The sequence below is a fragment of the Pristiophorus japonicus genome, chromosome 10, assembly GCF_044704955.1.
Source record: "Pristiophorus japonicus isolate sPriJap1 chromosome 10, sPriJap1.hap1, whole genome shotgun sequence".
NCBI classification, from domain to species: Eukaryota; Metazoa; Chordata; class Chondrichthyes; family Pristiophoridae; genus Pristiophorus; species Pristiophorus japonicus.
Window position 1 is genome coordinate 175,274,211 of NC_091986.1, and position 72,089 is coordinate 175,346,299.

A 72,089-nucleotide genomic window follows, 5' to 3' on the forward strand; every position below is an offset into this window, starting at 1 on the left:
CAATCTTGTGAGAGCCTGCTCACACCTTTAACTGCATACAACTATTTTGTTGTATCTGTAAAACAATAAAATGTTAAATCAGGTAAGAACATAAGAACATAAGAAATAGGAACAGTGTAGTGTCTCTGCACTGTACTATAAAGTCACACGAGGCATGTACTGCAGACAAGGTCACTACATGACCTGCACCTTTATTCCCAGGACCAAGGAGTGCTGAGCCTGCGTGGAAACTCCCTTTAAGTATCTGGCTGACCGGGTGAGGAGTGTCTCCCACAAGTTCACCCGCTGTGGTCAAGGTGTGTATTTCACAGTGTACAGTGTTGTTACATATTGGTTACAGTTATGTGAAGGGTACAAACATGACATCACCTCTTCCCTAATGTCTTTGGGTCAAAGATTGAGTCTTTCAGGCGGTCGACGCTCTCTCGTGGAGCGCCGCAGTTGTGGCTCTGATGGTTGAGCCGTGACATGCGTCTCTGTCGCCTGAGGTGATTCCGGGCTGGCCGCAGGGACTGTGCATGCTGTTGAATGTCCTTGTTGCTCGTTCACTGGCAGTGGTGTGGTTGACATCTCATGGTCTTCTTCAGGTCCCTCAGTGACCATGCTGAACCTTTTCTTTACCTGGTCCAGATGTTTGCGGCACATCTGCCCATTGTTTAATCTGACCACTATGACCTTATTCCCCTCTTTGCCTATTACAGTGTCCTCAAGCCACTTGGGTCCCAATGCGTGATTGAGAACGAATACAGGATCATTGATTTCTATGCATCTCCCCACTGAGTTGCGATCATGGCACTCGATTTGGGACTGGCGCTTGCCCTCAACAATGTCTGACAGGGTTGGATGATGAGGGACAGCTGCGATTTAAGCGTGCGTTTCATGAGTAGTTCCGCGGGCGGGACTCCCATGAGCGAATGCGGGCAGGAACTATAGGCCAGCAGGAGGCGCGATAGGCGGTACTGAAGAGAGGGTCCTTGAATCCGGAGCATGCCCTGTTTTATGATTTGAACCACACATTCCGCCTGGCCATTGGAAGCCGGCTTGAACGGCGCTGTCCTGACGTGTTTGATACCATTACCCGACATAAACTCCTGGAATTCATAGCTAGTAAAACACGGGCCATTGTCGCTAACTAGGATGTGTGGCAAGCCGTGGGTTGCAAATACCGTGCGCAGACTCTCCACAGTGGTGGATGTCGGGCACGAATTCAGTACAATGCACTCGATCCATTTTGAGTATGCATCAACAATAATCAGGAACATTTTTCCCATAAACGGGCCCACGTAGTCTACGTGAATGCGTGACCATGGCTTGGTGGGCCAGGGTCACGGGCTGAGGGGGGCCACCCTAAGGGCATTTGCCAGCTGAGCACACGTCGTGCACCTGCGAACACAGTGTTCCAGGTCTGAGTCAATTCCCGGCCACCATACATATGACCGGGCAATGGCCTTCATCAGCACGATGCCTGGGTGCTCGCTGTGGCGTTCCCTGATGAAGGCTTCCCTTCCTTTCTGGGGCATGACTACCCGGCTGTCCCATAGTAGGCAGTCGGCTTGGATGGAGAGCTCGTCTATCCGTCTGTGAAACGGTCTGACCTCTTCGGGACTCGCTCCGTGTGCAGGCGCCCAATCCCCAGTCAGGACACATTTCTTTATCAGGGATAGGAGGGGATCTCTGTTGGTCCAGAGTTTGATCTGGTGGGCTGTGATGGGGGAGGCTGCGGTGTCGAAAGCCTCAACGGCCATGACCATCTCCGCGCTTTGCTCCGACGCCCCCTCAGTGCTCGCCAGTGGGAGCCTGCTGAACGCATCAGCGCAATTTTCAGTGCCTGGCCGGTGCAGTATGGTGTAGTCATACGCAGCCAGCGTGAGAGCCCATCGCTGTATGTGAGCTGACGCATTGGCATTGACAGCCTTGCTGTCGGACAACAGGGATGTTAACGGCTTGTGGTCCATTTCTAACTCGAACCTTCTGCCAAAAAGATACAGGTGCATCTTTTTTACCCCGTAGACACATGCAAGTGCTTCCTTTTCAACCATCCCATATCCCCGTTCTGCCTGGGAGAGCGACCTGAAGGCATAAGCCACTAGTTGAAGTTGGCCCTCATCATTACTCTGCTGCAACACACACCTAGGATGATGCATCACACTTTAAAACCAGTTTCTTACAGGGGTTATACAAGATCAACAGCTTATTAGAACAAAGCAGGTTCCGCGCCCGATTGAAAGCCCGTTCTTGACAGTCCCCACAAAACCATTCGCAACCCTTACGCAAGAGCATGTGTAGTGGCTCCAACAATGTCCTTAAGTTCGGCAGAAAGTTCCTGAAGTAGTTTAAGTAGGAATGACCGCAACTCCGATGTGTTGCCGGGCTGGGGCGCACGACGGATCGCCTCCGTTTTGGATTTGGTGGGCCGGATCCTGTCTGCGGCAACCCTCCTGCCCAAAAACTTGACCTCTGGGGCCAAAAACACACAATGGACTTCTTTCGTTGCAGGCCTACTCGGTCCAGTCGGCATAGCACCTCCTCCAGGTTGTGGAGGTGTTCCTCGGTGTCTCGACCCGTTATTAGGATGTCATCTTGGAATACGATTGTGCCAGGAATGGATTTAAGCAAGCTTTCCATGTTCCTCTAAAAGATAGCGGCCACTGAACGAATGCCAAATGGACACCTGTTGTAAACAAATAGCCCCTTGTGCGTAGTGATGGTGTGAATTGCCGATCCTCCTGCCATTTCTCTGTTGCTGTCCCACCCTGGAATCTGTTGCTGCCTGGGCGGTGTCGAATTGCCCTTGCCCGCCTGCCTGGGCGATGTCGAATTGCTCTTGCCCGCCTGCCTGAGCGGTGTCGAATTGACCTTGCCTGCCTGCCTGGGCGGTGTCGAATTGCCCTTGCCTGCCTGCCTGGGCGGTGTCGAATTGACCTTGCCTGCCTGCCTGGGCGGTGTCGAATTGCCCTTGCCTGCCTGCCTGAGCAGTGTCAAATTGCACTTGCCTGCCTGCAGGGTTCTGTGTCTTTTTTGCAATGTTAACTCCCTGGTTCATCGCCACGTTGAAACCAGGGCTGCGCGCGTAAATTATCTTGGTCTCCTCTTCCCCTGCCAAGAAGGTCTGAGCTATAAAAGCTGCCCTTTCCAAAGTCAAGTCCTTGGTCTCAATAAGCTTCCTGAAAATCGCGGCATGACCAATACCCTCAATGAAGAAATCCATTAACATCTCCCCCCTGCAGGCATCTGTGAACTTACAGAGGCTGGCCAAACGCCGAAGGTCTGCAACGAAGTCCGGTATGCTTTGTCCCTCCCGCCACGTGAATAGAATCGGTGTCAGGCCATGTGTATACTGCTCGCCGGTTTGAGGTGCTCACCGATCAGTTTACTGAGCTCCTCAAAGGTTTTGTCCGCCGGCTTCTCAGGTGCGAGCAGGTCTTTCATCAGCGCATACGCCTTAGGCCCACAGCTGGTCAGTAGATGCGCCCTTCGCTTGTCAGCTGCTGCCTCTCCCAGCCAGTCCTTCATGACAAAGCTCTGCTGGAGCCTCTCAACAAAATCGTCCCAGTCCTCACCAACACAGTACCTTTCATCTGTGCTACCGGTGGCCATCCTCGTGAGTCGTTGATTTCCGTTTCCCGTCGCCAAATGTAGTGTCTCTGCACTGTATTATAAAGTCACACGAGGCATGTACTGCAGACAAGGTCACTACATGACCTGCACCTTTATTCCCAGGATCAAGGAGTGCTGAGCCTGCGTGGAACCTCCCTTTAAGTACCTGGCTGACCAGGTGAGGAGTGTCTCCCACAAGTTCATCCCCTGTGGTCAAGGTGTGTATTTCACAGTTGTATACAGTGTACAGTGTTGTTACATATTGGTTACAGTTATGTGAAGGTTACAAACATGACAAACAGGAGTAGGCCATACAGCCCCTCGAGTCTGCTCCACCATTCAATAAGATCATGGCTGATCTGATCATGGACTCAGCTCCACAGCTCTCGGAGGCAGCGAATTCCACAGATTTATTGTAATGTATGAAATGATACAATGAACTCCGTACTGTGAGCCAGTGACTAGGTGTAACCTGGTCAGTCTTTAATGGCTTCCAGAAGTGAAGATACAAAGGTGAAGTTCAGGTTATATACCGGGCCCAGCACGAGTGTACCTATGACCCTAGGACGGTAATGCCCGCTGTTGGTGGGCAGACCTTATGTACATACATTACATCATTCCCCCCCCAGTTCTTGGCACAAGTCCATTATACAAGTTCAGACGGTCCGGAGCCCTTCGCTCCCTGGCTGACCGTCTCAGTACAATCCCAGTGCTTTCCGAGTCTCTTACGACTTGGGGTTGGGTGTTGACCACAGTTGGTTATTCTGATGGCTGGACGTGAGTTGGTTGGTCGTCTAAGCTCGGGGTGTCTTCTTCCAACTGTTCCGGTTCATCAATGTGTCTTAGCTTGAATTTGATCAATGTGTTTCCTGCACATCTGCCCATTCTTGAGCTTAACCATATAAACCCGGTTACCCTCCTTATCCGTAACATTGCCCGGGAGCCACTTGGGCCCTTGACAATGGTTAAGTACATACACTGGGTCATTTACAGATATGTTGTGTGACACTGCGGCATAATCGTGATACCACTGCTGGTGTTGACGTCGGGTTTCGACATGATCGTTAAGGTCAGGATGGACTAGAGAGAGCCTGGTTTTGAGGCCTCTCTTCATCAATAGCTCTGCAGGCGGGACCCCGGTGAGCATGTGTGGCATTGTCCTGTAACTGAGAAGTATGTGTGACAGGCATGTCTGCAAGGAACCGTGAGTTACGCATTTCAGGCACTGTTTGATGGTTTGAACTGCCCGCTCCGCTTGACCATTGGACACAGGTTTGAACAGGGCTGACCTCACGTGTTTCATGCCTTTGCGTTTCTGGAACTCTTGAAACTCCAGGCTCATGAAACACGGTCCGTTGTCGCTGACAACGCTGTCTGGCAGACCATGTGTGGCAAACATGGCTCTCAGGGTTCTCAATGGTGGCAGTGGGAGTGCTGGATGACATGATCACACATTCTATCCATTTGGAGTATGCATCCACCACCACAAAAAACATTTTACCGAGGAAGGGGCCCGCAAAGTCGATGTGGATTCTAGACCACGGTTTGGATGGCCATGACCACAGACTGAGCGGAGCTTCCTTTGGGGCATTGCTTCACTGCATGCAAGTGCTGCACTGATGCACGCATGACTCTAAGTCCGAGTCAATGCCAGGCCACCAAACATGGGACCTGGCGATGACCTTCATCATGACAATACCGGGATGCGTACTATGTATCTCCCGTACAAATCTCGCCCGCCTTTTTTTGGGCATTACAACACGATTACCTCATAGTAAACAGTCGGACTGGATGGAAAGCTCATCTTTGCGATGGCTGTATGGTTTGGTTTCATCACCCATTTCCTTGGGGATGGTCGACCAGTCCCCTTTAAGAACACAATGTTTTTCAACCGGTAGGGTCGGATCTTGGCTGGTCCAGGTCTTAACTTGCTGAGCAGTGACAGGCAACCCTTCACTCTCAAAGGCATCCATGACCATGAGTAGCTCTGCTGGCATTGGCGTTTCCATCTCCAGTGTGGGCAACGGTAACCGGCTCAATGCATCAGCGCAGTTTTCGGTGCCTGGTCTATGGCGAATGACATAATCATAGGCAGATAATGTCAGCCCCCACCTCTGGATGTGGGACGACGCGTTAGTATTGATACCTTTATGTTCCGAGAACAACGATATAAGCGGCTTGTGATTGGTTTCCAGCTCGAAGTGAAGCCCAAACAAGTACTGGTGCATTTTTTTTACCCCATAAACACATGCTAAAGCCTCTTTCTCTACCATGCCGTAGGCTCTTTCCACCTTGGACAGGCTTCGAGGCGCATATGCAACTGGTTGTAGTTTGCCTGACTCATTGGCTTGCTGGAGTACACAGCCGACCCCATAGGATAACGCATCAAAACTACACGCTTGCATGGGTCATATAGTACCAGTAGCTTGTGGGAACACAACAGATTTCTAGCCTTCTCAAAGGCTCTGTCTTGAAGTCTTGGTCTCCTAATCTGAGGAAGGACATTCTTGCTATTGAGGGAGTGCAGTAAAGGTTCACCAGACTGATTCCCGGGATGACAGGACTGACATATGAAGAAAGACTGGATCGGCTAGGCTTATATTCACTGGAATTTAGAAGAATGAGAGGGGATCTCATAGAAACATATAAAATTCTGACGGAATTGGACAGGTTAGATGCAGGAAGAATGTTCCCGATGTTGGGGGAGTCCAGAACCAAGGGTCACAGTCTAAGGATAAGGGGTAAGCCATTTAGGACTGCGATAAGGAGAAACTTCTTCACTCAGAGAATTGTGAACCTGTGGAATTCGCTACCACTGAAAGTTGTTGAGGCCAGTTCATTCGATATATTCAAAAGGGAGTTAGATGTGGCCCTTACAGCTAAAGGGATCAAGGGGTATGGAGAGCAAGCAGGAATGGGGTACTAAAGTTGCATGATCAGCCATGATCATATTGAATGGTGGTGGAGGCTCGAAGGGCCGAATGGCCTACTTCGGCACCTATATTCTATGTTTCTATGTTTCTATGTTTCTATGTTTCACCCCACACCCAGTCATCTCCTTTCCTGAGCAGCTTGTGCAAAGCATCTAATATTGTGCTCAAATTGGGTAAGAAGTTACCGAAGTAGTTGAGAAGACCCAGGAACGAACGCAGCTCCGTCACATCTGGGGCCTGGGCGCATTTTTGATGGCCTCTGTTTTCGCGTCTGTAGGCCTGATTCCGTCTGCAGAAATCTTTCGTCCAAGGAATTCAACCTCTGCTGCCATGAAAACGCACTTCAAACGTTTCAGCCTGAGTCCCACTTTGTCCAGATGATGCAGAACCGCTTCCAGATTGTGCAGGTCTCGGTGATGTCACGACCTGTGACTAGGATGTCGTCTTGGAATACCACGGTCTGGGGATGGATTTCAATCGGTTCTCCATGTTTGTCTGAAATATGGCTGACAGCGAACGAATGCCATAAGGGCACCTGTTGTAAATAAACAGTCCTTTGTGTGTGTTGATGTATGTAAGTTTCTTTGATGATTCAACCAGTTCCTGTGTCATGTAGGCCGACATTAGATCCAATTTGGTGAACGATTTTCCCCCGGCTAGCGTTGCAAACAGGTCATCAGCTTTCGCTAGCGGGTACTGATCTTGTTTCAAAACTCGGTTCATCGTTACCTTGTAGTCTCCACAAATCCTGACCGTGCCGTCACTCTTTAACACCGGAACAATGGGGCTGGCCCATTCATTAAATTCGACCAGTGAGATGACCCCCTCGCATTGTAGCCTATCCAATTCGAGCTCGACCTTTCTTTCATCATGTGCGGGACTACCCTGGCTTTGTGATGGATGAGCCTTGCGTCTGGGCCTTGGTGAATCTGCACCTTAGCTCCCTTGAAGCTGCCAATTCCCGGTTCAAACAGTGAGGGAAATTTGAGCACACAAATCATCATCCGCTGATGACAAAGCTTTGATATCGTACCATTTCCATTTTATTTTCTCGAGCCAACTCCTGCCTAATAACGATGGGCCATTGCCCAGGATAATCCATAACGGGTAGATCATGAACCACTTCCTCGTACGACACTCTTACTACTTTACTACCGATCACTGGTATGAGCTCTTTGATGTAGGTCTGCAACTTCGCATTTATCGGACTCTGCTTGGGTCTCTCTGTCTTGGTCTCCCACAGCTTTTCGAAAGTCATCTGGCTCATTATCGATTGATTCGAACCCATGTCTAATTCCATGGATACCGGCACGCCGTTTAATTTTACCTCCATCATTGTCGGTTGGCTCATTGTTAGGAACGCATGTACGCTATACACTTCCTCCTCGGAGCTCTCAAATGCCTCGGGCTACATCGCCAGATCCACGCTGAATTGGTGTGTCGCAGCTCGCTTGCTCTGCTGCGCACACGTCCGCTGAAGATGCCCCGTCTTTGCCCACCCTCTGCATACATACTGCCTGAAGTGGCACTGATGGGGTCTGTGATTGCCCCCGCAATGCCAATACGTTGAGCTCGGATTTGCACCCGATGGCGGGCTTTCAGCGGCTCCCATTCTCTCATATGCAGTCGAGTAGGCCCTCGATGGTGAACTTTGAGCGGCTCCCATTCTAGCATACGCAGTCGAGTAGGTCCTCGATGGCGAACTTTGAGCGGCTCCCGTTCTAGCATACGCAGTCGAGTAGGTCCTCGATGGTGAACTTTGAGCGGCTCCCGTTCTAGCATACGCAGTCGAGTAGGTCCTCGATGGTGAACTTTGAGCGGCTCCCGTTCTCTCATATGCAGTCGAGTAGGCCCTCGATGGCGAACTTTGAGCGGCTCCCGTTCTCTCATATGCAGTCGAGTAGGCCCTCGATGGTGAACTTTGAGCGGCTCCCATTCTCTCATATGCAGTCGAGTAGGTCCTCGATGGTGAACTTTGAGCGGCTCCCGTTCTCTCATATGCAGTCGAGTAGGCCCTCGATGGTGAACTTTGAGCGGCTCCCATTCTCTCATATGCAGTCGAGTAGGCCCTTGATGGTGAACTTTGAGCGGCTCCCGTTCTCTCATATGCAGTCGAGTAGGCCCTCGATGGTGAACTTTGAGCGGCTCCCATTCTAGCATACGCAGTCGAGTAGGCCCTTGATGGCGAACTTTGAGCGGCTCCCGGTCTTGCAGACGCAGTCGAGTAGGCCCTGCTATGTGCAGCTCTGCCGGCCATCGATACAATTTTGTACACAGTACTTGCCGTGGAGTTCCTGTTTTGTCGCGATATCTGTTTCGTGCTTTTCTGCATGGACATGCAAACCTGGGCGATGGTGATGACCTAGCTGAGGTCCGGCATCTCCGCAGCCAGCAGCTTACGTAAGATCGCCTCGTGGTTGACCCCGATCACAAAAAAGTCAGGCAGCATGTCTTCCAACGCAGGCCCAAATTTGCAAGGCCCTGCAAGACGTCCCAGGTCGGCAACAAATGCTGCTACTTCCTGGCCTTCTGGACGACCATGCGATTAGAAGCGATATCTGGATATGAGGATTCCTTCCGTGGGTTTAAGGTATTCCCGATCTAGAGCACACAGTTCTTTGTAATCCTTTTCTGTAGGAAGAGTGGGTGAGAGCAGATTCTTAATGAGTGCATAGGTCGTGGGGACACAGACGGTGAGAAGAACTGCCCTGCGCTTCTCTGCATCCTCGTCTTTGTTTAGGTCGTTTGCCACGAAATACTGGTCAAGACGATCCGTGAAATCTCCCCAATCCTCTCCCTCATTGAATCTCTCGAGAATTCCAACAGTACTCGATCGTGCTGTGCACGCCATACTTTTGCGTGGGTTCGTATTTGTCTCGTCGCCAGTTGTAGTGTATAAAATGATACAATGAACTCCGTACTGTGAGCCAATGATTAGGTGTAACCTGGTCAGTCTTTAATGGCTTCCAGAAGTGAGGATACGAAGGTGAAGTTCAGGTTATATTCCGGGCCCAGCACAAGTGTACCTATGACCCTGGGACCTCAGACAGTAATGCCCCCTGTTGGTGGGCAGATCTTATGTACATACGTTACATTTACAATCCTCTGAGAGAAGAAATTTCTCCTCATCTCCGTTTTAAATGGGCGGCCCTCTATTCTAAGATCATGCCCTCTGTTATATATGTAAACTTGTATTTACCTTGTTTAGCCACCAGAGGGCTCATCCCTGGAGTCCCAAGGGATCCCACAATCCCTTGGGAGCACAGGTACTTAAGGAGGCCTCACAGGCTGGAGAGGCATTCTGGAAACCTGCAATAAAAGACTAAGGTCTCATTTTACTTTGAGCTCACAGTATCCAGTCAGACTCTTTATTCATACTTAACACCCTCTAGTTCTAGTCTCCCCCATCAGTGGAAACTTCCTCTCTGCATCCACCTTGTCAAGCCCCCTCATAATCTTATACATTTTGATAAGATCACCTCTCATTTTTCTGAATTCCAATGAGTAGAGGCCCAACCTACTCAACCTTTCCTCGTAAGTCAGCCCCCTCATCTCCAGAATCAACTGAGTGAACCTTCTCTGAACTGCCTCCAAAGCAAGTATATCCTTTCGTAAATATGGAAACCAAAACTGCATGCAGTATTCCAGGTGTGGCCTCACCAATACCCTGTATAGCTGTAGCAAGACTTTCCTGCTTTTATACTCCATCCACTTTGCAATAAAGGCCAAGATTCCATTGGCCTTTCTGATCACTTGCTGTACCTGCATACTAACCTTTTGTGTTTCATGCACAAGTACCCCCAGGTCCCGCTGTACTGCAGCACTTTGCAATCTTTCTCCATTTAAAAAATAACTTGATCTTTGATTTTTTTCTGACCTCACACTTTCCAACATTATACTCCATCTGTCAAATTTTTGCCCACTCACTTAGCCTGTCTATGTCCTTTTGCAGATTTTTTTGTGTCCTCCTCACACGTTTCTTTTCCTCCCATCTTTGTATCATCAGCAAACTTGGCTACGTTACACTCAGTCCCTTCTTCCAATCTAGATTGTAAATAGTTGGGGTCCCAGCACTGATCCCTGCGCACCCCACTAGTTACTGATTGCCAACCAGAGAATGAACCATTTATCCCGACTCTCTGTTTTCTGTTAGTTAGCCAATCCTCAATCCATGCTAATATATTACCCCCAACCCTGTGAACTTTTATCTTGTGCAGTGCCCCCTGATTAAAGCGGGGGTGGGGGGGCACTAAAACCAACAAACTTAAACAAAATAAACTTTAGATGTTACGTGGTTCAAATTAAAATTTGTTTGCTGGTGGTGATGATGTACTCCAGTCCCTCCGGCGCCCACCTCTCGTGGAAGGCCACGAGCGTACCAGTGGACACCGCGTGCTCCATCTCCAGGGACACACTGGCTCGGATGTAACCGCGGAAGAGAGGCAGGCAGTCAGGCTGAACAACCCCCTCGACCGCCCACTGCCTGGACCGGTTGATGGCCCACTTGGCCATGCCCAGGAACAGTCCTTTAACTGCATACAGCCCTTTGTGTAACAACATTGTGCTCTTGCTCCACCCACTTCCTGAATTTTCTAGCCCCTCTCACGCAGTATATATGGCCTGCTGCTGGCAGAACCCCAGCCCTTGTCCCTTCAGCATTAGCAGACCCTTTGATTTCGGACAGGCCCAGCCTCCTGTGGTTTCAACAGGCAATCGCATTTTCAATACTAATCCCACTGCATCAGGAATCCAGGTATTTCAGGGCCTACGTTTTTGTAAATCATCTAAAATTCTAGTCCTTTCTTCCAAACAATCTGTTTTCCTCGGTAACTTAGTATTAGCTACAAAAGTAGACATCCTACTTATCAATACTTTCATCAAGGTAATTAATAAATGTAAACCACTGAGGCCTCAGCATTGATCCCTGAGGTACACCAGAGCTCACAAGTGTCCAATTATAATTACTACCATTGATCACTACCACTTGTTTGGTATTATTGGCCCAATTTATTATCCAATTTACAACTTCCCACTTTATCCCAAGGGCTTTCACTTTGACTGCAAATCTTACCTGCTCTTTTCTTATAGCCAAGCTATTATAACATCCAGTGCATTCCTGTCATTCTAAAATCCTATTAAATCCTCAAAGAATTCTCAGAAAATGTTGTAAGGCATGCCCTGCTTTTCATAATCCATACGTTCCCTTGAATTATTACCCTTGCACTGGTCAAAGATGTTTGAAAGATTGTAATATGTTCTTCACTATAAATGATGAGCTAACAACCTTATTATTCTCAGAATCATACTTTTGCCATTTTCTGACGATGCCCTGGCATGTAATGAAAAAATGCAAACCGTTTCACTGTCAAATTCCTGTATTTGCACCCTCATTTCTTCAACTATTCTTGATACATTTCATCTGGTCCTCTTCCTCATGATGAATGTATGGATGACAGATAGGACAGATTAGGTTTGGCAATAGTGCCTCACTGTTGAGGTCTGCCAACACTCACTCTCAAGGCTCATAGGTGAAAAATGGCCACGTGAGAGAGAATGCCTAATGGCCGTCAAATCATCCTGCAAAAAGTGTCAATGCCTTCTTTTTGTGCTTGGGTTTAATGGATTGCTTATGTGCCATGTATAGTAGAGAAAACAGAGGGAATTACTGTTAGTACATGAGGTAGAAAAGATAGAGAGAAAAATTAAGAATTAGTTTAGCATATGACTTTCCATTTTCATCGCTATCGCCCAAAAATGGGCAATATTTCCGGCGTTAGTGGTTGTTTTATTTTTCAGGATCGCCGGAATATCGCCCATTTTAAAAACTGCTTGTTTTGCCTTTTTAATTTGGGCGATAGCTGTAGCGATGTGAAATGGGCGATAGCGATGTATTCAGTCGTGTAATGCCGGCGTCCATAGTAACTGCCGTTCTGCGCATGCTGTTTTTTGTCAGACAATTAACTTTTCCCGTGATTCAGGAGGTCAGGAGTAATCTGCGCATGCTCAGAAGTCAAAGGGAGGAAAAGAGAGACCACATTTTGTTTTTGGAGCTGAGCAGGAAGGTTGTGTCGAGGCTAGCAATAAGAAAAAACGGATACTGAATTAAAAAATGGAGATGGATTATGAGGAGTCAGGAGTGAGTGATGTTGGTGAGGTGGCAGATGTGGGTGAGGAAGAGATTGATTTGACGGAGGTTGGAGGGAGAAGCAGAGCTAAAAGCTTTACAGCTGAGGCAAACGCAGCCCTTGTACACAAGGTGGAAACTCGGTGGGGCCAATTAACCTGGGGTGTTCTTGGGAAACCCCACCTCCCGCATATACCAAAGAATCTGGGCGGAGGCCCACGATGTTCGAGACCCAAACGAGCAGCGCAAGCGCTGGAACGACCTGGTTGGGTCTGCAAGAGTAAGTATTAAATTATTAAATTTATAATTGTAATGATGCACTGACTCATTAATTAAAATGTAAATCTGCCGGATTGTAATTAAGCTGGGTAATCTTGGTGCCACGCATCAGTTCCTAACCACGATGTTATTAAATTTATTCTCTGAACGTAGATATAACCATGCATCAATTGCATACAAAACGTATAAGCATATAACGTTAACGATGAACAGCATGGGTGATGACTAATTGTGGATTATAATATCTGTGTGTTCTGTAATAGTGTCTAGTAATATCTGTAATAGTACCTCGGCAATTAGCTTATGCCATGCTCTTGTCACCTTTGCAGAGGAAGATATCTAAGAATCGTGCCGAGCGCAGGCGGACAGGAGGAGGACCTGCTGACCTCTACCAATTAACCGACCTGGAGGAGCAGGCCTCAACACTTGTCGGTGCTCATAATCGTTCGGCTACCCGTGGTGTTGTTGAGCCACGTGAGTAATGTATAAACTATTGGTAATTTAAAGTAATTTAATGCCATTTGAGTATAATATATGAATGATGTAATGTCATGTAATTAATGATGGGATCATGAAATCTCATTGTAATGCCATGCAGCTTCTGTACTCTCATGTTAATTATATACGACGTCTTTCGATGATATTTATTGTAGTAGTGTTGCTCCTCGTACATATGCCTGTGCAGCATAAGCTTTCTCATGTCACCCTGGCCTCCCCTTCTCTTCTACTAACCTCAATTATGTTTTCTAGCTCCCCAGGCTTCCCAGGAGTAATGCAGGAATGTAGAGGCCCCTGAAGTGTCACCTCTTCTGGTGCAGGTCGTGCTGACCACAGAAGAGACAACTGAGGAGGATGATGAGCCTCAACCATGCTGCTTAGCGCAGGTTGAGGCCTCAACTCAAGGGTCTAATGTACCTGTGGCCATGTCCTCATCAATTGATGAAGTAGTGGGGCCAAGCGACTTGCAGCAAGGCACTCCGATTGGTCCAGCACCTACGCCAACCCCGCGGAGGTTAGTTCAGCAAGGTAGGCATGAGCAGTGACAGCTGGATGTCAATCTGGACATGGTTTCACTATCGAAGGTAAGCGTCAACATTGGTTGAGAGCTCCTCCAGGCAATGGATGGATTAACCAGTAACATTGCCGCATTCACTGTGTCTATTTCGAAGGACATGGCGCAGATGGTTGCAGCAGTGCGGAGAATGGCTGATTCCGTCAATGCCATGTGGCCGACGGTGGTCTCGGGATACGACACTCCACTACAAGGTGCCGTACCAGCTATGCTGACAGATGCGAGTCAGCAGTTGCTTCTGACTCAGAAGATGTTTCATTGGAAACGTCTTCTCCAGTGTCCCAAGATGTGACTCTGCCACCATCACCCCCCATTCCCCCCCCCACCCCCGCCACCACCCCACACACAGCAGCAGCGCTCGAGGTGTCCTGTTGCAAGGCGGCTTGGTGTCAATTCCGGTAGAAGGGGAGGTGTAAGTGGGAAAGTGGGGGTTAAGACCGGGGGTGGGTAGAGGCAGAGGGAAGCATGGCCGCAGGTGGGGGCGGGGGGGTGGGGATCTTATTCTTGTTTTTGTGATTAAATTGTTCACTGTTGGCTGGGTTGTTGTTGGAGTTATTATTGTTCTAAAAATGTGTTGACTGTTGGACGGGTGGGTGGGTGTTTGTGTCCTGTTATATTTTAATTGTTACTGAAAAATTATTGTTGTTATTAAAAATGTATTGATTGTAGGGATGGGGAAATAGGTGTTTATATTCAATTAGTTATTTAATGTATGTTTGCTTTTTCACTTTAGTTTGTTTTTAAGTTAAATTATTAAAGATTTTTATTTAACTTACATATGTTGTGCAGTGTCTTCTAATAACAGAAAGGTTAAATATCAATACAAGGTTTGCAAACAATGGCCAGGCAAGGAAGAAACTATAGCTGTCATCAACGTAACTTCACGCAAAGGGGTCATTTATTAGCTGCTGACGCAACAGTCTTGCTGCTGTGTAACTACCACGGGGCTTTTCCTGCGGTGTAGGGTGGGGTGGGGGCATGGGTTCATCGCCAGGCTGATTGTCCTCCCCAAGGTCCTCGTCCTCCTCCTCCTCCTTCTCCTCTTCTGCCTGCCCTCTATCCTGAGGTGGACCGGTAGTCCCACCTGGCAATTCTTGTCCCCTCCTGATAGCTAAGTTATGCAACATGCAGCACACCACAATGAACTGAGCGACCTGCTCAGGGTGGTATTGTAGGTTGCCTCCTGATTGATTCAGACATTTGAAGCGCTGCTTAAGCACTCCAATTGTCTTTTCGATGATACTGCGTGTGGCTATATGGCTTTCATTGTAGCGCTTCTCGTCCTCTGTCTGAGTCTTTCGCAGGGGTGTCATGAGCCAGCTGGCAAGGGCATATCCTTTATCCCCTAGCATCCAACAATGACTTTGTGGCTGACTCTTAAGCAGGTCAGAGACAGTGCTCTCAACAAGATGTGTGCATCAAGAATGCTACCTGATCAACAACGTGCTCGCAGGGCAATGTGCGTACAGTCTATTGCACCCTGCACCTTGGGGAAGTTTGCTATTCTCGAGAACCCCAAAGCTCTCTCACTCTGTGCCTCCCTGGTCATAGGGAAGTTTATAAAGTCCATCCTACGAGCATAAAGGGTTTCAGTCACCTGTCAAATGCAGCAATGTGTGGCATGCCGAGAGATGCTGCAAGTGTCACCAGCTGAGGCCTGAAAGGAGCCCGATGCATAGAAGAAAGTGTCACAGTAACCTTAACCTCAATGGGCAGTGTGGTCCTGATGGTGTTGGTAGGCTGCAGATCTCCTTAAATTAGCTGGCATATCTCACCGATGACCTCCTTTCGGAAGCGCAGCCTCTTAACGCACATTTTATCGGACAAATCCAGGTATGATTGCTTTTCCCTGTAAATGCATTGGGTGTAAGGTCTCCTCCTCATCAGCAGTCTGCCACCTCTTTGATTGGGCACATAATGCTTTTCAATGAACCTTCTACCATCTCTATTCTGCAGCATGTGAGTAGTCAACAATACTGGCTGAGAAATTACAGGCCCCATTACTATAAATGCCCTAATCTGTCCTCAAAATTATTAAATTGTCCTCTACAAACACAATATAAACTCAAAATTCACCACAATGTGATCAGATGATTGTCAAGATTTTAAAACGCCCTTAAAATCACTTACGAATTACTTCAATGGTCCCATCAACTTGAAGCAGCCTTTTATTAAAAGTCCTCTGATTTACAAAATGGCGTCCATACTGCTAGGTTAAGGCCAGGTGAGTGCAACTTTTCTTGAGCATCTTTTTGGGCGAGCGATCATTTGGGCAGTATATGGGCGAAATGCCGAAAGTAGAGCTCGGCGATAATCTGGGCGGTATTTGGGCGGTTCACGAGTGATGATGTCAGATTTTATTTAAAAAATATGGGCAGGCGGTTCAGCTCATTGTATGCTGAAAGTTCTGCCAGCAATAAATGGGCGATCATCGGGCGTTAGTTGCCATTTATAATCAAATATGGGCAGTAAACAGAATCTCGGCAGTTATATAGGTACTAAATGGGCAGATATATGCTGAAAATCTAGCCCTAGAATAGAAATAATACTTAGAAAGAATTATCGGGTAAAGGGAGAGCTGGAGAGACTTTTCAGTCCATGATTTATAGATGATATAGTAAACTGCAGCTTTCTGTATGATGATTTTCGTTGTCTGTATCATGATCTGTTGCTCGAGGCGTATGCTTAGACAACTCGGTCGACATGCTAATAACTTAAAACTAGTGGGCCTCCTACAGAAGGAAAAGAAATAAGATTGAATGAATTGTCTGAGACAGATCCTCCTCCTTAAGGCAGGGTCTTTAGAGGGACTGAGCTTGAAAGAGTTAATTAACCACAGCTTTGACTGGAATCAGTGTTCTTCAAAATTAACTGTTTTTACTTAATTTTATTTTTTGTCTTATAATACTCATGTGAATGAAGCGTCTTGGGACATTTTACTGTGTCAAAGGTGCTATATAAATACAAGTTGTTGTTGTTGTTTAAGTCTTCAAATCAACGGTATAGTTATCTCTTATCACTCCTAGATGTAGTTATGCGTACTAACCAACACTCCTTGTCACTACAGGTTCAACCTCCCTTATCCAGAATTCTCTTATCCAGAACCACCCCTCGTCCAGAACTATTCCCCGCCACCAGGTGGCGCATGCACAGAACTCCGACGTGAACAAATTGAACAAATTGAAATCCTTCCTCACTGCCAACCCCCGCAATCACTGGCCTGACCCTGCAATCCACCACCCCCTCCACCCCATGCCCCCCATGATCTCTCTGTCGCATGCCCAGCCCCAAGCCAGCCAGCCCTAATATCTCCTTGCTCAGTACCTGAAAAATCCAATTTAATGTGACCACCCGTCGTCTGGAAAAATCCCTTATCGAGAACAGGAGCCAGGTCCTGGGGGGCTCCGGATAAGGGAGGTTCAATCTGTATTAAAGCTTTGTTAGGTGGCAGTTTAATATTAAGTTTGCTAGACTAGTTACATTTTCTGTTTTATTAGAAAAAGTGAAGAGAATGCTGTTTAAATTATAATTTCCTTCTGGCTAGAATGGTCATTAATTTCAAGGGGCTAGAATTTCCAATCAGATTGCTCCCGCCCGATTCTTAGCGGTATTCCGGCGGTTGTGTCTTTTGAACCGCTGCTGCGCACTCCCACGATTTTAGATAGATGATTCTCGGCGGTGGCGCTGTGCAGCGGTAGTGGACCGGAGTGGGCGGTGGCGAAGTCCCAGAATGTCGGCCATCTGATTGCCTTTATAAAGGTGCCCCTGAGAAATGAGCGTTTTATTCTGTCTCTGTGCATGTGCAGGCATTCTTCCGTGATTTAGGGGTCAAAGGTGACCCTGCATATGTGTAGAGAACAGTGAGAGAGGATTGGTGAGTTGGTGAGAGCTGAGGTGGAGATCGATTGTGTTGAAAGAGAAAGAAAGAGAGGAGTTATTTAGATCTATTTGTAAAACGATTTGGAACATTATTTTCATTCATAATTGATAATATAACATATAATATTAAAAGTACCACATAAAAAATAATAAGAAGAAATAATAAATCATTATTTAAATATAAATATCAGTATAAATAAGATACAAAAACAAGATATGGAGTGGAGAGGGAGTTAGGTGGGAGGAGGAGGGCCATGCGTTTCTGTGAAGAAGCCCAGGAATTGTTGATGCACGAAGCAGAGGCTCGCTGGGAGCAATTGACATGGGGATGTGCGAGGAAATCCTGCACCAAACGTGTACCAGAGGATATGGCGAGAGATCGCTGAGACAGTGTCATCCATTGGCCCATGATGCGGGGACCGAACCAGTGCCGCAAACGTTGGAATGACCTCGTTGTGTCAGCCAGAGTAAGTAATAACTTTTATCGTGCACTGACGAATTACTCTTAAGTAGTGCCACATTTTATTATGTTGTAAAGCTTGGTGTCATTTTTTATTTTCCATCATCGATCTCATTGTGTTAGTCCTCTGTGTTTTCATGTGTTCCCCATGCAATACTTGCGTGCTAACAAAACTTAAATGGTGCACTCGTTGACAAAAGGACTCGGGATGGTTAATTGGGGATGTCTACCCATGTGTGTGTGTTCCGTAATAGTAGCTGTGAAAATAGTTGACACATACCTTTTGTCACCTTTGAGAAAAAATTAACTGGCAATAGGGCGGAGCTCCGCAAAACGGGCGGAAGTCCGCCGAAGACTGTTGAATTGACGGATCTTGAAGAACATGCTGCAGCCCTGATGGGAGCGTATGATCGCACCGCCACATGTGTTGGTGCCCAACCGGTTACCGCGGAGGGTAAGTCTGCATAATCCCTGGGCTATACTGCGGTCATGTAATTCAATGTTATGTCAATATAATGTAGAATGTAATGTAATGCTGGGAGCACTAAATGACATGAATTTTTGGTTGATCACACTGCCACTTGGAAAGCAACATATTGTTTGGGACTCAAGTTTTGTTGTGTCATGTAGTTTCTGTCTACTCTGCTTATGATAGTTTCATGTAATGATTCTGAGTAATATATGTTTGTTCTCCACATAAGCCTGCGCAAAGTGAATTGCTCTCATGTTACCTCTGTCCCCTCCCCTCCCCTCCCGTCACCAACCTTTAATGTTATGTTTTTACAGTTGCATAGGTGGAGCCGCCTGCCCCTCCCAGAGAGGAGTCATTGGAGGAAATGAGGATGGAAGAGACGGTGGTGGAAGAGACGGTGGTGGAACAGATGGTTGAGGAGCAGGAGAAGAACACTCCTTAAAACTTTGTGACGATGGTAGTGGAGGAGGAGGGAGGGATGGCGGGACTTCAAGTGTCCTTTCTATCTGCGGAAACCGGTCTCTCGGCGGAATCCACCTTTCCTGGATTCCAGTCTGAGGAAGCGGGAACAAGTGGCGTGCAGTGGCGCACACCGACCCCCATGCTGAATCCGCGGCGGCTGATCCGGCAGGCAGATGCGAACCTGGACATGCAGGACTGTATAGGATGAGCATCAACTTGAGGCGCGAGAGCTCCTCCAGGCCATTGCTGGGTTGTCTGCAAATATCGGCGCTTTAGCAGCCCGTCAATCGGAGGACATGCTGGAGTTGACTGCGGCGGTGAGGGAGAATACCCAAACCGTCAATGCCAATGCTATGCAGCAATCGACGGTCGTGGGATATGGCACTGCACCCCAAGGTGCCATACCACCAATGGTGACACCACCTGATCATCAGGAGGAAGTACTTTCTTCCGACTTTGAAGATGGATCCTCAGCACCCCCAGCTTCTCCAGAGCCCCGACACATAGCACTGCCATTGTCACCCCCTCCTCAGCAGTCACCCTCGAGGTGCTCTGCTGCACAACGTACTGGTCCCGACGTGGGCAGGGCCAGGGGTATTAGCAGTGAGAGGAGGAGGGGGTCAGGGCCAAGGGTCAGGAGGGGATTTGGGAGGGAAGGCATTGGGAAAGGTGGCCGCAGGTAGAATCGTGGGAGGGTGCAGGGGTGGTTTGAGTGTCGTTTTTACTGTTGTTGTTGATGTTGGTTGTTGTTGATAATGTTTTATTTTGTTAAATTTTCATTCACAACAATTAGTTATTATTTTATTTATTTTATTTTATTAAATTGTTAAAGTTTAATTCAAATTACAAGTTTTATTAAAAATATGATTTAACCAAACCATTCTTGTACGACATCTCACACTTCTGGAAAATTAGGAGGAACAATCATTGTAACGGTCAGCAATATCGGCAGTAAAACTACAGGCCCCGTTTCTTTTAAAGCACACAAGTATGTTCAGATGTCCACAAAAGAATTAAAGTCAATTATCCACGATATAATCAAAATCCCTTAATAACTACTCCAGAAATCACTCAAAATCAATGAAAATCACTTAAAAAATTAATTCCAGCCTGCTGGCAACTTTACACATCCTTTTCTCCCCACAGCAAAAACAAAACAAAATGGAGGCATACGCTGGGACAAGGCATGGTAAATACCTAAAAAATGGGCAGTACATATCCTCAGTGATAGCGGGCCGTAGCCGGCAGTAAAGACGTCATAATTAGGGGAATTAGCGCTGGAGGGGAATTTTCTTCATTTTTTGGGCGGGAAACGTGGGCGGGCGATGTGTAGCAACACCAGCGGTAATCGTAGGCCGAAATTACTGCTGGCAATATTCGGGACTAAAATTGGCGGCAAATGGGTGGTATCGGATGGTAATTTGCATTTCTGACAAAAACGGGCGGTAGCTGGGCGGCAACGAGATGGTAATCTGGCGGGCAGAATGGAAATTCTAGCACACAGTCTCTATTAACTGTTGAATAAAGAAAGCTTACAGAGAGGCGAAAAACAAAGATAAGCCTTGGCTTTGTCTGGACAAGGAGGAGAGGGTTGTAAATAAATCAGCATTAAATAATACTTTGAAACAATGTAACCCATCTTAATGAGGCGATTTAAGCAATCCCACACATTGGACATTATATAAGGCCTTTATCCCCCAGTTTAAAATCAATAATCCACAGAACAAGAACTTCACAAAAACATATAAGAAAAAAGCTAGCGAGATAGCAAGGGCACCGAGAGAGAATCATGGCCCCTGGTAGGTGAAAACGTGCAAATTACAAAAAATAACAAAGTGGGCCATGTTGAAACATTAGGTAAAGAAGGAGCAGATAGGAAATTAAAAATCAGCTTAGCATACAAAATATAAATCATACTATAAGCTTGTGTGTGAGCTTGGTAGCAATAGTATAATGAATAAGACATTGTGACCGGACCTTGAAAGTCTGCCAGAAGAAGACCTTTGGCTGTAAAAGTTTGAAAGACAAAAGTGGGATTATAAATGCAGCTACTTCTTTGCAATTTCCATACAGAAAGAAGAACCAGACTGTAAAGGAATGTGTACATGCAGGATAATACGGGTTTCAGATCAGGCTAAGCTTGTAACAAAGGTAATGCAATAATCGTGGGGACTTTCATCTTCATACACACTGGACAAATCAAATTGGTAAAGGTAATCTGGAGGATAAATTCATGGAATGCATTCAGGACAATTTCCTAGAACAATATGTCATGGAACCAACCAGGGAACAGGCTATTTTAGATCTTGTATTCTGTAATGAGACAGAGTTAATTATCAATCTCATAGTAAAGGATTCTCTGGGGCAGAGTGATCATAATATGTTTGAATTTCACATTACATTTGAGAGTGACTTGCCTAAGTCCGAAACTAGAGTCTTAAACTTAAATAAAGCCAATTACATTGGTATGAAGGGGGAATTGGCTAAGGTAGATTGGAAAAATAGATTAAAAGGTATGGCGGTAGATAAGCAGTGGCTAACATTTAAAGAAATATTTCATAATTCTCAACAATAATACATTCCATTCAGAAACAAAAGCTCCAGAGGAAAAGTGATCCACCCATGGCTAACTAAAGAAGTTAAGGATAGCATTAGATTTAAAGAAGAAGCTTATAATGTTGCAAAAAATAATAGCAAGCCTGAGGATTGGGAGAGTTTCAGAAACCAGCAAAGGATGACCAAAAAAATGATAAAAAAAGGAAAAAATAGACTGAGAGAAAATTAGCAAGAAATATAAAAACAGATCGTAAGAGTTTCTACAAGTATGTAAAAAGGAAGAGAGTAGCAAAAATAAACATTGGTCTCTTATAGACTGAGGCAAGAGAAATTATTATGGGGAATAAGGAACTGACAGAAACGTTAAATCAATATTTTGTATTTGTCTTCACAGTCGAAGATGCAAAAAGCATACCTAAAATGGTGGGGACCAAGGGTCTAATGACAGTGAGGAACTTAATGTAATTAATATAAATAGAGAAAAAGTACTAGAGAAATGATTGGGACTAAAAGCCGACAAATCCCCTGGTCCTGACGGCCTATATCCTAGGGTTCTAAAAGAGGTGGCTGCAGAGATTGTGGATGCATTGGTTTTGATCTTTCAAAATTCCCTAGATTCTAGAACGATCCCAGCGGATTGGAAGTTAGAAAATGTAACACTGCTATTCAAGGAAGGAGGGAGAGAGAAAACAGGATATTACAGACCAGTTAGCCTGACATCAGTTGTTGGGAAAATGCTAGAAACCATTGTTAAGGAAATGGTATCAGGGCACTTAGATAATATGCAGAGTCTACATGGTTTTATGAAAGGGAAATCGTGTTTGACAAATTTATTAGAGTTTTTGAGAATGGAACTAGCAGGGTAGATAAAGGGGAACCAGTGGATGTAATATACTTGGATTTCCAAAAGGCATTCGATAAGGTGCCACATAAAAGGTTATTACACAAGATAAGGTATTGTGTTCCTAACACAAATGAGGCTGCACACAGGGAGGTTAAAGTAACAGTGACCTCAGTCTTTAATAAGACACTCCAGAGTGAGGAACAGGCCTTAGGGGCCGGCCTTAGGGGATGCTGGGATCCCTTGGAACTTCAGGGGATGAGCTCTCTGGTGACAGAACATGGGAGTGCATGCTTTACAGATACACAACATCACTCGCCTCCCCCCCCAAAGTCAAAGTGAAAAGTATTTACAAGGTGAGGTGGTCAGGAGCCTTTCTTTCCCTGGTGGACCGCCTCAGTACAAATGTCTGTTCTGGTGTGTTGGCTGTGCCCTCGCTGGGCTGGCATGCTGTTGGCCCTGCAGGGCTGCTAAGTGAGCCTGGCCTTGCTGGGCTGTTGGGCATGATGGGTTCGATTTCCTGGTCCAGCCTGGTGTCGCTGACCCTTTGGGTGTGTGTTGTAGGATCGAAAAAGGTGGTGTCTGCTGTGGATGGGGCTCAGGGCTGGTCTGAATGCCTTGTTGCACCACAGTCTCTCAAACATCTTTTTACTCATGATGGATTGGCTAGCGCCAGTGTCCAGTTCCATGGCTGCGGGTAAGCCATTCAATTTTACGTTTAGTATTATTGGTGGACATTCCATCGAAAATGTGTGCACCCCATGTACTTCAGCATCTGCCTCCTCTCTCTGAGGCTCGAAATTGCTTTGATCCACCATGGACCGATCTTCCTCTGCCACGTGGTGGTTAGCAGGTTTTGCAGAGCATGCAGCTCATTTGCAAGCTTGTTGGAGATGCCCCATTGTTCCACAGCTCTTGCAAATATACCCTTTGAAGCGGCATGAATAGGCTGAATGGAAGCCTCCACAATGCCAACAAGGTGTGAATTGCCTTGCATTCATCCTTTGTTGCGGACTCTGAGTCATCTGGGTCACCTGAGGCCTGCTGGCAGTTGCAGACTCTTGGGTTCTGCGCTGTACATTTCTGCTTGCAAACACAGTTCCAGTTAATTTATGAACATTGCTAGCACTTGTGTGCTGAGAGATTTGTTTGGTGTTATCAATGGTGGACATAAACGCCTGTGCTATCGCAATGGCCTTACTGAGGGTCGGTGTCTCTACAGTCAAAAGTTTTCGTAGGATGGTCTCGTGGCCAATGCCCAGTACAAAAAAGTCTCTGAGCATTTGCTCCAGGTAGCCATCAATCTCACGTTGTCCTGCAAGTCACCTTAGCTTGGCGACGTAGCTCACCACTTCCTGACCTTCAGATCGCTGGCACATGTAGAACCGATACCTCGCCATCAGCACGCTCTCCCTCGGGTTAAGATACTCCTGAACCAGTGTACACAGCTCCTCATATGACTTATCTGTGGGTTTCACTGGAGCCAGAAGATTCTTCATGAGGCTGTAGGTCGGTGCCCCGCAGACCATGAGGAGGACTGCTCTCCTTTTTGCAGCGCTTCCTTCTCCGTCCAGCTCATTGGCTACAAAGTACTGGTCTAGCCGTTCGACATAGGTTTCCCAGTCCCCACCCTCCGAGAACTTCTCCAGGATGCTCACAGATTGCTGCATCTTTGCATTGGACTCGTATTCTTGTCGCCAGTTATTGTGTTCTTAACACAAATGAGGCTGCACATAGGGAGGTTAAAGTAACAGTGACCTCAGTCTTTATTAAGGCACTCCAGAGTGAGTAACAGGCATTAGGGGCTGGCTTATATTCAGTGCTCCCAAGGGATGCTGGGATCCCTTGGGACTTCAGGGCATGAGCTCCCTGGTGGCAGAACATGGGAGTGCATGCTTTACAGATACACAACATAAGGGACCATGGGATTAGAGGTAATGTACTCGCATGGATAGAGGATTGGTTAATGGACAGAAATCAGAGATTAGGGGTAAACGGGTCTTTTTCAGGTTGGCAGGCTGTAACTAGTCAGTTGCCGCAAGGATCAGTGCTGGGCCCTCAACTATTTACAATGTATGTTAATGACCTCGATGAAGAGACCGAGTGTATTGTATCCAAGTTTGCTGACGATACAAAGCTAGGTGGGACAGTAAGCTGTGTGGCGAACACAAAGCATCTACAAAGGGATAGAGATAGACTAAGTGAGTGGGCAGTAAGGTGGCAGATGGAGTATAATGTGGGGAAATGTGAGGTTATTCAATTTTTTAGGAAGAATAGGAAAACAGAATATTTTTTAAATGGTGAGAAACTTTTAAATATCGGTGTTCAGAGAGATTTGGGTGTCGTTGTGCAAGAAACACGGTAAGCTAGCCTGCAGGCACAGCAAGCAATAAGGAAGCAAATGGTATGTTGGTCTTTATTGCAAGGGGGTTGGAGTATAAGAGTAAGGAAGTGATGCTACAATTGTACAGGGCCTTGGTGAGACCACATCTGGAGAACTGTGCACAGTTTTGATCTCCTTATTTCAGGAAAGATACTTGCCTTGGAGGCAGTACAACGAAGGTTCTCTAGATTGATTCCTGGGATGAGACGGCTGTCTTATGATGAGAAATTGTATAGACTGGGCCTATACTCTCTGGAGTTTAGAAGAATGAGAGTTGATTTCTTTAAAAAAAAATCTCTAAAATGAAACATCAGCGTCTCCCTGACAACAGAGGCAGCATGAGCCTGGAGCAGTTGGAGGGAGATTTAAACATCAGCGTCTCCCTGACAATGGAGGCAGCGCTCGCCTGGAGCAGCTGGAGGGAGATTTAAACATCAGTGTCTCTCTGACAACGGAGGCAGCTCAAGCCTGGAGTTATTACAGATCCTGTCAAGAGGACAAAATGAGAAATAAAAAGTAATAAAATTATGACATCATAAGAATGGAGGACAATTCCAGATTCTTCCAGATTAATTGAATCACTGGACAGGGAATGAATCTTAAAGACAACTAATAACTGAATACATTTGATTCAATTGCTGATTTTCTAATTTTAATTAATTTATAATTATGGCGTATATTATTTAATTTTGTTTAATTATAATTAATCTTTATGAACTGATTTTACTCTTGTAAACTCCTTAATGTATTATTTACAATGTAATTTGAATTTCTTTTTTTTTAAAGTTTTTCCGCCTGTGTCTATCTGCGTGTGCATTTTGGCTGCCGCTTCGGACCCGAGCCTTTTATTTCATTTTACACTTCCTTCTCACTCTTTTTCTCTCTTTCAACATTCTTTCAATGGTCAATATCTAACATGTTGTAAAATTGTTGTGAAGCGCCTCGGGACCATTTATTACGTTAAAGGCGCTATATAAATAAAAGTTACTATTATCTCATTGAAACAGACACGATTCTGAAGGGGATTGACCGGGTAGATGCTGAGAGGTTGTTTCCCCTGGCTGGACTGTCCAGAACGAAGGGACACAGTCTCAGGTTACTGAGATGAGGAGAAATTTCTTCACTCAGAGGGTTGTGAATCTTTGGAATTCTCTGCCCCAGAGGGCTGTGGATGCTGAGCCTCTGAGTATATTCAAGGCTGAGATAGATAGATTTTGGGGGTCTAGTGGAATAAACGGATGTGGAGATCGGCGGGTAAGTGGAGTTGAGATCGATGATCAGCCATGATCTTATTGAATGGCGGAGCAGGCTCGAGGGACCATCGGGCCTACTCCTGCTCCTAGTTCTTATGTTCTTATGTTGAAAAAGTACTGAAAGAGAAGAGCCATGTTAGATCATGACAGAAGGAAGCTAAACAAGGGAAAGGCGGCAGATTCAAGTCTGCTATGCATTAGAGAACTATATAAAAGGAAACATTTTGGGGGAGAAATTCGGTCGCGGCTCAGTTGGGGTGGTAACCCAGTTGGAGCGTTGATTTTAACGCCTTGAAAAAGTTTGTGCCTTGCGCCAAGAAATTCTTCAGATTCAGTCAAAGAGCTGACAGGGGCTCAAAATCAGCCGTTGCATACTACAGCTGGGGGTGGGCGATATGAAGGTTTGGTCAGTAAATTTGGCAGACCCATTGCCGATGCGCGGATCTCCGAGTCAGACCCCGGGAACAGTCGAGTCTTAAAGGCAAGTCAAGTTTGCTCATGGGCAGCTCCAGCTCCACAGGGTCTTCTGAGCGCAAAAATGGAGGAGCAAAGAGGATGCTCCGCTTCTCACCCATTGCCCTTGATGCCTTGCTGGAGGCTGTGGAGAGTCGCTGGAGTATCCTCCAGCCTGGAGCGGGACGAATGCCAGCGTCTCGGGATTTGACAAGGCTGTGGATGAAGGTGGCTGAGCACGTTACAGCCCAGTGTCCACAATAGCAGCCCAATGTTGCAATAGATTCAACGGCCTTACTACCTCACCTTCCAATGCCTTCATGTGAATCTCACTGTCTCACACAATGTAAAGACTTTGCAGTGCCTACCCTTTCTCTATTTCTACCAGGCCATGATCCTCCTTTCTAAAGCCAGCCTGAGACTTCTCCATCGCCTCACCAGACATTCCCTGCCCGTCCAAGCATCTCTCACCTCCTAGATCCTTACTCAACACTGAGCCCAGCTACCAGCATCTTTCAACTTTTCATATGCGGTCCCAGGTCCTGAGCCTTTTACATACTGGTAGTTGCTTGTGCCCGAGACCCACCGATCACCCATCCACCGTGCAATGCCACACGGGATGAAATGTCGATATGCACACTTCGCCATATTACTCGCGAGTACCCTACTGCAGACACACGTGGCACACAAACACCTACACAGCCATGAACAACTTTTTGCTTTTGTCATTGCAGTTCAAACTCACGCACAATATGCGCGAGCTGCATCGTCGGGGAGTGGGCCAGCCTTACCTCCAGGACCTGACCAACATGGAGGAGCGTGTGTCCGCCCTCATCAGCGCTGCAGACGCGGTGGTGGAGGGCGGGAAAGAAGAGCCCCCGCTTGACATTGACGGTATGTGAATGAGATGGCCATTCTGTGTGAGTCCCCTTAGCCTTGAGGCCACAATGTTGCAACCACAATAACGACGCCCACCTCCTTCTTGCCTTCCTGCCCCCAACCCAATGAAGAGGGTAAGTTGGCCCATAAGTCCTGCTCACAGACAGACAGATGAGGACCTGGGGCTAGAACTCCACTTTTGTGCGTTTTTGAGTGATATTTCCGGCGTGGGCAGCCAAAAAGAGTTTTCAGATCACCAGCTTCTTGCCCATTCTCAAAGCACCTAGTCTCCATTTTTTAAAATGGGCATTACTGCGAGCGATATGAAATGGGCGTTAGCGTAAAATTTTTTGGACCTTCTGCCGTAAAGTGTCGCCATCCTTAGAAACGGCGATCCCGCAATTCAGGAGGTCAAGGGTCATCATGACATGCGCAGAAGAGGAGACACAGAGAGCGGGAGCTCAGAGGGACTGAAAGCGTGTGTGGTTGTGGTGTGTGCTTCTTTGGCTGTTGTGGGGGACACGAGGGAGATTCACCAGCAGCAAAAAGCCTACTAAGCACCAAGAATATAGTTGGCACCAAGTTTTTGTCCAACAAATAAGATATAACATGGAAGGGATGGAGGATGCCCTGGAGCTGGTAGCCAGGAACACTGGTGGCAGAGGGCTCCCAGTGGTCCCGGAGCGCAGCACTGCACCCCAAGATGCCGCACCCCTATTACCAACCACACGAGACCCAGCAACAACATCTTGCTTCTGGCTCGGAGCACGTTCCCACCTCGGGACCGTCCTCTCCCGTATCTGTCCAAGCAGCGTTTCAGCTGTCACCTACCGTCCCTCCCCCTCCCCCCCCCCGCCCCCTGCCAATGAGGCATCGCCTGAGGAGCTCCTCGGCCAAGCGACTTGGAGTCAGGAGAGGAAGGGGTAGAGGTGGAGAGGAGAAGCAGGGGGGGTGGTGGGGGCTGGTGGGGGAAGGGTTGGTTTGTACAGAAGTACTGATGATTTCAAACTAATGTTTGGTTTAAATGTTTTTTATTTAACAAAACCTTGTAGCGCATTGGCTCAGATAGCTACACCATTACATGCTGGTGATTCCTTAACATCAAAGGGTATAATTATACTTAACTTCAATCAACTTAAACTTTAACTGTCACCATTGATGTATCACCTGCACATCCAGCAGTATGTCAGCTTTGTAAATAACACCAATGTTCTTTCAGGCAAAGCGGTCATTGATGAGCTCCTGATGTAAGGCTCTTGCAGCTATCATGACACTATGAGCCCTTTCATGCGGTCTACAGGGGGGCGGGGACATGATGTCAGCATCAGCCTGATTGTCTTGCCCGATGTCAGCGTCCGCCTCCTCGTCCTCCTCTTCCTCTCTTTGGTGAGGTGGACTGTCAGACTCATCAGGCAATTCTTGTCCCCTCTTGATAGCCAAGTTGTGCAGCATGGAGCACACCACCATGAATTGAGCTATCTGCTCAGGGTGGTATTGGAGCTCGCCTCCTGTGTGGTCCAGGTATCTAAAGCGCTGCTTCAGCACTCCAATGGTTTTCTCCACGATATTGCGAGTTGCTCTGTGGCTCTTGTTGTATCGCCTCTCGGCTTCAGTGTGGGTGTCATGCAGGGGGTCATCAGCCAGGTGGCGAGGCCATATCCTTTGTCGCCAAGCATCCAGCATTGACCTTATGGCTGATTGTTAAACAAGTCAGATACAGTGCTCTCACACAGGATGTGAGCATCATGGATGCTGCCCGGAAATTGAGCATTCACTGCCAGTATAATTTGCTGGTGGTCGACAACCAGTTGAACATTCAGGGAGTGGAATCCCTTGCGGTTCCTGAAAACTTCAGTATCCTAAAAAGTTGTCTGCATCATGATGTGCATACAGTCTATTGCTCCCTGCACCTTGGAGTAGTTTGCAATTCTGGAGAATCCGAGAACCTTCTCACTCTGTGCCTCCCTGGTCATAGGGAAGCTGATCAAGTCCCTCCTGCATGCGTACAGGGCTTCAGTGACCTGTCTAATGCAGTGATGTGTGACATGCTGAGAAAGTTCACAAATGTCTCCAGCTGTGGCCTGAAAAGAACCCGAATCGTAGAATGACAGTGTCTTTGACCTCGACAGACAGTGCAATACTGATAGTGCTGGCAGGCTGCAGATCTGCCCTTATCAGCTGGCATACCTTAGTGATAACCTCTTTTTGGAAGCGCAGTTTCCGAAGGCAGGTGGTGTCGGGCAATCTCATTGCCGCTAGTTTCGGTAAATATGCTCTTTACGACAAAAAAAAGTGGGCGCGGTATTATTGAATCTGGGCATTAAATCAGTGTGGAAATTAACGCTGGGCGATATTATGGCCGTTGATTTCGCCCATTCTGATGATTACGTCCCAAAAAAGTTGGTGGGCGATAATATTTTTTTCCGATGTTAAGCACATGGGGAAAGTAACGCTCGGCGATAAGTTTCCTAAAAATGCCCGTCAGTTTCCATTTTGTGCCAAAATGGGCGCTATATGGGCGTTATACATCATTTCAGCGGTAAAATGGGCGTTAAGTGGGCATTAAGCATGCAAAAAAGTGGAGGTTCTAGCCTCTGGACTTGGAGGCTATGTCCAGGGAATCAATTCAGATGCACCACGAGCTCATGGGTACATTGGCGAGGATCCTGCAGGGCCTGGATGCACTTGCATTGAATGTGGCGGAGGCCGCCTCAACCTAGGCATTTGCGGTTCAGGGGCCCATCGCGTCCATCCTTGGTAGATTACAATGGGTGATGGAACCCACAAGTAACCATGTCTAAGACTTGATGGCACGGGCCAAGACTGACATGGCAGTAATCATTGACCAGACAGACCTAACATTACAGCTTGCTAACAACTGAAGTTGAAAACTAATGGATGCATTACTATGCCGCCAGCATCACATTCTATATGCTCTAGTAAGGCGGCGTCAAGATAGAAGGGCAGGTCATCTAGGGATTCACCTCCCTTTCCCGCCAACATGTGTGATCAGCAGTTTAGTGGGAAAGGGATCAAGGAAACAGGAGGTGGATATCATGGAGAAGATGAGCTCGGAGAGGGCAAATGAGAAGATAGGAGAGAAACTGAGGAAATACTTGAGCTCAGGGTTAGGATGTAGAGAACCTTGGAGATTTTGCTTCGTGAGCAAGGGAAAAAGGGGACTGCGGCAGAGGGAGATGAATAGATACTCTCACTCTTAATGACAAAGATGTCCATTTACTCCTCGTACTTGTTACTGGAGGGGAGGGTAGAGGTAGAAGCAGAGAAGGGTTTAAAGAGACAATTCGTAGTAGAGAAAAAAAGCCATGGGATTTCTTTGCTTTCCAGGATGATCCTGGAGTCGTGCATGGTTGTGGCAGAGAAGAGCAAGACCTGGTAGTGCTTAATGTGGTGCAGCCAAATCTGACAGTCGATAGCTAAATCAGTTGTGCTCTAGATACAATCGAGCCTTGGACTTAAGGGAGTGAAGATGTTAAGATGGAACTTATACAGTTGTAGTCCATAAGCAGCGAGGCCCCTTGTGATGCTATAAAAATATCTGGACTGTACATTTTAGATAGTGACGCAGAGATCATGATACAGCCCAGTTATTTATATAAATCATCCTTCTGAAGGCCTGTGCATTCTTGCAATGACACAAATGTATGCAGCATGCTAGAAATGTTTGGTTTTCAAAAAAAAATCATCTTGTCTCTGCCTCTGGAGGGAATGTTCCAGCAAATGGATTTTAAATTATTGTGTGAGAAAACAGCATGAGTCAAACCATAAACCAATTTCCCCACACTCAGTTATTAACTGAACCTGCCAGCAGCTCAGGCAGACTCCCTGCTTTTACACTGATTCACACACAAAATAATGGCGGAGGTAATCAGCAACTTGCAGCTCCACATTAATGCTTGTGGAATTCAAATGAATTGACGGTATACTATGTTCAAAGTCATCGGGTTGTAAGCTTCAGTAAACATAAATATGTTTGAAAGGAAAGATAAATTTACATTAACGCTGTAAGTATAACTGATGGCTTGAAATTGTTCATTAGTAAAGCAAGAGGATACAAAACTTTTAGTCATTATCAGTAAGTGCTTTTGATACACTGTTCTGCTTTTTGTTGATAAAGCATTGACTAAAGTGCTCTGCTAAATTGGTATTTTATGGCTTCTTATCAGTTGTGATTTTTGTGTCTCCTGATGTAAAACAGTTACCCACCAGTGCTCCGTCTGCTGTTGACCTGCTTCTCAGCTGCATTCATTCAAGCTAGAATTACATACAAAATTCATGTATTTTAATTGCAATTAATTATACATCAAGACTACCATTCAATGAAAGATGCTTTGTGAGTTTTACAGATGCAGATGTGAGCTTTTCTCAGCAAAAACTCCAGCAATAAAATGATGTGAAAAATATTGCGCTTGAATGTTTATACTCTGAATTCATATCGTAAATACAGCCTTTAAAGCTAAAAAGCACAGATTAATATTTTAGACATATTTTGGATTTATTTATATCTTTCACTTCTCTTGCTGTGCGCTCTCTTTCTCCTTCCCCATCCTACTCCCATTTCGCCAGATTTTTTTCCCCATCCGCTAAGGATGCTTTCCTCCATAATTCTCTTCCAGCTGAGAGGGCAGGGCAGACAGGGTCACTGATTTCTTCATCCTTACATTTTACTAGTGCTGTGTATTTAGCAGATTACTGCTGCTACTGAGAGGCGCATTGGGTGATGTTGATATTTTATTTGCTCCCTGACTGAATAATGCTCCACTTCCTTGAGGTTTGTGGAAAACAAATGCAACTAGTCATAAATGGGGGAGGGGCAGAAGACCATCTCCTTTTGCCTCGAACCATCATCCCTTTTGCCTTTTAATCCACCGATGACAGACCTTCACTTTTGTTCTTTCCTCCCCTCTCCATTTTCCCTGCCTCTGCACTTGCTTAAAACCTATTCGGTTGGATTTTTGGCTTGTTTGTCCCTGTTTGCGCCCTGGAGGGGCAGTAAATAGTTTTTCTAGGCATAACGCCGGGCGTCCAGCTTTTACTGCCCGGCCGGAAAATTCGGCTCATGGTTTGCGGCAGCGCAAAAACTTCCCACCACGCCCTCTCATTTCATTGAGATCATGACGTCAATCGTCATGCAATGCTCCACTACGTCCTAACGCCTTATTTAACAGCCGCCCCAGGATGGGTCTGAAAAAACAGGCGTTCCCAGGGTACAGCAGGTGGTATTGGCAGAGTTTTTAAATTGTGGGTGAGGATCCTACATCGCAGGTCACATTGACTGCAACAACTGCGTACATCACGCTGCGTGAAGCTCCGACTTGAAAGCGGCAGTTTTATCTGCCATCTCAGGTGAGTGAGAAACTTTAATGAGGGTATTACTAGTTCGCCAACGTATCATGCTCCATGCTATTGCCAGGCAGCAGACTCTTGGCCATGTCGGCCCACAGATGACGAGAGGCCGAAGACATCTGGGGAGGAAGGCTTACCCCCCAATAGGTTGACAGGCACCAAAGCTCATACTTCCAGCTCTCTGATGAGCAGTCTGTGAGAAGGCTTTGCTTCCGAAAGGAAGTGCTGACAGAGAGATGCCATCTCCTATAGGCAGACCTGTCATGTATGTAGACCATGTATACTAACGGTATAGTCACATAAGGTGTGCCACCAGAGGGCACTACAGTGGGAGACCTGAGGATCACCTGCATAGGTGTGCAGGGCCCAGTATAAAAGGCTGCCCATCATGCTTGTGCCTCACTCTGGAGTTAAAATAAATGGGACTAAGGTCACAACAGCTCAAGTACAATACTAGACCTCGTGGAGTCATTCATACCAAAGGGCAGAAAACGCTAGTGGGAGTTGTGTACAGACCACCAAACAGTAGTAATGAGGATGAGGACAGCATCAAACAAGAAATTAGGGATGTGTGCAATAAAGGTACAGCAGTTATCATGGGTGACTTTAATCTATATATTGACTGGGTTAACCAAGCTGGTAGCAATACGGTGGAGGAGGATTTCCTGGAGTTTATTAGGGATGGTTTTCTAGACCAATATGTCAAGGAACTGGAAGGGGTGGTTTGCAGGGGGTCAGCTTTCCCTTCTGACCTTATATGAGCGGTTCCGAATTGCTCCCACACTCTTGGTTCTAGACATTGGAATTATGAAGGGACTGTGACAGATAATCGGTTTCAAGGTAGGAAGTAGGTATGGCTTTATTGTGTTTAAAAAGAAGTAAAAGGCACACCTTTAATAACACACACAGACCAATACACACTGAAGGGTACAACACATTGAATAAAATGTCAAATTACAGCCTGTGGGGAAAAGAATACAGCTTAAACTCTAAATGGGGTAAAGAGGAGAATGCAGATACATTTACACAAGTTATCCCAGCCTCCCCCCTCCCAATTCCCCTAACTAACTAAGTTATAGCTCTGGGGGTTCAGGGGCTATGCTCACCAATCCCTTTAGACAGTTGCCGGTGAATCGCGGTTTCGGGGTTCACTGCACTTGGCCTTCTAGGCGAGCCGTACCCCGGACGGAGGAAAGGACTTCGGACTGCGTAGTCTTCAGTTGGGGTGCGTCCGTTGATGCGGTAAGTTGCGTTTCGGATGTTTGGGATAAGTACCCACTTTCTTTGGTTTGAGTTAGTTCTTTTAGGTAATTTCTCACCCGTTGGCCGTTCAGAAGTAGATTGTAGAGTGGAAATAAATGTCGATTCTTCGGTTTTTGCTGAGTTGGTTTTGGTTGGTCGTTTCGCTGGTTGTGGTAGCCCGGGTTTGTCAATTTGGTTGCTGACAACCTTCCATTTCGTGGGCCTCGTGCTCAGACGGTTCTTGACGATTTCTTGTAGGTTCCTTCATGACTCCATTTCTTCACTCCGGCTGCTTGTGTCTGTCTGTGTTCCTTTTGAGTCTGTGTTCTGTTCGAGTCTGTGTTCTGCTAGTCTTTCCTTGTAAAACTGGAGGATAGATATATCCCAAAAAAAGGCTCCGTTATCTCCCATCAAATCTCTTGGGCTCTGTTTAAACTGTCTGTCCATTGATTTTCAAATGTCTCCTTTGTCAGCAGTAACTCGATTAGGGTGTGAGAATGTGCTATCACTGGTTTTGCATTGTTTTAGGATTGTCCAGTTTTTCTGACCATGATTTCCATTGTGCTTGATTGGGTAATTCGATGATCTCTTAGAGGGTGAATAGCCTGGGGTCCTTAATACACAAATTTTCTTCAGAGGTTGGCCCCACCTCCTGTATTTGGTAACTCCTTTTCGCAGCCAAAATGTTGTAGAATCTTAAAATTGATATGCTCCTTCCCATAGATGTTTAGGGGATCTCAAGCTTCTGAAATTTAGGTCCATTTTGAATTCCCTTTCCTATGAGTCCAAACACTGGAGGGGGGGGGGGTCTCCATGAATGCATCCCCTTTTATCCCCCGCAGGCTTCGTCTGCCCCTTTAAACTCATTTTAAAAGCCCAGAAAGGGATTCTTCTCCTCTGTAGGGGAAAGGTACCTGGAATCTTTGCGAGATATTGGTAAATTCTACAGAACCAACTAGAGGGCTGGCCATCCCAGACTGGGTGATGTGTAATGAGAAAGGACAAATTAACAATTTTGTTGTGCAAGGCCCCTTGGGAAGAGTGACCATAATATGGTAGAATTCTTGATTAAGATGGAGAGTGACACAGTTAATTCAGAGACTAGGGTCCTGAAATTGGGCAAAGGTAACTTCGATGGTATGAGATGTGAATTGGCGAGAATAGACTGGCGAGTGATACTAAAAGGGCTGACGGTGGATAGGCAATGGCAAACATTTAAAGATCACATGGATGAACTTGAACAATTGTACATCCCTGTCTGTCGTATGAATAAAACGGGGAAGGTGGCTCAACCGTGGCTAACAAGGGAAATTAAAGATAGTGTTAAATTCAAGGAAGATGCATATAAATTGGCCAGAAAAAGCAGCAAACCTGAGGACTGGGAGAATTTTGTAATACAGCAGAGGAGGACAAAGGGTTTAATTAGGAGGGGGAAAACAGAGTATGAGAGGAAGCTTGCTGGGAACATAAAAACTGACTGCAAAAGCTTCTATAGATATGTGAAGAGAAAAAAATTAGTGAAAACAAACGTAGGTCCCTTGCAGTCAGATTCAGCTGAATTTATAATGGGGAACAAAGAAATGGAGAACCAGTTAAACAAATACTTTGGTTCTGTTTTCACGAAGGAAGACACAAATAACCTTCCGGAAATACTAGAGGTCCGAGGGTCTAGTGTGAAGGAGGAACTGAAGGATATCCTTATAAAGCGGGAAATGGTGTTAGGGAAATTGATGGGATTGAAGGCCAATAAATCCCCAGGGCCTGATAGTCTACATTCCAGAGTACTTAAGGAAGTGGCCATAGAAATAGTGGATGCATTGGTGATCATTTTCCAACAGTTTATCGACTCTGGATCAGTTCCTATGGACTGGAGGGGAGCTAATGTAACACCACTTTTTAAAAAAGGAGGGAGAGAGAAAACGGGTAATTATAGGCTGGTTAGCCTGACATCAGTAATGAGGAAAATGTTGGAATCAATTATTAAGGATGAAATAGCAGCGCATTTGGAAAGCAGTGACAGGATCGGTCCAAGTCAGTATGGATTGATGAAAGGGATATCCTGCTTGACATCTTCTAGAATTTTTTGAGGATGTAACTAGTAGAGTGGACAAGGGAGAACCAGTGGATGTGGTGTATTTGAACTTTCAAAAGGCTTTTGACAAGGTCCCACACAAGAGATTGGTGTGCAAAATCAAAGCACATTGTATTGGGGGTAATGTACTGACGTGGATAGAGAACTGGTTGGCAGAGAGTTGGGATAAACGGGTCCTTTTCAGAATGGCAGGCAGTGACTAGTGGAGTGCCGCAGGGCTCAGTGCTGGGACCCTAGCTCTTTACAATATACATTAATGATTTAGATGAAGGAATTGAGTGTAATATCTCCAAGTTTTCAGATGACACCAAATTGGGTGGCAGTGTGAGCTTTGAGGAGGATGCAAAGAGGCTGCAGGGTGACTTGGACAGGTTAGGTGAGTGGGCATATGCATGGCAGATGCAGTATAATGTGGATAAATGTGAGGTTATCCACTTTGGGGGCAAAAACATGAAGGTAGAATATTATCTGAATGGCGGCAGATTAGGAAAGGGGGAGGTGCAACGAGACCTGGGTGCCATGGTTCATCAGTCATTGAAAGTTGGCATGCAGATACAGCACATGGTGAAGAAGGCAAATGGTATGTTGGCCTTCATAGCTAGGGGATTTGAGTATAGGAGCAGGGAGGTTTTACTGCAGTTGTACAGGGCCTTGGTGAGGCCTCACCTGGAATATTGTGTTCAGTTTTGGTCTCCTAATCTGAGGAAGGACGTTCTTGCTATTGAGGGAGTGCAGCGAAGGTTCACCAGACTGATTCCCGGGATGGCGGGACTGACATATGAGGAGAGACTTGATCAACTGGGCCTTTATACTGGGAGTTTAGAAGGATGAGAGGGGATCTCATTGAAACTTCTAAGATTCTGATGGGACGGGACAGGTTAGATGCAGGAAGAATGTTCCCGATGTTGGAGAAGTCCAGAACCAGGGAACACAGTCTTAGGATAAGGGGTAGGCCAATTAGGACTGAGATGAGGAGAAACTTCGTTAACCTATGGAATTCCCTGCCGCAAAGAGTTGTTGATGCCAATTCATAGGATATATTCAAGAGGAAGTTAGATATGGCCCTTACGGCCAAAGGGATCAAGGGGTATGGAGAGAAAGCAGGAAAGGGGTACTGAGGGAATGATCAGCCATGATCTTATTGAATGGTGGTGCAGTCTTAAAAGGCCAAATGACCTACTCCTGCACCTATTTTCTATATTTCTATGTTTCTATAAGAGCATTAAAGACATACCAATTGGCGACGAGATTACGAACTTTCACACAAAAATAACTAACGTTGGTGCATTAGAAAAGTTCTCAGAGGGTTCTCAGAGGCCTTTATGGAGCGGCTTGACCAATATTTCGTAGCAAACGACCTGGTAGGCGATGATCCGGCCACGCTGGCAGATAAGCGCAGAGCTATCCTGTTGACCAATTGTGGGCCCGCGGTCTACGGCCTCGTCAGGGACTTACTTGCACCAGAGAAAACAACGACCAATTCATATGAGGAGCTGAAAGTGCTAATTCGGGACCAACTCAAACCGAAGAAGAGCATCCTCACGGCCAGGCATCGATTTTATACACACCGCCGCCCCAAGGGCCAGGAAATTGCGAAGTACACTGCCAACCTCAGGAGGCTAGCAGGACCGTGTGAATTTGGCGCATCCCTCGCCGATGCGTTGCGGGACGTCTTCATAATTGGCATCGGTCATGAGGCCCTTCTTCACAGGCTACTCTCTGCCGAAACCACCGTCACTTTGCAGAAGGCCATCAGCCAGGCGTTCATGACCTCAAGCTGCAGCTCCAAGCAAATGATGATTCACTCTCAGGACTCAAACCCGGCAAGTACTGTCAATAGAATGGCACCTTTCACAGACAGAACTGTTGAATGTGAATCTGCCCAGGGCAGAGCGTACAGGCACTCGAGTCCTTTAACTCCGAGTTCGCCGAGGAGTGCAAACGTATGTCGAGTAGCACCATGCTGGCATTGCGGAAGTAATCACAGAACTCATCAGTGTCGGTTCAGAGACTATGTGTGCAAAGGCTGCAACACAAAGGGCCACCTCCAGCAAATGTGCAAAAGAGCTGCGACTCACCACGTGGAAGAGGAGTTAGCAGATGGCTGTGAATCCAGCGCGGATTACGAGGAGATGGCTAGAGAGGTAGCTCAGTCCCAGGACGAAGTATATGGAGTATATACCTGCACCACAGATTGTCCTCCAATGATAATTGAAGTCGAGATAAATGGCATTCCAGTCTTCATTGATGTGGACACGGAGGCGAGTCAGTCAGTAATGGGCCAGTAAGCCTTAGAGAGACTATGGAACGATCAAGCTGAACGACCCAAGCTGGTCCCGGTTCAGGCAAAGCTGCGCACCTACACCAAGGAACTGATATCAGTTGTTGGTAGTGCGGATGTAAGTGTAGCCCATGATGGCGCGGTGCACAATTTACCATTGTGGATTGTTTCAGGTGATGGACCAATGCTACTTGGAAGAAGATGGATGGGGAAGATTCATTGGAACTGGGAAGACTTCACCCCTCCAGCGATCGACATCCCCCATGCTCAGAAGCAGAGCAAGCCCCCACCTTCGGTTGGACCAGGCACCGGAGAGCAGATCCACGCAGCCCCCAAGGCACAGACCACTCATCACGACTGCGAAGTGATGATCTGGCTGAGTCGACCCGAATGCACCTTCCCGGTTTCAGTGGCAGGACTCCTGGGGAGGAAGATTGGATCAGAGGATGCCTTCCCAGCTTCAGTGGCAGAATCCCTGGGAAAGAAGATCGCGGCAGTCAACATCATGGACAGGGAAAAGATGGCGTCCAAACCACGAGGTGCAGTGCTAATGGAGCAACGACACGTGGTTCCACGCAAGGAAGATGATTCAGGTAAAAGTAATAAGGCCATTTTAAAGGAGGCCAGCAACCCGCCATTTTTGAATGAACTGCTTGAAATTGGTAACCAATGTAAAAGTCCAGCTGTAACGCGTAAAATGTTGTTGAGCGATGTCGGGTGCAAATTGCAATTAGCCAATGTAGCGGGCGAACACCTAACGGTCGTATACAGGTCCAGCGGGCTACCCAATGCTGTAGCCTGTGTCCCTGGGACCAGAACGATGTATCATAAAGTGTCCCCACAACTGACAGAAGTAGACAAGCCGCAGAGTAAACGATCCCCGGAGAGCAGAGGCACCGGCAGCGATACCCTGCCTCAGATCGGTTTAACATTGAAGGCACCCAAATGTATGAACCGCCACGGGCCAGAAACAGTAAACTGCGCCTATGCTCGCAGTTGGCTACCGTCGCCCACCACCCGGGTGGAAAAGGCGCAGCCCACAAACCCACTCGCCACCACGGCAATGCCCAAGAGCGAAGGGTCACCCGCAACGGCTCCTCCGAATGGGACCTGGACCAGCCAGGATCCCAAACTAGAGAGTGCTCACAATGGTGCCCTCAAGGAAAGCGAGTCAGCAATCCCCTGCGAACTGCTAGACAAGACGATGCAGCCCCACCGTCGCTTAGACGAAACGCTCACTCGCTCAGACCGCTTCCCAGGGAGCAGCAGCGACACTGTGCAAACAAATAGGACAGGGAGGTCACAGACACATCAGCTGTCTTTGGGCCTGCCCGACACTAGGAGTAATGGCAAGAGCCCTGAGCTCCGGCAATTTGAGCAAAATGAGCTCACCTCGCCCACAGACCCACTAGCATGGGGCGCTGTGCCTCCTCCACCAGACGACCCGGATCTCATCTGGCCGTGCTGGAACTAGATTGTCCTTGTGTACCTGTACTGATATACCTGTACTGATCATGTAAATATACCACACAAAAAGAAACGCAACTGTAATCCATCCAACAAATGTACCAAGATGTAAATGTAAAACCCATGTGATGAACTTGAATGCAACTTGCATGTAACGGGCCATTAGCATGATCTCTGTGGGGGGGCGGGGGGGGATGGAGAATGGAGTCGTCATGGACTCACAACCAGAAACCACTGGGACCTCCACTGGCAACAAATCTCACTACCAACCCACCCAAGCTGGAAGTGACCCTCCAATGGTCAACCAGGAAGAGCAAAGCCCAGGTCACCATCAATGTACGAGTCAACTTGCATTAAAGACTTGGGGGGAAGTGATGTCATGTATGTAGACCATGTATACTAACTGTATAGTCACATAAGATGTGCCACCAGAGGGTATTGCAGTGGGAGACCTGAGGGTCACCTGCATAGGTGTGCAGGGCCCAGTATAAAAGGCTGCCCACCATGCTTGTGCCTCACTCTGGAGTTACAATAAATGAGACTACTGTCACAACAGCTCAAGTACAATACTAGACCTTGTGGAGTCATTCATAAGAGTATTAAAGACATAACAAGACCGATGCCTGGACAGCTCTGGAGGTATACGAATTCATTGTGGTGTCCTGCATGTTGCACCACTTGACCATCATGAGTGGCCAGGCATTGCCAGTAAGGATTGCATGCCCACCTTAGGACGAGGAGGACGATGAAGACGAGCCTGGCAAGCCCCCCATTGGATAGCCACACCATAAATGGAGAGGCAGCTTGGAGATGCCGGCGGACCAAGAGTTGCACTTCGTCAACTCGTAATGGACCAGCTCTCCTAAGTGGAGGAAACTGAGGGATGGAGCTAATACTGGACACGCTATGTGCCCCCATAAAGGCACATCTCTGGTGATTACCACAATCGGACTTGTTACCTTTCTTGAAGATGGTCACGATCATGGCATCTCTGAAATCCCCTGGATTCTGTCCTCCTTCCAGATAAGAGGCATGGATTCACACCAAAGGTATTTATCTGCCATGCTTTAGTACATCGGCGGGGATTCCGTCTGCTCCTGAGACCTTGTTGTTTTTCAGCTGTGGGATGGCCTTTTCAACCTCATGCCGGGCTGGTATTGTGCCGAGATGGTGGCGGGTAGCATGCTGTGGGATGGAGTCAGGGACACGCACGTCAAAGACAGAGTCCAGTTGCGGTAATAACAGAGGAGTTTCCCTGCTGTCTGCCACAGGGAAAATTGTCGCAAGAATCCTCCTCAATCGTCTCCTCCCAGTGGCTGAAGAACACCTCCCAGAGTCGCAATGCGGATTCCGCCCACTAAGAGGTACAACAGACATGATCTTCACCGCGCGACAAATCCAAGAGAAATGTAGGGAGCAGTATCAACCTCTGTACATGGTTTTCTTTGACCTCACAAAGACCTTCGACTCTGTCAACCGAAAGGGATTATGGAGTGTCCTTCTCAAAGTCGGCTGTCCTCAAACCTTTGTCACCATCCTCCATGCTTCACGATGACATGCAAGCCGTGATTCTTACCAACAGATCCACCACAGACCCAATAGAAGTGCAGACCGGTGTCAAGCAAGGCTGTGTCATCACAACAACACTCTTCTCAATCTTTCTCACAGCAATGCTTCATCTCACCTTTAACAAGCTCCCTGCTGGACTGGAGCTAACCTATAGGAAGAACGGGAAATTGTTCAATCTCCATCGCATCCAGTCTAGAACCAAGGTTGTTCCAAGCTCTGTCATTGTATGCAGACGACATTTGCGGAGGCCGAACTCCAAACCATCATTGACATCTTCACTGAAGCGTAAAAAAGACTGGGCTTTACATTAAACATCAGTAAGACAAAGGTCCTCTACTAACCTGCCCCCGCCACATAGTACTGCCCGCCGATTATCAAGATCCATGACGAGACCTTGGACATTGTGGACCATTTACCATACCTTTGGAGCCTTCTGTCAGCGAGGGCAGACATCGATGACAAAATCCAAAACCACCTTCAGTGTGCCAGTGTGGCCTTAGTTCTCATGAGGTAAAGAAAGTTTGAAGACCAAGATCTCAAACCCGGCACCAAGCTCATGGTCTACAGAGCAGTAGTGATATCCGCCCTCTTATATGCTTCAGAGACATGGGCAATGTACTGGAGAAGTACCACCAAGATCCTGCAAATTCATTGGCAGGATAGGCGTACCAACATCAGCATTCACTCTCAGGCCAACATCCCCAGTATCAAAGCATTGCTCACAATCAATCAGCTCCGATGGACGGGCCACATTGTCCGCATGCCTGATACAAGACTCCCGAAACAAGCGCTCTACTCCGAATTCTGTCACAGCATGCAGGTATCAGGAGGGCAAAGAAAATGTTTCAAGGACACCCTCAAATCCTCCTTGAAAAAGCGTAACATCCCCACCGACTCTTGGGAATCCCTGGCCCAAGACTGCTCAAAGTGGAGGAGAAGCATTTGAGAAGCTTGAACACTTTCGTCGGGAGCACGTGGAAGCCAAGTACAAACAATGGAAGGAACGCATGACAAACCAAGCAACTCATCCACCCATCCCTCCAAGCACCACCTGCCCCACCTGTGACAGGAACTGTAGATCCCTCATTAGACTCAGTAGTCACCTTAGAACTCATATTATTGTGGAAGCAATCCATCTTTGACTCCAGGGGATTGCCTCAGAAGAAGACATCTCTGGTGAATGTTGAAATGATGCACAAGACACCAATGGCAAATGAATCATAAATTTTACTGCAACAAAGTCACAAAAACTTCACCCACCAAAATAAAACCATACAATATACAACGTTATGTTGCAGAGCACTAAACAATAATTGGCACGAATGCATGACCTCATCTCTCTTATCTGGAAGGAGGAGAGTGAGAGTGATGCTGTAATCGTAACCATCTTCAAAAAAGGGGGCAAGTCCGACTACGGCAACTACAGAGGAATCTCCCTGCTGTTGGCCACTGGGACAGTCATTGCAAGAATCCTCCTCAATCATCTTCTCACTGTGGCTGAGGAGCTCCTCCCAGAGTCACAATGCGGATTCCATCCACTAAGGGGTACAACAGACATGATCTTCACTGCGCGACAACTACAAGAGAAATGCAGGGAACAGCACCAGCCCTTGTACATGGCTTTCTTTGATCTCACAAAAACCTTTGACACTGTCAACCACGAGGGACTATGGAGCATCCTCCTCCATTTTGGATGCCCCCAAAAGTTTGCCACCATCCTCCGCCTGCTCCACAATGACATGCAAGCCATGATCCTGACCAACAGATCCACCACAGACGCAATCCATGTCCGGACCAGGATCAAGCACGGTTGCGTCATCGCACCAACGCTCTTCTTGATCTTCCTTGCTGCAATGCTCCATCTCACTCTAAACAAGCTCCTCGCTGGAATGAAACTAAACTATAGAACCAATGGAAACCTGTTCAACCTTCGCCGCCTCCAGGCTAGGTCATCCACGGTCATCCCATCCTCTGTCTTTGAACTACAGTACGTGGACGACGCTTACGTCTGTGCATACTCAATCCATCATTAACACCTTCACTGAGGTGTAGGAAAGTATAGGCCTTACACTAAACATCTGTAAGACAAAGGTCCTCCACCAACCTGACCCCGCCACACAGCACTGCCCCCCGGTCATCAAAACCAGGGCACGGCCTTCGACAACGTGGACCATTTTCCATTCCTCGGGAGCCTACTGTCAGCAAGGGCAGACATCGACGACGAGGTCCAACACTGCCTCCAGTGTGCCAGCGCAGCCTTCGGTCACCTGAGGAAGAGAGTGTTTGAAGGCCAGACCTCAAATCTGGCACCAAGCCTAGGGTCTACAGTGCAGTCGTGATACATGGCCTCCTATATGGCTCAGAGACGTGGACTATATACAGCAGACATCTCAAAGTGCTGGAGAAGTACCACCAGCGCTGTCTCCGCAAGAGCCTGCAAATCCACTGGGAGGATAGACACACCAACATCAGTGTTCTTGCTCAGGCCAACATCCTCAGCATCGAAGCACTGACCACATTCGACCAGCTCCTTGGGGCGGGCCATATCATCCGCATGCCCGACACGAGACTCCCTAAGCAAGCGCTCTACTCAGAACTTCTACATGGCAAGCGAGCTCCAGGTGGGCAGAGGGAACATTTCAAGGACAAAGCCTCCTTGATAAAGTGCAACATCCCCACCAGCACTTGGGAATCTCTGGCCCAAGACCGCCCAAAGTGGAAGAAGAGCATCCGGGAGGGTGCTGAGCATCTCAAGTCTCGTCGCCGAGAGCAAGCAGAAATCAAGCGCAGACAGCGGAAGGAGCATGCAGCAAACCAGACTCCCCACCCACCCTTTCCTTCAACCACTGTTCGCCCCACCTGTTACAGAGACTGTAATTCCGCATTGGACTGTATGGCCATCTGAGAACTCACTTTTAGACTGGAAGCAAGTCTTCCTCAATTTCGAAGGACTGCATATGATGATGAAAGAACAATGAAGTTCCTTAAATCAACAAAACTTTTTTAACATCACGACTTTTGGCTCAGGCGCAAAAACTTTCTTGTGTAATGCCTGATTTTTGCGCCCCCGATCATGGAACCTAATTTTTTGCTGAATTTTGCAGACGAGGGCGACAACTTTTTCCAGGTGGTATCAGAACCGCTCTGCCACCATTTCCACCCAAAATCTCAAAAGCCAAAAATGCAGTCCGTTATATTTCTAATTTTTTTCAGTTCTGATGTTTCAACTTGAAACATTAACTCTGTTTCTCTCCCCACAGATGCAGCCTGACCTGCTGAGTGTTTCCAGCATTTTCAGCTTTTATTTCAGATTTCCAGCACCGCAGTATTTTGCCTTTGTGTTTGTGGTGCCCGAGGTTGTACGGGGATGATGGTGCTCGGTAAATGGATACCATTGGTGCGACATTCCACTCAGGTTATTGTCACTGAGGTCTATGTCTGAGAATACAGGACCACTGATGACATCTGAGAACAATATAAAATAACTACAAAAACAACTTGCATTTATTTTGCGTCAGTGGGAAAGGAAAGAGTGGTAAGGAAAAATAATTGCAGAAAAGAGAATGACAATTGCCACAATTTGGGAGATTTCACATTAGATATTTTCTTGGGTTTGGTGTTGCCAGTCATTCTCATAAGCAGACCTTGCAAATCCATGTAATAGTTTAATTAGTAAATGCGCATCCTGGTATAATACTGATCCATACAAATCAGGCACGTTGCAAATTCCAGCCCCTGTGCTGTGTTAGCTGAACTCAGCTGGCTTGACAGTGCAGGCACTATAATTAGCCATGCTGCCCAGGGTTAGGGAAGAAAAAGCAAGGTCCCTGTTCTGCAATCAGGAGTGGTAATTCTAGCTGACATTTAACTGCCGCTACCTTGCAAAGGAGCAATTCAAAATGATGATCCGGTACTCTTCAGACAATGGCCCCAATGTTTATGGGGAGGCAGGGAGGGAGCTGGCTGGGGGGATGAATTCTGGACGGGAAACCCGGAAGTACGGACACCCTGCAGATATTAACTGTGGCACATCTTTTTGCATTTTTTTCATGAGGTTTCCCGCCCGACAGCCAGTCTGATTTGACGGGTAGGCTGACCGTGGGGGCAGGAAAGCCTGCTACACAGGCCGCAGCCGAGGTGCAGAGGGCAGGTAGGGAGACAGGGAGAGATCGCGATGAAGGGGGGCTCGTGGTCTGCGGTGGTGGGGATTGGGGGGGGGGGGCGCCAAAGAGATCATGGTCGGGGGAGAGAAGTGAGATTGTGGGAAAACAAATAGATCGTGGTCAGGGGGGAAGAGAGATGGTGGTTGCAGGGAGTGGGTGGGGGATAGGGTGTAGAAAGAGATTGTGGTCAGGAGGTAAGAGGGGGGGAGAAGCAATCGGCGGGGGTGGGGGAGGGCATTGGGTTTGGGGAGGAGAAAGAGATTGTGGCCGGGAGGTGGAGGGGGGGAGAAGAGATTCGGGAGGGGTGGGGGGAGATCAGGGGAAGAGATCGGGGGGGTGGAGGTGGGGGATATCAGGGGAGAGTTGAGTTTGGGGGGTAGGGGTTGGCGATCGCCAGGAGGGAAGCAGATTAGCTTGTTGGACCTGGACGAAACACTCCTGCTCCTCCTGGCCCACAAGCAGTGCTGTAAATGCACTTACCTCATGGATCCAACCCTGCTTGCCTCCATTTACCTGCCAGATTTCCCGAGGCTAGAGAAACCCAGCCGAAATGGGTAAAAAATAAAAAGCATTGTAAAATGGAGGCACGCAGCCTCCTTAAAAGCTTTTACCGACCGACCCGCCTCCTGAGAGTGGATTGGTCGCCCACCCCTAACCCGCCTCAGTTAAAACTGGAAGTGCGGGGTTTGAGGCGGGTTTCAAATTTTAACTTCTCACCCATCTGTTTTTGGGGCTGATAATTACCCCCAAAACAGCAAAATTCAGGCAGCAATTTTTGCATCTCTTTGAATGTCGGTGTGACAGACATGCCATCCAAACTGTATCATTTTTGAAAGGCTGGTATTATTGTCATCGGAAACACATCCAGAAATTATTTCAAAAAACATGATTTACCTCAGATAAGATTCCCAAAGTGTTCTTGTGGGAGGAGGCATAAAAGCCTGAGAACAACAAAACAATTTAAAGGTTAAAAGTGCCTCACAAAGTACAGTTAAAAAAAATCAGGAAATAAAAAGCTGGTATCAGTGACCATGAATCTGTTGGATTGCCATATATATCCAACTGGTTTATTAATATCCTTCAGAGAGAAGAAATGCTGCTGTCCTTACCCAGTCTGGCCTATATGTGACTGCAGCCCCACACCAACATGACTAACTCTTACCTGCACTCTGAAGTAGCCTAGCAAGCCACTCGGTTGCATCAATCTGCTACCAGCGACTTTAGAAGAAGGTCAACACTACCTTCTCGGGGCATGTACGGCCATAAATGCTGGACTTGCTATCAACACCCAAATCAATGGATTACAAAATATTTCATCATGCAGTTTGTGTTCAAATTATATTCAAGAACAGACAAACTAAAATACTATTTTGCTCTTTATAAACAATAGATTGTTTGGAATTTAAAGAAAAACACATACGGGTGGAGGTAAGTAATCAGTACTGTTCGGCATATCTACAATCGGTCTCTGTCAGTTCCTTTCTTTCTCTCTCACTTTCACACACATGCCCTGTACTTAAAAAAAACACTCAAATACATATTACCTGATTTCATTTTTGAAATTTGGGCTCTTGCAGATATTGTTAGGGTTTGAAGAGTGGCATTTCCAGTTGGGCTGAAAATGCGACTGATGTATCATGGGAAATTGGGCACACACTCATAATTCAGGATCAGCCTTCCCCCAATAGAAGAACAGAATTGGGCAAAAATATAAAATCCAAATCTTGGCTTTTGTGACAGGCCTTCAAGATAAACCACTATCTATGGTAATATAGACACAATGCAGTGCCTGAGTAGCACTGGTGGGAGGGTGGTCCTTGAGTTTGGCAGCAGTAAGGTGGAAGTGCAGAAAGAGATGTCACAGTTTTGTCGCACTAAAAAGGGACATCCTGAAATTTGAGGTGGGACTTTTTTTGTAGCAAGGGGGAGGGTTGCGAGCACCATCGGAGCAGGCTGGAGAGTGGAAGGAGCAGCATGGCAGCATACCACTCCAGGGAGCAGCACGTGCTGGAGCAGGAGAGCAACGGCAGTGAAAAGGGACATCACCAAGGTCCAGGTCGGTGATTGGAGCGTGGGCAGGTACAGCAGGAGCTGCGAGGTCGGGGCGAAGGAGCGGCGAGTCGGGACGAAGGAGCAGCGAGAGACTGTAGAGAGACATGATCGAGGCCCAGGAGAGGCGCGAGTTCAGGGCCCACAAGAGGCGAGGGCCCAGGGGCAGCATGAGCCTGCCCACGCTGCGATATGTGCGCGCACTAGGTCCGTGCAGCAGAGCTGGTCTCCAGTCGTTTTGGTTAATCCATGCTACTGGACCAAGACCTAGCTCTGTCAAGCCCGTGTGATGGCTGGTATGCAACGGTCATCACACGTCAAAATAAATCCATGCACAGGCATCTTCCACCCTTCAAGATTTAGTTCGGGACCTGGAATTTTAGGTTCATCATTGAAACACCTGTGAACTTTTTGACTTGGAAGCAAGTCATCCTCAGTTTGAGGGACTACCTATGATGATGGTGTAGAATAAATAGCAAAATTGAAAATGTTGGAAATCTGAAGCTAAAACAAAAAATGCTGTAAAAGCTGGGCAGCTCAGTCAGCATCTGTAAAGAGAAAAGACAGATAATGACGCAAAACTGAATGCCAGGCCACCAAATTTGTTAAAGGCTAATAACCACTTCTTGTGGGTGGGAAGTCAGTCAGCAGCATATTCATGAAGTCTGACAGTTAAAATACTGACACGTTTGGGTGGAATGGTGGGGGGGGAGAAATATAAAAAATAGGAACAGGAGTAGGCCATACGGCTCCTTGAGCCTGCTCCGCCATTCAATAAGATCATGGCTGATCTTCTACCTGTAGTGGATGGTGGGTTTGTCAGCCTTTTCTGACCTTGACAGTTCGAATCGTCCCACTCCCTGGTTCTAGGGCTTGGAATTATTTAGGGGATGTGATAGATGTAGACAGACAACTGTTTGGTGCAAGAACAAATATTTTATTTAGAAAATAGCACACCACACTAATTAACTTAATAGCATATAACAAAATGTACAGAAAAAGGGGGAAAACATATACGCAACAGGTACAGAGGTTATGCAATGAAAGAAAAAACACCTCCCACCACTACACTAACTAAGTTGGGCTCTGAAATTGCAGGGACTATGCTCACCAAAGGATTTCTCCACAGTTTAGACTAGTTGCACACTGCTTTCTCTCTCCTCAATCGTGGATTCTTTGGCTCATTGCAGTGTCTTCGGTATTAGCACTGGTCGACGTTTTGATGGTAAATAAGTTTTTTCCTTGAGTCAGTGCTGGATGATTGTTGGTTTGTTAGTGACTCTGAGGCTTCTGGTTAGTTTCCTCTTGTTGCGTTGCTGTAACCTCGTGTGGCAAGTTAGATGTTTCAAAGCCAGAGTCAAGAGCCCAGAGTCCAAGTGCTTTTCCAGAGTGTTCTCGGGTATGTTTCTTCAAAAGTGTTTCCTCAGCCCAAAAGTTACCACAGCCCAAAAGTCACCAGTTATATCTGAGTGCACAATTGATTTTTGATGACCGCTTTTGTGCGATTTTGGCAGGCTGATCAACTGTAATGTGATCCTTTTGTGAGAATTTTGGTGGGCTGATTGAGCATTAGCATGATACAAGATTCTCAACGGTGTTGATGGGGTTTTCAAATGGTGCTGTTAGAAGTTAATCAGGTCTTGATACTGTCCATTGTGTGTTTTGCTGATGCCATGGTTTTTCTAGCCATTTTAAGAACTATTAAAATATGTATGTATCTGGGTCTCTGGTAAGTGGGCTTTTGTTAGACTGCTAATGTCTCCCTGGGGCCTGCCTTCCAGGTGGGTTAGCAGCCCTATGCAAACCCAGCATACAATTTAAAATGTCCAAACTCAATCAAAAAGGCCCTAGTTTAGTCCAAAGGCACCTAATAGTGAGATATTTCTGTCCACATTTCTCCTCCAGAAATCTAACACAGTTCCCTTTTAAAATCCAGACACACGTCCAGTGAGTAGGGGGTCGCAGAATTTTGTGAATCCTGCAGTCCCGCCTTGACACTATTCTCTTATAGTGTCACCGTTGGTGAACAAAATTCCTAACATCCCAGAGCCAAACCTTCCCTCAATTACCTAGTTGAAAAAAAAACCTCGAAACATTACATTTCCCTCACGAATACAATACATCAAGTATGCCTTTGTGTTACAAGTTCCATTGGCAGAGGGGATCCAACACCCCCACCCCTCCACTCTTACATATCATACATTCAATAGATTTTAAGATTCTTCAAGGTACATTACCAACTTTCAGAGTAGACTCAAACATTACAAAATTTTAAAGTACACTCCCCTAGGCGTATCTTACAGCTGGGAGGTCAGTTACACATTAACCAAACATTCAGGTTACACACCACTTCTATACAAAATAAAATACAGCACTTTATACAGAAAAACCAAAATAATACTTAAACACCCAATATTTCCCTTTCAACCCAAACCCCTGCGCTTGTACAGCAGGTGGTCTGGGACTTTAAATTTAACTAGAAATCCCTGCGATTTTACTGCCGTACCTCATATCTCTGTTCCATGTTTTACTCCCTCCCTCCACACACATGTCTCGCAGCCTATTCCGGGCTCATCGAATACCCTCTGGTACTGGGATCAGTGACCTTTTTCCCTCTTCCTGCAACAGTAAATACACTACAGTGACAAGCTGACACAAAACAAGAGTATGGGAGGCAATCCAAATCCATGGAGGGACTTCTATGTTCTCCATCAAATCCCACCAGGGTGGAACTTTTATCTCTGTGATTTCCCTCCCAACTTGCACTGTTTTCTGTTCTAGCATGTAGAAATGTTTCTGGGACACTTCCACTGCCTTGAGCAGAGCAGTGAGATGTTCGGGCAGAGGGGGAATTGTATACCCGAAATGTGCAATGTAATTTTGCAGGTTTGTTACATTGCTCCTGACAGTGAGGTGAATGGTAGACGGTTCAGGAATGGGTAATATTCATTCCTGGGCCACTTGAACTTCTGTCTCGGGTTTAAAACAGAAACTGCTTTCTCTCACCGGGCACCAGATGTATGGTGCGTGTTGATAGTGGGGCGCACTGGTGGTGACACAATATGTCCCACCCCCTGTGTATGTCACTTGTGGAGGAACATGGTCTTGTGCCATCACCTCCATAGTTCAGTTGATAGGCCGAGCGCCAGCAGCTTTAAACCCACATTGTGATCTTGCATCGGCGTTCAAGTGCTGGGGGCACAGTATTACATGTGCACCCCGGCTCCGGCACCCGGAGAGGTCAGTACCTGTCATAGCGTGCTCCCACTTTACGACATAAGGTGGGACCGCTGTGAAACAAATGTGTGCTCCTTCCTGAATGACCCCTGTCATGTATGTAACCTTCATGTAACAACACTGCAATACTGTGTATATTTAAGAAATGCACACATTGACCACAGGGGGTGAACTTGTGGAAGACACTCCTCACCTGGTCATCCAGGTATATAAAGGGAGGTCCCACGCAGGGTCATCACTTCTTGTTCCTGTGAATAAAGGTGCAGGTCACAGAGTGACCTTGTCCATAGAATGTGCCTCATGTGGATTTGTGGTATTGTGTAAGGATTTTACATTGGCGACAAGAAATGGGAATCAACGACCCACGAGAATGGCCACCGGTAGCACAGAGGAACGGTACTGTGTTGGTGAGGACTGGGACAATTTCATTGAGAGGCTTCAGCAGAGCTTTGTCACGAAGGACTGGCTGGGAGATGCAGCGGCCGACAAACGAAGGGCTCATCAACTGACCAGTTGTGGACCTAAGTCTTACGCGCTCATGAAAGACCTGCTAGCACCCGAGAACAAGACCTTTGAAGAGCTCAGCAAGTTAATCAGTGAGCACCTCAAACCGGCGAGCAGCATACACATGGCCCGACACAGATTTTATACCCACGGACGTCGGGAAGGACAGAGCATACCGGACTTCGTTGCGGACCTCCGGCGCTTGGCCAGCCTCTGTAAGTTCACAGATGCCTGCAGGGGAGAGATGCTAAGGGATTTCTTTATTGAGGGCATCGGTCATGCCGGGATTTTCAGAAAGTTAATCTAGACCAAGGACTTGACCTTGGAAGCGGTGGCTCAGACTTTTATGGCGGGGAAGGAGGAAACCAAGATAATATACGCGCGCAACCCTGACTCCAACGCGACGATGGATCAGGGGGTCAAGATCATAAACGCGACTCAGAGCCCAGCAGGCAGGCAAGGGCAGTTCAACACACCCCAGGCAGCAATAGACCCCAGAACAGGTTTTCAACACAGACAATGGCAGGCTGAACAGACATTTACGCCATCCCAGTGGACAATGCGTTCTGGGATGGGGCCATTGACACCCACTAACAGGGTGCTCAAGAGCAGTCAAAGGGACAATCAGTGAGGAATGCCTGGTAACAGCTCTTTTGTTTACAACAATGGGAATCTCAGTTCATGCTGGAGGTGTGGGGGCAGACTAGCTGCTAGGACTTGCAGGTTTCAACAGTTCGCCTGCAGAAATTGTTACCTCACTGGCCATTTAGCCAGAATGTGCAGGAAGCCTGTGACCAGGCTAATTTATGAGGTGGTGGACCAGAAGAGGGGGCTGCGAGGCAGGATGACGCGTGGGGCAAATCAATGGATGCTGAAGTTCAGCAGGTTCATGTGGCAAACATTCACAGCTCATATACCAAAACGCCACCTATAATGATGAAGGTCCCATCCCGGTACACATGGAGCTGGACACGGGGGCCAGCCAGTCACTCATGAGCGTTCAACAATTTGAAAAGCTATGGCCACTCAAAGCCAGCAGACCCAAACTAGAATGCATTGAGACTCAATTACGGACGTACACGAAAGAAATCATTCCAGTGCCTAGGCAGTGCAACATTAGCTGTCACACACAATGGATCAGTGAACCGGCTGCCGCTCTGGATTGTCCCGGGCAATGGTCCCGTACTGTTGGGGAGGAGCTGGTTAGCTGAGATTAACTGGAAATGGGGGGACGTGCACGCAGTGTCATCTGTGGAGCGAAGTTCATGCTCACAGGTCCTAGAGCAATTTGAGTCGCTATTCCAACCTGGCGTCGGGACGTTCAAAGGTACCAAAGTAGTGATTCACATCACCCCGGACGCCAGACCAGTGCGCCACAAAGCCAAAGCTGTGCCGTATGTGATGCGGGAGAAAATTGAAAGCGAATTGGACCATTTGCTGAGAGAGGGCATCATCTCGCCTATTGAATTCAGCGACTGGACGAGCCCCATTGTTCCCGTCCTAAAAGCGGATGGCTCGGTCAGGATCTGTGACGATTACAAGGCCACTATCAACCGGATGTCCCAACAAGACCAATACCCGCTTCCGAGAGCGGAGGATCTTTTTGCCATGCTGGGAGGCGGCAAGCTGTTCACCAAGTTGGACCTCACTTCAGCCTACATGACCCAAGAACTGGCCGACGAATCCAAACTACTGACCACAATCACCACGCACAAGGGACTGTTTGTTTACAACAGGTGCCCGTTTGGCATTCGATCAGCAGCCGCGATCTTTCAAAGAAACATGGAAAGCCTGCTCAAATCCATTCCTAGAATGATCGTATTCCAGGACAATATCCTCATCACGGGTCGGGACACTGAGGAACATCTCCACAACCTGGAAGAGGTGCTCGCCGACTGGACCGGGTAGGCCTGCGACACAAGAAACCTAAGTGTATGTTTTTGGCTCCCAAGGTCGAGTTTCTGGGCAGCAGGGTTGCTGCAGATGGGATTCAGCCTATCGAATCCAAAACAGAGGCGCATTCATTTCTGGGACTCTTGAACTATTTCGGGAACTTTCTGCCGAACTTAAGCGCATTGTTGGAGCCGCTACACGTGCTCCTGTGTAAGGGTTGCGATTGGTTTTTGGGGGACTGTCAAGAACAGGCTTTCAATCGGGCGCGTAACCTACTCTGTTCAAATAAGTTGTTGACCCTGTACAACCACTGTAAGAAATTGGTTCTGACATGTGATGCATTGTTCTATGGGGTTGGTTGCGTGTTGCAGCAGTACAATGCTGAGGGGCAACTCCAACCTGTGGCTTATGCCTCCAGGTCGCTCTCTCAAGCAGAACGTGGATATGGGATGGTTGAGAAGGAAGCATTCGCATGTGTCTATGGGGTGAAAAAGATGCACCAGTACCTTTTTGGCAGGTGGTTCGAATTAGAAACGGACCACAAGCCGTTAACATCCCTGTTGTCAGACAGCAAGGCTGTCAATGCCAATGCGTCAGCTCGCATACAGCGATGGGCTCTCACGCTGGTTGCGTATGACTACACCATCCGGCACCGGCCGGGCACCGAAAATTGCGCTGACGCGCTCAGCAGGCTTCCACTGGCCACCACCGAGGGGGCAGCGGAGTAAAGCTCTGAGATGGTCATGGCTGTCGATGCGTTTGACAGCGCAGGCTCCCCCATCACAGCCCGCCAGATCAAAATCTGGACAAACAGAGATCCCCTCCTATCCTTGATTAAGAAATGTGTCCTGACTGGGGATTGGGCACCCGCACACGGAGCATGCCCTGAGGAGGTCAGACCGTTTCACAGGCGGATGGATGAGCTCTCCATCCAAGCCGACTGCCTACTATGGGGCAGCTGGGTAGTCATGCCCCAGAGGGGCAGGGAAGCTTTCATCAGGGAACACCACAGCGAGCACCTAGGCATCGTGCTGATGAAGGCCATTGCCCGGTCACACGTTTGGTGGCCGGGAATTGATTCAGACCTGGAACACTGTGTTCGCAGGTGCACGACGTGTGCTCAGCTGGCAAATGCCCCCAGGGAGGCCCCGCTCAGCCCGTGGCCCTGGCCCACCAGGCCATGGTCACGCATTCACGTAGACTACGCGGGTCCGTTCATGGGGAAAATGTTTCTCATCGTGGTTGATACGTACTCGAAATGGATCGAGTGCATCATTTTGAATTCGTGCACGACATCCACCACTGTGGAGAGCCTACGTGCGGTCTTTGCGACCCACGGTTTGCCGGACATCCTTGTTAGCGATAATGGCCTATGTTTCACTTGCTACAAATTCCGGGAGTTCATGTCGGGTAATGGCATCAACCATATCAGGACAGCACCGTTCAAGCCGGCCTCCAATGGCCAGGCGGAACGTGCCGTCCAAATCATAACACAAGGCATGCTCAGAATTCAAGATCCCTCCCTTCAATGCCTCCTATTGCACCTCCTGCTGGCCTATAGGTCCCGACCACACTCGCTCACGGGGGTCCCGCCCGCGGAGCTCCTTATGAAACGTACACTCAAAACTCGGCTGTCCCTCATTCATCCTGTCTTGTCCGACATTGTTGAAGGCAAGCGCCAATCCCAAAATGAGTACCATGACCGTAATTCAAGGGGGCGAAATTGGCTCTGAGGAACCTGAGGAAGATCATGAGATGGTATTCACACCACCGCCAGTGAACGAACAACAAGAACATTCAGCAGCATGCACAGTCCCTGCGGTCAGCCCGGACAGGCCGGAATCACCACAGGGGACAGACACGCAGGCCAAGGCTCAACAGCCAGAGCCCCAACTGCGGCGCTCCACGAGGGAGCGCAGACCACCCGAAAGACTTAACCTGTGATCCCAATAAGACGTTGGGGGGGAGGTGATGTCATATATGTAACCTTCATGTAACAACACTGCAATACTGTATATACTTGAGAAATGCACACATTGACCACAGGGGGTGAACTTGTGGGAGACACTCCTCACCTGGTCATCCAGGTATATAAAAAGAGATCCCACGCAAGGTCATCACTTCTTGGTCCTGTGAATAAAGGTGCAGGTCACAGAGTGACCTTGTCCATAGAATGTGCCTCGTGTGGATTTGTGGTATTGTGTAAGGACTTTACAACCCCTATATTCTCCACTCTGTAAACGGGTGCTGGTCGGCATCCTGACCACTACCCCAATAAGTGTATGGTTGGATCATCCGCAGTCTACAGGTACAGGGTAGGCTTCAGAAGCTAGACAGAGATGACACGGACTTAGTGAATGACTATACGGGTGGAGTGCTGCGAGATTCTTGTTACTGATCCGGGAGGGGCCTTGACCTTGGCTCAAGTCCTCCAGGTTGCTGCGGCATTCACCCAGCAACCATGCCCCGTACAGCACGCACACCTCATTCTGTGCCGCCTGATCCGAAGCACTCCGATCCTCCCGTATCAATGCATTCACAGTCTTTGCGTGTCTTTCCAGCTCTTCAATAATATCTTTTAAATGGACCATTATAGCTTGGTCCTCGTGTAGCTCTGAGCCTACCACTGTATTCTCATCCTCCAGTATTTTGTATAACTGATCCTTAAGTCCATAAATTTGAATCTGGAGTTCCACATCGTCCATGCTGTTATGAGCCGTAAAAATATCGTTCCACGTCCCCCTTCTCTGCCTCTCTGTACCACTATTTTGCTCTGCGGGGAAACTGTACAAATGTTCTTTATCCATCCCCCCAAAGTCTAGCTCATAGAAACGTCGAAACGTCGAAACATATCCCGAAGTAGAGCTTGATACAATTGCTCTGTCTCCTTGGGGCACCATGCCGGTAAGTGGACTTCTGTCAGATTTATTATTACTGACGCCACTGCATAGTGTACCCCCTGGTATAGAATTTTTCCTGTTGGTATTAAAACTAGCCCATTCCCTGTTCCCTCTCTAGTATGGTCTTAGCTGGTGGGGTGGTCGGTGGGGGCCCTTTAGGGTGTGCGCCTAATTCCGTGGCATTTATTGGGGTCGGGGGACATGGGACCACACAGGCGTATAGGCTTTGGTCCCACACCATCCCCTTCCCTGAATCCTGCCACTGTCTAACGAATACTATAGAGATGCCTGCTGGACAGACCTTCGCCGATCCCCACATGCACACATACATTCCTTGCTCTGACTCCCACCATTTATCCCAACATACCCTCACTCCGTCTAGGGCACTCATGATGGTCCGGTAGGTATCATTGTTCAGTCATTCCCATCCAGCTCCCTGGTCCCCGTGTCCTTATTCAGCTTTCTGAGCCACCACCACCTACCCAGGGGAATCTGTCCTCTACAACTCAAACACACTCTCTTTCCTTCCGTCACCCTAACCCGAGAAGCCAACAATCTATACCCTTGGGCATGGGTGGGTCCCCGTAAGTAAACCTGGCCTGGCTGAGGTATTTGGTCGAATTGGACCCCACATTCCCTCGTGGTGATAGATGGCGACCTCACTCGCGCCTCGAGTACCGTCCCCAGTAGTAACAATGGGCGCTCTTCCACCCGAGCACCCAACGATCCGGGACTCCTCGACATCACCTCTCTTGCCCCCAGTAGGGCGAGTAGGAACAGGATTCCTTCCATCATTTCTGGCTTTCCAGGAGGGATCATAAAACAGACAGCCTTGTCTTTGAGAAAACGTTCTTTGGCTTGGCTACAAGGTAATCTTATTCAAATTTAAACTTGAAAGCTCTAAAATCCAAAACCAAACCACTAACTTAAAACTCAAAACCCCTTTAACTTAGAGACTAACTTCAACCAAAGCTATATGTAGCACCACACATCTCCGGGCGGCCAGAATACATCCTGGATGTCCTGTGCCTTCTGCGGTATCTGGGCAGCATTTGTACCGGGGATCATGGCGTCCTAGGCCGTGAGACTCGGTTACTCCTTCTCACGGGTCGGTACTTGGGGGTTTTTCCGAGTCTCATACATTAGGTGGGATGGCCCTTCCCTCTATGCAGTGAACAGCGCCTAACCCTAAAGCTAGTGGGACTACTATCTCCCCTGTTGGTTCCCCATAGTCGGAACCTATGTTTGGTGGGGCTGCTACTTCCTCCACAGGCTTCCCATAATCGGGTTCAGTGCCTGGTGGGGCTGCTACCTCTGTTGTGGGCTCGTTCCCTTCAGGGGCTACCACCGGTGGGGCTGCTGCCTCCCCTGGCGGTTCCCTACAGTCAGGTACTGCAGGCCTGGGACCTTTTGCCTGTAAGTGGTCTCCTGCCTTCTGCAGTCTTTGCTTCCTGGAGTCCCTCTCAGGATGGAGCAGTCTGTATCGTAGCATCGGGGACCATGGGAACCTGGGCTGCGGGGTGCGGAAGGTCCTTCTAAAGCCTTTGAGTACCTGGGGCTTGTACGAGTCCCAAACTATTGTTGGGACAGTCCATCCGGTAATGCAGCTCACGGCCCCTACTTGTACGGCCTGTGAGTCTGCCCCCACTACCCCTGCGGTTCCCCCACAGTCGGAGGCTGCCGGCTGGGGGCCCTTGTCCTGAGGACGGTTCACCCCTCCCGGTTGCCCTTTGTGCTTAGCTGACCCTGGGTTGTACAGCTTGCATTGCTTGATGAGGAAAGATCTTACTCCGGTAGCAGAACGAGGGGCTGGCAATTCCTGCACTGCTTCTCTCCTGGCCTTATCTATAGCCCTCTCATCTGCGTGCACAATCAGCCCCAGGAATTTTACTTCTGGCTGGCCGATCTGTGCCTTCTTTGGGTTGACTTTAAATATCCCTCTTCCCGTAGCAGTCCCAGCAGTTCAGCCAGCAGTGGGCCATGCTCCTCACCCTTGTCAGTGAATAGGAGCAGGTATCCACATACTCTACCAACTGCTGGGGCTTGCTGAAATGTTTTAGACAATTGGCCATGCATTGGTGTAATATATTGGGGCTGTTATGAAACCCCTGGGGAAGGCAGTTCCACTTGTATTGCTGGCCCTTGAGGTAAAAGCAAATTTGTACTGGTCCCCTCTCTTTAACGGGATGGACCAAAAACCGTTTGAGATATCCAGCACCGTGAAGGTGCACGCGGATGCCAGTACGCTTCCAATTAGGACAGCGACTGCAGCAGCCGTGGGCGCGCAGGCTGGGATATTGCGGTTGAGGACCCGGTAGTCCACAGTGGCTCTCCATGAATTGTCCGGTTTCCTAACCGGCCAGAATGGTGAGTTCACATGGGTGGCTATCGGCCTCAACACTCCCTGTGTGACGATGGAACCCAGGGCAATCTCCAGGTCTGCCTCCGCCTCCCTAGGGAAATTATACTGTTTTTGGGGCCTGGCCATGGGATCCCCATTTACACTAACCTCGACCCCTGTTACCCTTCCACAATCATGCTTGTGGGTGGCGAATGCACTGAGATTTGCCCGCATAAACGCCTGATACTTTCTGGGAGTACTGCTTACCAGTAACTCGAGGTCATAGCCTTCTTTTGGCTTTACCTTGCATAGGGCCCTCTGCCTTGTATCCCCGGGATCACGACAACTTCTTTCTCTTCCCCCGTGCACACCGCTCCCCAGTGACAATGATTTCTAAGATACATTAGGACCTTGTGGCCAATAATGAAATCTGCACCGAGGATCCCTGTTCCCTCTTTCTCCCACTTCATTAGGACACACGTCCACTTGGTGTGGAGTGCTCCTAAATCAATTGATAGTGGAATGGAGAACAAGCCAGCCTGCTCGTTACCTGTGAACCCTACCAAGGAATACGGGGCTCCGTTCGACAGAGGTGAAGTGGTTGGGTTATCCGCATAGACGATGGTGCTGGAAACACCAGCGTCTAGCAGATAGGTCCCTTTAACCCTCTCCACCTCCATCTTCACGCAAGGCCGTTTCCACTCATCATATTGTACAGGACTCAGGTACACAGGCTGCGCTGGCTCTAGTCATGGATCAGGATTAGGTGGGGCAGATGGGGTTGCGCCGGTGGCTACAGCTACCTTCCCTGAGCCCATTATCATAGTTCGGAGCGCGATCACAATCTCATTGAAACTGCCAGAGGGATTGTGTGCCACAGGTCCGGATGTTTGGGCCAGGGCTGTTAAATCTTTTGTGGTAGAGGAATCCTTTAAGGGTGGGGGATTCCTTTCCTGCCCGATCTTTCCAAGGATTTCGGCAATCCTTACACCAGTGTCCACTTTTTCCGCACCCATAGCACGTACTCTTTGAGTCGGAAGAGCTCCTCCCTTCCTGGTGCCATTCTCTCCTGGAATTACTGGGCCGGATCTCGTGGACCTTTCCTTTTTGTGGGGCCTCAACTGTCCCTGTGCCGTTGCTGTAAGCCAGGGTTAACTGTCTAACCACTGACTCCTCGGCAGTGATGGGGTCTCTGGGGTCGAACCACAGCTCGGCTTTAGCCTTTACTCATGGCAGGCAGTTAGCCACTAGGCTGCGAAGCCAGTGAGCTGTTGGTTCCCGGTCCAGGTGTTCCCAGTCGAGATCTCCTCCACATGCTCTCTTGTAGACGGGCCACAGCCTGTCTGCAAAGCCTGTGGAGTTTCGCCTGCCTGTTGCAGGGTTTTCTCGACCCGGGAAAACGGACTTCCAGCATTTAGGCCCAGGACCTCCAACACCTCTTCTTGGATCGCAGCGTATGTGCTCTGCCCCTTCTTGCTATCTGCAGAGAGGGCCTGGTATACCTTGCGATCCAAGGAGAAAAGCAGCATTTTAGCCTGTTCGGCCTCATCGCAGCCGTTTATACCGGCTGCCTGCTCTCTGTCCATAAAATGGACCGAGTGGTCCCCTTGAGGGGTTCACTTTTCTAAATGAGCTACCATTGCCCGGAACTGCTGGGTTCCATGGGGGATTACAAATTGGCTCTCCAGGGCCCCTTGTCCCTGGCCACCGTTGTCGGCACCATAATTCTGTTGTCGGATCGGGCCCATCGGCCCCGGTCCTGACACCCCTTGTATTTCCTCGGTGCCGCGCGCTCTCTGTACTGCCAGGCTCAACCTTGGTAGGGCGACAGGCTGTGGTTGGACGCCCTTTTCTGCCACTGTATCCCTCTCCCCCTCTACTCCCCCTTGCTCCTGCACGTCTCCCTTAGGAGCGCTTGGGCTAATCAGGCATACCGTCCCCTTAGCGTTAGATAGGGCCTGGGTTAAACTTTTTATCTTGGCCTCACAGGACCCGTGATTCTCAACCCCAAAGCCCTTGTTACTGGCTACTTTAGAGGCTGCCTGCACATCCCGTATCCTCTCCTCCTGTTCTCTTATGACTTTTGTTAGGCGGGCAATTTCTTCCCGCAGTGCTAGCTCATTCCCCTTTGCCTCTGTTACTTGGCATTGGAGATAGTCCTGCTTATTCCTGTGGGTCTCCTCTAGCTATAATCTGCAATGCTTTTGTTTAGTTAATTCCTCAAACATTTTCTCCCCTGCCATAGCCCTTACGGCTGAGTGCTCTTCGGATTCCCGGAGCACCGCTACCAATTTCTTGACCTTACGATCCAGTAAATGGATCGGTCTTTGGTAGCAGACCAACCAAATAGCCTTCTCTATTGACCTTTTATGGTTCTTGCTCTCGGTCCACTTAGCAGATGTGTCCGCTGGTCGCTCAGCCAGTAACAGACTTATGACTCACTTTTTGGTAATATTTACTTTCTTAAATACATATTCGGAGATTCTTTTCTCCATTTTTGTTCTTTCCACCAGAACCGAGTCTACATCCTCATATCCTTTGTACCAAGCTCCTACCTGGCTCACCATTGTGTAGGGGGTGGTGGACTTTTCAGACTTTTCTGCTTCGAATCGTCCCACTCCCTGGTTCTAGACCTTGGAATTATTTAGTGGGATGTGATAGATGTAGACAGACAACTGTTTGGCGCAAGAACAAATATTTTATTTAGAAAATAGCACACCACACTAATTAACTTAATAGCATATAAAAAATTGTACAGAAAAAGGGGGAAAACATATACGCAACGGGTACAGAGGTTATGCACTGAAAAAAAAATACCACTATACGAACTAAGCTAGGCTCTGAAATTGCAGGGACTATGCTCACCAAAGGATTTCTCCACAGTTTAGACCAGTTGCACACTGCTTTCTCTCTCCTCAATCTTGTGGATTCTATGGCTGGTTGGGGTGTCTTTGGTATTAGCACTGGTCGACGTTTTGGTGGTAAATAAGCTTTTTCCTTGAGTCAGCGCTGGATGATTGTTGGTTTTTCAGTGACTCCAAGGTTTCTTGTTAGGTTCTTCTTGTTGCGTTGCTGTAACCTCGTGTGGCAAGTTAGATGTTTCATAAGAACATTAGGACATAAGAATTAGGAACAGGAGTAGGCCATCTAGCCCCTCGAGCCTGCTCCGCCATTCAACAAGATCATGGCTGATCTGGCCGTGGACTCAGCTCCACTTACCTGCCCGCTCCCCATAACCCTTAATTCCCTTATTGGTTAAAAATCTATCTATCTGTGACTTGAATACATTCAATGAGCTAGCCTCAACTGCTTCCTTGGGCAGAGAATTCCACAGATTCACAACCCTCTGGGAGAAGAAATTCCTTCTCAACTCGGTTTTAAATTGGCTCCCCCGTATTTTGAGGCTGTGCCCCCTAGTTCTAGTCTCCCCGACCAGTGGAAACAACCTCTCTGCCTCTATCTTGTCTATCCCTTTCATTATTTTGAATGTTTCTATAAGATCACCCCTCATCCTTCTGAACTCCAAGGAGTAAAGATCCAATCTACTCAATCTATCATCATAAGGTAACCCCCTCATCTCCGGAATCAGCCTAGTGAATCGTCTCTGTACCCCCTCCAAGGCTAGTATATCCTTCCTTAAGTAAGGTGACCAAAACTGCATGCAGTACTCCAGGTGCGGCCTCATCAATATCCTGTACAGTTGCAGCAGGACCTCCCTGCTTTTGTACTCTATCCCTCTCACAATGAAGGCCAACATTCCATTCACCTTCCTGATTACCTGCTGCACCTGCAAACTAACTTTTTGGGATTCAGGCACAAGGACCCCCAGGTCCCTCTGCACCGCAGCATGTTGTAATTTCTCCCCATTCAAATAATATTCACTTTTACTGTTTTTTTTCCAAGGTGGATGACCTCACATTTTCCGATATTGTATTCCATCTGTCAAACCTTAGCCCATTCGCTTAACCTATCTAAATCCCTTTGTAGCCTCTCTGTGTCCTCTACACAACCCGCTTTCCCACTAATCTTTGTGTCATCTGCAAATTTTGTTACACTACACTCTGTCCCCTCTTCCAGGTCATCTACGTATATTGTAAACAGTTGTGGTCCCAGCACTGATCTCTGTGGCACACCACTAACCACCGATTTCCAACTCAAAAAGGACCCATTTATCCCGACTCTCTGCTTTCTGTTAGCCAGCCAATTCTCAATCCATGCTAATACATTTCCTCTGACTCCGCGTTCCTTTATCTTCTGCAGTAACCTTTTGTGTGGCACCTTATCGAATGCCTTTTGGAAATCTAAATACACCACATCCATCGGTACACCTATATCCACCATGCTCGTTATATCCTCAAGGAATTCCAGTCAATTAGTTAAATATGATTTCCCCTTCATGAATCCATGTTGAATCTGCTTGATTGCACTATTCCTATCTAGATGTCCCGCTATTTCTTCCTTAATGATAGCTTCAAGCATTTTCCCCACTACAGATATTAAACTAACCGGCCTATAGTTACCTGCCTTTTGTCTGGCCCTTTTTTAAACAGAGGCGTTACACTAGCTGCTTTCCAATCCAATGGTACATCCCCAGAGTCCAGAGAATTTTGGTAGATTATAACGAATGCATCTGCTATAACTTCCACCATCTCTTTTAATACCCTGGGATGCATTTCATCAGGATCAGGGGACTTGTCTACCTTGAGTCCCATTAGCCTGTCCAGCACTACCTCCCTAGTGATAGTGATTGTCTCAAGGTCCTCCCTTCCCACATTCCCGTGACCAGCAATTTTTGGCATGGTTTTTGTGTCTTCCACTGTGAAGACCGAAGCAAAATAATTGTTTCAGGTCTCAGCCATTTCCACATTTCCCATTATTAAATCCCCTTTCTCATCTTCTGAGGGACCAAAATTTACTTTAGTCACTCGCTTCCGTTTTATATATCGGTAAAAGCTTTTACTATCTGTTTTTATGTTTTGCGCAAGTTTACTTTCGTAATCTATCTTTCCTTTCTTTATTGCTTTCTTAGTCATTCTTTGCTGTCGTTTAAAATTTTCCCAATCTGCTAGTTTCCCACTAACCTTGGCCACCTTATACGCATTGGTTTTTAATTTGATACTCTCCTTAATTTCCTTGGTTATCCACGGTTGGTTATCCCTTCTCTTACCTCCCATCTTTTTCACTGGAATATATTTTTGTTGAGCACTATGAAAGAGCTCCTTAAAAGTCCTCCACTGTTCCTCAATTGTGCCATCGTTTAGTCTGTGTTCCCAGTCTACTTTAGGCAACTCTGCTCTCATCCCACTGAAGTCCCCTTTATTTAAGCACTACTTCCTCACCCTCAATCTGTATTACAATTTCAACCATACTGTGATCACTCATTCCGAGAGGATCTTTTACTAGGAGATCGTTTATTATTCCTGTCTCATTACACAGGACCAGATCTAAGATAGCTTGCTTCCTTGTAGAATCTGTAACATACTGTTCTAAGAAACAATCCCGTATGCATTCTATGAATTCCTCCTCCAGGCTACCCCGTGCGATTTGATTTGGCCAATCGATATGTAGGTTAAAATCCCCCATGATTACTGCCGTTCCTTTTTCACATGCCTCCATTATTCCCTTGATTATTGTCCGCCCCACCATGAAGTTATTATTTGGGGGCCTATAAACTACGTCCACCAGTGACTTTTTCCCCTTACTATCTCTAATCTCCACCCACAATGATTCAACATTTTGTTCATTTGAGCCAATATCGTCTCTCACAACTGCCCTGATATCATCCTTTATTAACAGAGCTACCCCACCTCCTTTCCCTTCTTGTCTATCTTTCCGAATTGTCAGATACCCCTGTATGTTTAATTCCCAGTCTTGGCCACCCTGCAACCACGTTTCTGTAATGGCCACCAAATCATACCCATTTGTAATGATTTGTGCCGTCAATTCATTTACTTTATTTCGAATGCTGCGTGCGTTTAGGTAGAGTATTTTAATACTAGTTTTTAAACCATGATTTTTAGTATTGACCCCTCCTGCAGCCCCTTTATATTCATACATATTGTCCCTTCCTATCACCTTGTGGTTTACACTTACCCCAGGGCTACTCTGCTCTCTTGACTCCTGCCTTTTGCATTCTTTCTTGGGGTCCTGTTCATCTGCGCTCTCACCCACTCTAACTAGCTCAGAGCCATCTCCTGGGTTCCGAATACTCCTTGCCTTGAGGCACCGAGCTTTCAGGCTTGCCTTTTTATTGCACTTTGACCCTTTAGAATTTTGCTGTACAGTGGCCCTTTTTGTTTTTTGCCTTGGGTTTCTCCGCCCTCCACTTTTACTCATCTCCTTTCTGTCTTTTGTTTCTGTCTCCATTTTGTTTCCTTCTGGCTCCCTGCATTGGTTCCCATCCCCCTGCCATTTAGTTTAACTCCTCCCCAACAGTACTAGCAAACACTCCCCCTCAGGCATTGGTTCCGGTCCTGCCTCAGTGCAGACCGTCCGGTTTGTACTGGTCCCACCTCCCCCAGAACCGGTTCCAATGCCCCAGGAATTTGAATACCTCCCTGCTGCACCACTGCTCAAGCCACATATTCATCTGAGCTATCCTGCGATTCCTACTCTGACTAGCACGTGGCACTGGTAGCAATCCCGAGATTACTACTTTTGAGGTCCTACTTTTTAATTTAGCTCCTAACTCCTTAAATGCGTCTCGTAGGACCTCATCCCTTTTTTTACCTATATCGTTGGTACCAATGTACACCACGACAACTGGCTGTTCACCCTCCCTTTTCAGAATGTCCTGCAACCGCTCCGAGACATCCTTGTCCCTTGCACCAGGGAGGCAACACACCATCCTGGAGTCTCGGTTGCGGCCGCAGAAACGCCTATCTATTCCCATTACAATTGAATCCCCTATCACTATCGCTCTCCCACTCTTTTTCCTGCCCTCCTGGGCAACAGAGCCAGCCACGGTGTCATGAACTTGGCTGCTGCTACCCTCCCCTGATGAGTCATCCCCCTCAACAGTACTCAAAGCAGTGTATCTGTTTTGCAGGGGGATGACCGCAGGGGACCCCTGCACTACCTTCCTTGCACTTCTCTTCCTGCTGGTCTTCCATTCCCTAGCTGGCTGTGGACCCTTCACCTGCGGTAAGACCAACTCACTAAACGTGCTCCTCATGTCATTCTCAGCATCCAGAGTGAATCCACCCTCAGCTCCAATTCCACAACGCGGTCCGTCAGGAGCTGGAGGCGGGTACACTTCCCGCACATGTAGTCATCAGGGACACCGGAAGTGTCCCTGAGTTCCCACATGGTACAGGAGGAGCATATCACGTGACCGAGCTCTCCAGCCATGACTTAACCCTTAGATACACTTAGTTTGGCGACAACACTGTTAACAGGTTACTTACTGATATAAAAAATATAAAGAAAAGCTACTCACCAATTGCCAGCCAATCACTTACACCTTTGGCTGTGACGTCACCTTTTGATTTCTTTCTACTTCTTTTTTGCTTTTTCTCCTGGCTGGAGCTGTACAAGCACGTCTCTCCGACTCACGCTGGCCTCTTGTCAGCCTCCCGACTCTGCTCCCGCCTCTCGTCAACTGCCAGAGTCAAAGAGCCCAGAGTCCAAGTGCTTTTCCAGAGTGTTTTCAGGTATGTTTCTTCAAAAGTGTTTCCTCAGCCCAAAGGTTTCACAGCCCAAAAGTCACCAGTTATACCTGAGTGCACAATTGATTTTTGATGACCGCTTTTGTGCGATTTTGGCAGGCTGATCAACTGTAACGTGATCCTTTTGTGAGAATTTTGGTGGGCTGATTGAGCATTAGTATGATACAAGATTCCCAATGGTGTTGATGGGTTTTTCAAATGGTGCTGCTTGAAGTTAATCAGGTCTTGATACTGTCCATTGTGTGTTTTGCTGATGCCAGGGTTTTTCTATATAGCCGTTTTACTGTTAAAATATGTATTTATCTGGGTCTCTGGTAAGTGGGCTTTTGTTAGACTGCTAATGTCTCCCTGGGGCCTGCCTCCCAGGTGGCTTAGCAGCCCTATGCAGACCCAGCATACAATTTAAAATGTCCAAACTCAATCAAAAAGGCCCTAGTTTAGTCCAAAGGCACCTAATAGTGAGATATTTCTGTCCACATTTCTCCTCCAAAAGTCTAACATAGTTCCCTTTTAAAATCCAGACACACGTCCATTGAGTAGGGGGTCGCAGAATTTTGTGAATCCTGCATACCTCAACTCCATTTTCCCGCCCAATCCCCATATCCCTTGATTCCTCCAGAGTCCAAAAATCTATCTATCAATGGCTGAGCATCCACAGCCCTCTGGGGTAGCCAAATCCAAAGATTCTCAACCCTCTGAGTGAAGAAATTTCTCCCCATCTCAGCCCTATCTTGAGACTATGCCCCTCAGTTCTAGACTCTCAAGTCAGGGGGAACAATCTCTCAGCATCTGCCCTGTCAAGCCCTCTAAGAATCTTATATGTTTCAATGACATCACCTCTCATTCTTCTAAACTCCAGAGAGCATAGGTTCATTCTACTCAATATTTCCTCATAGTACAACCCTCTCATCCCAAGAATCAATCTAATGAACCTTCGTTGCAACCCTACTAAGGCAATTGTATCCTTCTTTAAATAAGGAGACCAACACTGTGCACAGTACTCCAGGTGTGGTCTCACCGAAGCCCTGTACAATTGCAGCAAGACTTCCTTATTCTTGTACTCCAACCCCCTTGCAATAAAAGCCAACATATAATTTGCTTTCCTAATTGCTTGCTGTACCGGCATGTTAACTTTCAGTGTTTCGTGTACAAGGACACCCAAATCCCTTTGAACACCAACATTTAAAAATATTCTGCTTTTCTATTCTTCCTCCCAAAGTGAATAATCTCACAATTACCCATGACTGCTGGTAATTAAAGACACCCCACACACCTCCCAAAATGACAGAAAAAGCATAACAAATAGGCATTACAGGAAATAAGTGTGATCATTATCGGAAGTGTGCACATAGACAAGACTTTTAGTTAAATTTTGTAAAGATATATTCTGGAAAAGAAACAGGTTGTAAAATTAAATGCATCTTTCCTGTGGTACAGGAAGGGACAGAAAGATTAATAAAGGTAATAGAACATTAGCGATTAAAGTAACATCAGGGGAAAATAGAAAAAAGCTAAAGGTACTATATCTGAATGCACAAAGCATTCACGATACAATTAATGATGAATAGATGAATTAATAGCGCAGACAGAAATAAATGGGTTTGATTTATTAGCCATTACAGAGACTGGTTGCAGAGTGACCAAGGTTGGGAACTAAATAGTCCAGGATATTTGACTTTTAGAAGAGACAGGCAGAATGGAAAAGTAGGAGGGGTAGCCCTGATAATAAAGGAGGGAACAAAGACAGTGGAGAGAAAGGCTCAGAAAACAAAATATAGATTCAGTTTGGGTGGAGCTGAGAAACAACAAGGGACAGAAAACAGTATTGGAGTAGTCTATAGGCCCACTAACTGTGGTTGTAGTATCGGGCAGAGTATAAATCAGGACATTAGAAATGAATGCAACAAGGGTAATACAGTAATCACAGGGAACTTTAATCTACATATAGACAAGCAATCCAAATTTGCAGAACGAGTGCAGAGAAAGAGTTCATGGAATGCATTCAAGGTAGTTTTCTAGATCAGTATGTCAAGGAACCTATGAGGGAATTGGCTATTTTAATCAATTACTGTGCAATGAGACAGGGTTAATTAATAACCTTGTAGTAAACGATCCACCGGAGAGCAGTGATCATAATATGATAGAATTTTATGTTGAGTTTGAGAGTGATTTAGTTAAGTCCAAAATTAGGACTGGAGACAGGAAAAAGGCAAACTATATAGGTATGAGAGGCGAGTTGGCAAAGGTAAGTTGGCAAACTAGATTAAAAGATATAACAGCAGAAAAGCAATGGCAAACATTTAAAGAAATAATTCATAATTTGCAACCAATATACATTCCCTTAGGGAATAAAAACACAACAGGAAAAATGGTCCAACTGTGGCAAACAAGATAAATTAAAAATAGTATTCGATTAAAGGAAGAGACTTATAACATTGCCAAAAAAAAGTAGTAAGCCTGCGAATTGGAGGATTTTAGAATTCAGCAAAGGAGGACCAAAAAATTGATAAAGAAAGGGAAAATAGAATGACAGTAAACTAGCGAGAGACATAAAAACAGATGGTAAAAGCTTCTATAGGTACGTAAAAAGGAAAAGATTAGTGAAAATAAATGTGGGTCCCTTACAGGCTGAGACAGGAAAAATTATAATAGGGAATAAGGAAATGACAGAGAAATTAAACAAATACTTTGTGTCTGTCTTCACGGAAGAAGCTGGAAAAAACCTCCCAGAAATAGTGGAAAACCAAGGGTCTAGCGAGAATGAGGAACTGAAATAAATTAGTATTCATAAAAAAATAGTATTGGAGAAATTAATGGGACTGAAAACCGATAAATCCCCTGGACCTACATCCTAGGGTTTTAAAAGAGCTAGCTATAGAGATAGTGGATGCATTGATTCTAGAATGGTTCCCACGGATTGGAAGATAGCAATTGTAACCCCACTATTTAAGACAGGAGGGAGAGCGAAAACAGGGAAGCACAGACCAGTTAGCCTGACATCAATAGAAGGGAAAATGCTAGAATCTATTATTAAGGACGTGGCAACAGGGCACTTAGAAAATAATAATAGGATTGGGCAGAGTCAACAGGGATTTATGAAAGGGAAATCATGTTTGACAAATCAGTTAGAATTTTTTGAGGGTGTCACTAACAGAATAGATAAGGGGGAACCAGTAGTTGTAGTGTATTTGGATTTTCCAAAGACATTCGATAAGGTGCCACACGAGAGGTTATTAAACAAAATTAGAACTCATGGGATTGGGGGCAATATATTAGCATGGATTGAGGATTGGTAAATGGACAGAAAACAGCGAGAAGAAATAAATGGGTAATTTTAGGGTTGGCAGGCTGTAACTAGTGGGGTACCGCAAGGATCAGTGCTTGGGCCTCAGCTATTAACAATCTATAACACTGATTTGGATGAGGGGACCAAATTTAATATATCCAAGTTTGCTGATGATACAAAGCTAGGGAATGTAAGTTGTGTGGAAGATGCAAAGAGGCTTCAAGGGGATATAGAAAGGCTAAGTGAGTGGCCAAGAACATGACGAATGGAATATAATATGGAGAAATGTGAAGTTATCCACTTTGGTAGGAAAAATAGACAAGCAGAGTATTTTTTAAATGGTGAGAGATTGGGAAATGTTGGTGTTCAGAGTGACCTGGGTGTCCTTGCACACAAATCACTGAAAGTTAACATGCAGGTACATTAACATTAGGAAAGCAAATGGTATGTTCTTTATTGCAAGAGGATTTGAGTACAAGAGTAAAGATGTCTTACTGCAATTATATAGGGCCCTGAAGTATTGTGTACAATTTTGGTCTCCTTACCTCAGGAAGGATGTACTTGCCATAGAGGGAATGCAACGAAGGTTCACCAGACTGATTCCTGAGATGGGGGAAATTGTCCTATGAGGAGAAATTGAGTAGACTAGGCCTATATTCTCTAGAGTTTAGGAGAATGAGAGGTGATCTCATTGAAACATACAAAATTCTTGCAGGGCTTGACAGGGTAGATGCAGGAAGGATGTTTTCCCTGGCCAGGGGTCACAGTCTCAGAATAAGAGGTTGGCCATTTAGGACGGGGATGAGGAGAAATTTCTTCACTCAGAGGGTGGTGAGTCTTTGGATTTCTCTACCCTAGGGGGCAGTGGAGGCTCAGTCTTTGAGGGGTTGAAATGCAGTATTACAGATTTTGAGGCAGGGACACTGGCAGGTACAGATTTTAACAGCAGGCGAAATTCAGTTTTACCATCTGAAAAGTGGATTGCAGCGTTAAATCATGACTTTGCACGCTGCTCTGGAGGCCGTAAACGACGTTAAGTGGGCCATTAAGTGGGGCAGCAACAGCAGCATTTTTACAAAATTGCCATGTTTTTCGGTTAATGATTTGCCACTTTCGGTCAATCCATTGAGCAGTATTTGGAGCTCCCGGTCCTGGCCCCCCTCGTCCCTTCAGTTGAGGTGGTGATTGAGCGCCTCACTGCCTCATGGTTATATTCACTTCCTGCGTATTCAGTCAGACGGTGAAAATAGCAGATGCAGCAGCAGCACGCCAGCGCACTCACCGTTTCTCAGACGTCGCCATCATTGCCATCAATGCCCTGGTGAGGCGTTGGGCACTACTGAGGACAGAGGCTGGGAGAAGACCCCAGCCGCATGTCATTCGACAATAATGAAGGGAAGTGGCTGAAAGAGTGTCAGTAAGTGGCACGATGCACAGGACAGCCACTCAGTGCCGCAAGAAGTGGAACGACATGACGCGGTTGCCGAGGGTGAGTATCTTTAACATTAACCTGAGCATGCCATGTTGTCAGCTGAATGTGCAGTCTGTCCTCAACGTGAATGCATCGGGCCCCATGCTTTACGTGGGTGAGGCGAGATGTAACGTTCGCATTTGCAGCCTCACCCACTCCAAGGGCCTGCGAGCGCTGGTAACCTTCCTCATCCATTCTTCATACCCACCCCTCATCTTGTTACCTCCTCACTCTTCATATGCGCGTGGAAGACGATCGCCTCACCATTACTGTTAGGTCCTGGTCCCCTCATTCTAGTATTGGCAAACCAAGGACAAGCAGCTAATCTAAATTTCCTCCACCTGTGAATAGTCTCATACAATAACATGTACTCAACTATGTAAGGCACTAGGGATAGACCGATAGAAGGACACTAACTCTGACGTTCTCTTTAGGCCAAGCTCGCCCACAATCGAAGGGAGCAGATGAGGACCAGAGGAGGGGACCCTGATCTCCAGCCCATTATTGCATTGGAGGAACGCATCTCGGCCCTGGTGGGCACTCAAGTTGGTGCGATGGGAGTGGGTGAGGTTGAACCCCCTCGGGACAGTGACAGTATCTTGAGTTCCTTTGCAGCATTTAGCAGGACACTTAGCCTTGACATCACAATCCTTCAGCTCTTTCCATGAGACTGAGATTTCCAAATGCCTTTCCCGGTCCTGGCCCCGCTCGTCCCTGAAGGTAACCACTCTTCTCTGGCTTTGTGCTTTCAGATGATCAACCAGACAGACCGGAGCCTGCACGTCAGCCATCAACTGTGGGAGATGTTGTACAGGAGGAGGATACCTCTATGGACGTCACACAGGAGACAGCGGTCTCAGAGATTGGGGACAGCAGCTTTTGGGAGGAAGGCGTGGTCAGGGAGGTGGAGGTGGGTG